The sequence below is a fragment of the Ictidomys tridecemlineatus genome, chromosome 3, assembly GCF_052094955.1.
Source record: "Ictidomys tridecemlineatus isolate mIctTri1 chromosome 3, mIctTri1.hap1, whole genome shotgun sequence".
Lineage (NCBI taxonomy): Eukaryota > Metazoa > Chordata > Mammalia > Rodentia > Sciuridae > Ictidomys > Ictidomys tridecemlineatus.
In genome coordinates, this window is record NC_135479.1 from 101,808,326 (window position 1) to 101,866,850 (window position 58,525).

Sequence of the window (58,525 nt, forward strand, 5' to 3'; positions counted from 1 at the left end):
TGATATAAATATGTGTTTGCTGATCTTGATCCACACCCTAGGGACAGTTGGTTGCCCTAATCAAGAATTCACAGTTAACATTTAATCAAAATGCCACCCACCAGAGAGGACTATCACCAGGCTCAGCTCCCGTCAATCAACACCAGAAGCTTTGCTGATTACAATAAATGTTATTAATAGGCCTACACTGGTAAAACTGATGACTGTGAGTTAGCCCAAGGGATAGTACAAATGGTTGGCCGTGCAAGGCTAGCGGTGCTCCGGTGTGTGGGGCTCAGGAGAGGCCCCTTCACCGTCTGTGAGCCCTCCATCTTTGCCCATCAGGATGGCACCAGGGCCAGAATCAGCAGCGATCCTACGTCCAGCCCTGATTTCAGAAGATTCCCCCTGGCGGATCCCTGCACAGGTTAAACTGGACCCTGCAGGGAGCTGGGTGTGGGACCGAGATTACCCCCTACTCAGGTGGCTCAGGGCCCTACAGGGAGGGAGGGGCCTGGGCAGCTCTGAGGACTCTTCTTGGACCCATTTACTAAAGCTCATTTAATAAGTGGCCGTCTGGTGTAGCCCCTGGTGGGAGCCTCTGTGCACGTGACCTAGCTGTAGTGAGACCATCAGGAGGTACCAGGGTCACTCACCTGTAAGGCTGGTGGCTGGGACACCCACAGATCCTGATAGCTGTGGACTCTTGTGGGTTGAACGGTGCCTGCCCCCCGATTCATGTGCTGACCTTATTTGGAAACAGGATCTTCCCAGAAGTGATCAGATTAAAATGAGGTGACTAGAGTGTGATCCAACTCAGTAACGGGTGTCCCTTCAAAAAGGACATTGGAGACAGACACAGGAGGACATCAAGGGAACACGAGACCGAGATCAGGGTGAAGCAGCTCAAACCAAGGAGCACGAGGATTGCCAGCAAAATCACCAGAAGCTAGGGAAGGAACCAGCCCTCGCCCCCACCTTGGTCTGGGTGTCCAGCACCCAGAGCTGGGGGACAGCGGCGAAGGGCCCCTTTAAGGCAGCAGTTGGAGGCACCTTTTAATGGCATCCCTAGCAAACTGCTCTACTGACCAAGCGAGCCTGGGCCTGTTTGTAGAAGGGCTTCAGGAGATGTTTGGATTAGTAAGTCCAGTTCCACAGGGTCGTAAATAACCACTAACTAATTCCCCGAATGGTGGACTTCCTGTGCTCAGTAACACACACATTATGTTTATTAGTTGTGGTGGACTTTCGCTGTATACATAAGGACAGCAGACTCCTCAGATGGTACGTTTTCAATGTCAGTCAAACCTCAATAGAGCTGTTTAACAAAACAACAAGGCCGCACACGTGTGGGAACCTGTACAGATAAGAGGACTTCACAGATGTTATCTCAGTGGCTGAAACTTGTTAGAACTTACCTGTCGTAAGCAAAAGAACCTCAAGTCCTTCTGGTCTAAGAAACAAAAATGGGGAAAGACCATGGCATTCAATTTTACCTTACCTATAAGCCAGCCCTGTTCCACGGAGGCTGGCTTAAGACAGATATCCTGGACCAGAGATCAAGGACTTAACACTCATGGCCCAACAGGCAGCTTGAGCTCTGCACACCTCCGTTGGCTCTCCTGATCCCAAGTCCTATGGGGTGACACAATATCACTCAGGTGGGTCTGAGGTTTGCACACAGTGGGTCTGCACTGTAGCTGAGTAACACTGAGCATCGTGAAATGCACGTGTCGTGTTTCTAGCAAGCAATAGGGAGAAGGCATCATGTCATCTCAGAAATGATGTCCTGGAGGGAGACATTGCCTCATTCCTCACAGCTGCAAACATATTGGAAACGGAAATGGCCCAATAAAGAGTGGTCAGGACCTTTTGTTCTTGTCATACTCAGCAACATGAACAGAAATGAGAGGCAGACACAGGGACTATCTCTAAACAATTATTAGTAACAGAGTTGATAAATTCCAAAGCTACCTGCAGCTTCAGGCATGGCTGGATCAAGGACCTCCCATGGTGCATTTATGTCATTCTCCTGTCCTGTTTTCTCTGTCTTAACATTACTCTCAGCAGACCCTTTTGTGGGGTTATATTACCTCCTATTGACCTTAGTAGGGGTCACCCCCCTTCCCTGACTGTTCTCATTGGCCAGGGTCAGGGCAGCTTTGTTTAATTGGGCAGCTTGTGTAGTACACAAAGCATGTGGATATGGAGAGGTCCCATCCACACCCTATACATCATGTGCTGTGTATGTCCTACCACCATCCCAGCAGATGGAAGTGATGAGTCCTGAGGGCAATGACGACAGATGTCCCTGGCCAGGGTCACGCATCCCATCTTAAGCCAGGAGGTGAAGTCAGTCTTGCCCAACCACAGTGGTTCCCAGAGCCAGCCTGCCCGCAGGAGCACCCCTGGACATGGCGTGCAGACAGCGTCCACCGCGGCCCCCACTGCCGTTCCATCATCGCTGTTTTCTACACAAGGGCGTGAGATTCTGAAGCCATGAACTTGCCCACTGGTGACGAACAGGAGAGGACAGACTCAGACCCACATCCACACAACTCGCACACACCCAGTTTCCTCTGACCACCTGTCCCCTGTGTTGATCAGGTCCGTCTGAGCCTATTGGTTCAACATTCAATGCCGCCCAAGGAAGGGTCACACCTGGCCAGCTAGTCCAACTCCACTCGCACAGCAGACATGACATGCACCCTGAGGACAGTGTCATTGCCTTTCTCGCTCCTGTTGGGCACCTGTGACCCTCCATGCACTGGCTCCTTTAGGAACCCACCACCCTCCATCCTCATTTGAAGTAACCCTTCCCTCCAGCCCTCAAAGCCATCTGCTTCTGCAAAGTCCATGTCTTCCATGATGAACTCCAAATCCTTTCCACAAAAATCAAGCATCTCGGGACTGGGATTGTGGCTCAGCGGTAGAGCACTCGCCTAGCAGGGGCGGGACCCGGGTTTGATCCCCAGTACCACATTAAAATAAAGGCATTGTGTTGTGTCCATCTACAACTAAAAAATAAATATTTTTAAAAAATCAAGCATCTCCTACTGTGTGCAGTAACCCCAACTCACCACCCAATGTCCCTAATGGGGCACAGGGGGGTCATGTCTCTCCCCAAACACACCACAGACAACTACTGGAGCATCTGGTCAACCCTAAATCTCCCCCCTCCCCCAAGAACTTTCTTCACCCCCGACAGGGTAGGCACTGGTAGCTCCGTCTGCAGGGACAGCCTGCCTGCCGGGCCTCAGCTACTGGGCCTCGAGCAGCCACCTGACTGAGGCTGGCCTGGTTCTCTCCTGAGCCAGGGGCTTGAGTCTGAGATCTAGGAGTGCCTCATCCCTCAGGAGAAGGGGCTGGAAGAGGGGTGAGGATTCCAAAGCTGCAGGCTGCCTGCTTCACAACCCTGTGCTTGGAGGGTGGCCAGGGCCAGTCTGCGGAGGAGGAGGACCCGGGTTGACTTCAGGAGAAAGAGGCACAAATCACCTGCTCACTGGCGTTCTCCACTCCTGATGGTTTCCAGGTTCCTGTTCCTGCTGGCCCTTCCTTTCCTTGGGTCCACCCGGGCCCTCCCAAATTAGTCTGAAGCGAGTTCCACCTTCCTCAGTCAAAGGACATGGAGCAGACCCAGCCTAGGCCCTGGCCCAGAGGAAACACTCACGCTGGCAGACCCACCAGCAGGCCAGCGGTACCACCTCGGTACTCAGCTGTGGCACCCCTCGCCCAGTTGCTATGACAACACAGTGGGCCCTCCCTGGCTCCAGGTTTTGCATCTATGGGCCCAAGCACTCACAGATGCGGGTATTTGGAAAACAAGCTGCTTTTGTGTTGAAGATGTACTAACAATTTTTTTCTTGTCAACAGTCCCCAACCAATAGAGCAGAAGAACCGTTTAGAGACCATTTGCCATGTCTTAGGTATGGCAGGCCACCTAGGGATGGCTCAAAGCACGCGGAGGTTGGGCATAGGTGTGCAGTGTGCCACTGTTTATAAAGCGCTTCAGCATCATGGCACAGACAGGAAGGGAGGTGAGTTTCAGATGGGACAAACCACACTGGAGCCATAGTACATGGTATCCAGCTATTCATTCGCCAGAATTATTTTTCTGCACTCCTGATAAAAGGCGGGCTGTGGGAGTGGCGGGCAACAGAGCCCAGGAGAGCTGCAGGGCCCTGGCAGGAGCAGCAGGGATCGTGTGGAGAGCCAAGTGTGCAGGAAGCTGGGGAGGCAACACCATGCTGGACAGGTATGTCTGGGGAAAGGCACCTGCACGGCTTTCCTACCTTTCCTGAATCTCTGGAGCACAGAGAGCGGCAGAAACCAATTTTTAAATCACCGCCTCCCCACTATGGAGTTCGATCCTCCCTTTCATTACCACTTAATGACAGCCTGCCACTGGATTTTTAATCTGATGAAACTGGTGTGGAAGGAGAGGAATATGTTAGTTGAGGCTTCAAGGTCACGTCATTTTGCCCCTGCCCTGCAATCCACATTCTGTGTGGGGCTGGGCCTCCTAGAAGCAGCCATCTGGGGAAACCCCAGCCAGGGACCAGGGCCCTGAGGCTGGAGAAGAGGGAGCTCTCTCTCAGCCCCTCTCCATCTCTCTGGGAAGACACAGGCAGAGGGCAGAGTTCTGAGAACAAGCAGTCCTGCAGAGACACCTGCCTGCAACCCACCTCCCGGCGGGTTCAGAGAGGGGAGGACAGCCAGGCAGGATCAAGCTGGCACAGAAGAGAGAGGAGAGGACTCCTGCCGAGGTCAGGCGAAGTCCAGGGCTCCCGCTCTTGGCGCACAGCCCCCTGGCTCTGGGCAGGGGTCCTCACTCCAGGTCCTGCTTCAAGGCCTTGTGGGACTCCTCACTCACACTGTCCAGGAAGTGCTGACTCTCACCCTCTTCTCACCAATTCTCTCCTGGTCCTTAGTCACCTCGTTAGGGGACAGGAGGATGCTGGGAACACAAGGGAAGGGAGTAGTTCTAGAAAGTAGACCTACTGGGCTGACCCCCGACATGCTTTCTTTTCCAAGAAGCAATTGACCTGTAGCCCCACCTGGCCTCAGTGGACAGGACATGTCACATTCCTCAGCAAACTACCTGTTCACTGCAGGAGAAATGCAGGCCCCAAATTATGTTGATAAGAGGAACGAAGTTACCCTGAAAGAGGAGACTTTGGGGACCAGATCTTGAAATTCTCAGAGATAAGGATGGTTCCTCTTCACCATAAAATCTCTAAGAATGTGTGTTAGGAATCCAATTAGAACAGTCAACATGGGCCTCAGTGACCTAGAGGGGCCATGGCACTGGGGACTTGAAAGCCTGATATCACCCTGCTGACCTGCTGTCCATCAAAAGTCAAGTGGTGGATCTGGGCACAGCTCTCTGGAAACTTCTCTGGGATCCCCAATAAAGCTGGACTGCAGGAGAGGACTCACTCTCTCCCTTGAGTGTCCCCTTTCCTATTCCTTCAATAAACTCATTCCTGTTACTCTGAGTGACATATCTGAAATCTGACTTGATCACAAGAATCAGGGTTTGAAGAGGGGTCTCTGCGTTGCCTCAGTTTCTCGGAAGGCCCCGGCTCCGTAACAACGTTGCATTCGATTTTCAAAAGGGATTTGGCAGAACAGCCAAGTGGTTAGGGCCCAGCCTGCTTCCAGACTGGGTCAGCCCCTGACCCACTGTGAGGCGGCCTCAAGGAGCTAACCCTCCAGGGGCCTGTCTTCTCTGATCTATAAAGTGGGGTGATGGCGCATGCCCAATGGGCTCTCACTGGGACCAACCATCACAGGGTAGAAGGGCACCAGAGGTACAGGCCTTGGGAGAGTTGGCCATCACACCATGACTGCCCTCGGGCAGCCCCTGGCCTGAGAGGCCACACCTACATTGGGGTTTATGTGGCCTTGAAATGTGACACTTGGCTGAACAGTTCTTTATACTTGGCTCCGCTGACCAGCAGCCACAACAGGGCTCACAGCTCCACCCTGCCCCCTGCACCTGTGGGACCCAGCCCTCCAGCCCTCTAGCACCCCAGCCCTCCAGCTCCCTAGCCCCCCAGCCCTCTAGCCCCCCAGCCCTCCTGACCCCCATCCCAGCAGTCAACTTCTTTCTCTGCAGGGTCTCCAGATTCTACTAGCAAACTGCCTCTGAATTACTCTTATTAAAATACCAATTCAGCAAGTCCCCTCCCAGACCCCGAGACCTGGCTGAAACCCTCGTCCAGTCCATGGCAAAACTGACATCAATCCAAGATACAAATAGATTCTGCACCCAAATTGGCAAGGACAACACTTTTCCTTTTTTTTTTTTTAACATTAAAAAAAAAAAACACATGAATAAATTCTCATTGTATAAAAAGGAAAAAGAAGAATAAAGGGAAACTCCAAAAGTACAGAAAACAGAAAAACTCCTCCACATCTCTACATCCTCCTCCCTCCCTCCCTCCCTCTCTCTCACCCCCCCCACCCCCCACACATGCATGCCAATCACTGTCATCAGTTACTGTCTCCCGGGCCCCTCTCTGCCCTGTTAAACAACAGATAAAGAGGCCGCCGTTCTGTTAGCACAGTTCTTTTTGCATCGTGGGGATCATTCTGGGTTTTCTGGCTGCAGTTTGGACCTTCCATGCAACAACTGTCTTAGACCTTTTCCACACTGTAGAGGGTTCTGTGCAATGGCTTTGCCTAGTGTATTTTTCTATGGATGGACACTGAGGTTGTTTCCAAACTACATGATTTCATTTGATCACATTAAATTTCATCTTTCATCACATTAAATTACCATTTTGAAGGTATGAATTTAAATCAAAATAAGAACATGAACTCTGGTGTTGTTGGCATTCTGGTTTTTTATAGCTACAATGTCCACAAAGATTGGATTCCTAGATTTATTCTGTCTATTTAAGCAGCATTATGATAAAAATCACTTCAGGGAGCAAAAGCAGAGGATCTACTCTTTGCAGTTCTTTTCACATACAAGCTCTGTGACCTTGGGCAGGTGTGTTCGTTTCCTATTGCTGCGTAACAAATTACCCCAGAAGTTGGTGGTTTCACACGACAGTCCTTACCTCACAGTGTCTGTGTTGGCTCAGCTGAGTCACTGGTTAAGGGTGCAACCAACTGTCCCCCAGCTCTGCAATCATCACGAGGCTCAGCTGTGATGGTATCCACTTGCAAAGTCACCCCGGGGCAGGCCTGGAGACTTCAGTTCCCTGCCAGATTGGCATTTTCTAGAGCTATTCCCAACTCAGAAGCTGGCTTCACCCACAGAGAAGACCCAAGAGTACTGGAGGATACAGGAAAATAGGTCCCAGGACATTTCCCCTATGTGCAGCTGTTCCCCAACCCCCTTGTCTGGGGTCAAATGGAAGCTTTTGTCATTAAAAGCCCAGGTCTCAGCCAGAGGGAGGGCAGGAAGAGCGAATGGGGAGAATACAAATGGAACTCCCCAGACTGGCACCTGACCCTTACCCTAATGGGTCAGCTGACCCCAATACAATAAGCCCCAGGAAATTCCCTGTCCACACTCCTGCCTCACCCTAATGGGACTACCCTCCTGCCCCACCCTAAACAAAGCCTGTAAATCTCAGACCCTTGCTTTTAGCCCATCACCATTTTCTGCCCCAAAATGAGCCACATCAGGTATGTGACAATAGATTCCGCCTTCTACTTCCCACCCTTTCCTCCAGACTCTGCCATTTGTGCTTACGGGTACCCTGGGCTAAATGTCCACACTCTGCCCCTACTGTGATGGCCACTGGGAGCCAGGCTCTAGGGATTAGATGAGGTCATGAGGATGGAGCCCTCACCAATGGATTAGGTCCTCACAAGAAGCCCAGAGCGTGTGCCTCCCACCTTGCCACCTCAGAACACCCTGAAGGACTGAACCAGGCCCTTAGTAGACAGTGAATCCCGCGCGACCTTGATCTTGGACTTCTAAATGTTTGCTGTGCATACCACTCAGTCTGTGGTGTTTTGTTTCAGCAGCTCAAGCTGAGACAAAGGACGGAGAGCAAGACAAAAATCCTAGTCTTTTTGTAAACTAATCTCAGAAGTGACGGGCTATCATGCAGGCCCCATCCTACTGGCCCCATCCTACGTTGAAAGCAAGAACAGCCCTCACTAAAGGGAGGGGCAGCACTGGAGCCCCCTTAGTGGCTACTTATCACAAGTGCACTTCAATTTTGTCACCTGCAACACTGACCTCATAAAAGACATCATGAGGATTTAAAAAACTGAAATATGTAAAGTGCTTTTAGTAGCACCTGGCACAAGGTGGGCCTCAGGAAGCTTAGCCTAGTGTGGAGGGAAAGTGATTCAAATCCATGGGCTGGCTCCAGGCAGCCAGGCTCCATGCCCAGGGGATTGTCCAACAAGGGCTTGAATTGATGACCCACAATTATTCAAAAGAACTTTGAGCATGTGAAGTTACCCCAGAAACAGCAGTACTCTACGAAGCTAATAACACCTTGTACAGCTATCATAATTACCAGGGGATGGGGCTGGGATTGTGGTTCAGTGGTAGAGCGCTCAAGTAGCACGGGTGGGATCCACGTTCGATCCTCAGCACCACATTAAAAAAAAAAAAATTGGGGGCTGGGGATGTGGCTCAAGCGGTAGCGCACTCGCCTGGCATGCGTGTGGCCCGGGTTCGATCCTCAGCACCATATACCAACAAAGATGTTGTGTCCGCCGAGAACTAAAAAATAATAAATATTTAAAAAAAAAAATTGGGGACTGGGGTTGTGGCTCAGAGGTAGAGCGCTTGCCTAGCATGCATGAGGCACTGGTTCAATCCTCAGCACCACATAAAAATAAAATAAAGATATTGTGTACACTTATAACTAAAAAATAAATTATTAAAAAAATAATAATAATAATTACCAGGGGACCCCAGAGTCACCTCCAAATTTCCCATAACTTTCCCCTTACCAGAAATGCCCAAGCTCTGATTCGCATGTGAGTCATCTCTAAGCCTAAACAGAAAAAGTCGAGCACATTTTGCTCCTCAAGTACGAACCATTTGCCTAACTGCAGTTGCCCAATTTGCAAAACCACACAATTTGCAAGTAACAGAAAGAAGGGCAAGCGCAGGCCTGCCCAGCCAGAGCCTTTCCCCCTGGGCTCAGCAACTGAGGGGCAATGAGGCACCTGCCTGTGAGTTCTTCAACACGACTCACCCTGGATTTTAAGGAAAGAAAGGATTACTCAGTACGCCCCCAGTTTTAAAGTTGAGCACAGAGCAGTCAGGTTAAGATGTCCTGCCTGACATAGTGCAATCCATGGCTCAGTGGGAGGAAAAAGGAGGTCAACCTCTCCTCAGCAAGTGTGAGAAGTGAATCATGAATCAGGAGGTTACAAAGAGTGAACTCCCCTCCCCCAGGCCACAAAGTCATCCATTAAACAGAGGCCCAGAAACAGCAACACTATCAGGAGCAAATAAACCTCCAAACAACTCAATTCCACACACATGAATGCCCACTGAGTTGGAGCTCTGTGGTGCTCTAGTTGACTACCCTCCTGATAGAGGAGCTCTAGCTCACAATGCTCAAGGTGCAAAGGTCACCTTTCTCTGATTCACACACCCCAGGGAAGGAAGACAAAAAGGGGGGGGGGGAAGGACTGGAAAGGCCAGCTTCACCCAATAGGCCTGTCCATTCTTCTCTTGCCCACTGCCTACAATTGCCCAGGGTTTTTGTTTTCTAATCACCCTAGTCAACTTAATCAGCATTGCAAGGATCTGAAAGAGGAAGCAAAAAGAGCAGTCTCTGAACCACAGGAGGCATCTGCCAGGGTTAAGAGTGGATGGGTCAGCTGTATTTTTAGAAAAATAAACCAAACTCTCTCTGCACAGAATTGCTTTTCCTGTTCTTTGTTTCAACACTCCCCCTGCAGAACCAAACTGCTGTGTGAGTGCCCAGGGCCTGTCCGGCTGGACACTGAATGCTCATGTCAACATACAAGAGGACCCCACTTCTCCAATGAGAGTCAGTACACCCTGAGCATGGGGGTGCCTGCACAGGGGGGCCAGAGAAGGGAAAGAACACACTCCAGTAAAAGCTCCCAACTGCTCGGGTTTTGAATTGAGTGGAAAATGTTACTTTTTCTCCAATAAAAGTGAAACTATATGTGACACTTTTTCTGTCATTGCTATTATGTTCTTACAAAAAAGGTGAAAATGGAATAAACAGAAAGTGATTTACTTTTTCTCAAGTAAAGGAAAGAATTTACATGAAATTTGCCCACAAAAATGCAGGGCTTCGTTGAGCCTGTGTGACGGTCCTGTGTGCAGTATTACCTGAAGGCCTTGGGGAACTGAGAGCAGGGGTGGGCCTAGGGGAGGGCCAGCAGTGTGCCCCTCTTCTCAGCTGTGTGACCCTGAGCAAACTAGCCGCTCTTCCTCTCCCTCTCCTCAGCACACAGGGACCCAACAACAGGACCTGCAGTGCAGGGTGGCTGCAAAACCCTAGAACCACCTGCACACTCAATAAATGTCAGCCATTGCACACTCAATAAATGTCAGCCATTGCTACTTCACCCTTCCCTCCGCACCCATCCAAAAGTTCAAGTTCAACCATGTAACAGAGCTTTTAAAAGTTCACGGCACTTGCCTGTAGCATTGAAGTAAACGTCATGTGCAGCCAATTGAAGCTGCCCACGCGCTGGCGGAACACCCCTGCACTCCCAGCACCTCCGCCAGGGCCAGGACACCTGCCCAGCACCTTCAGGATGCTTCAGCGCCACACTTCCCCCGCAGGTCCCACCCCCATTTCCCCCACACATCGGAAATTCTCCCCATGACGTTAGTGGCCTGCTTCCTAAGCAGGTAAACTGAATGAGAACTATCCTCAAGCTTGAACAGTAGCTGGCACATAATAAACGCTCAGGAAACTTACTGGATGACTAAGTGACATCTATACTATTTTTTTCAAGTTTCAGCTCAAATTCCACCAATTCCATGCATGAAGTCTTTGTAGATCCTTTATAAAACTAAACTTTATTTCTTCTGGGCTCTAATTGCTGTTTCTTGGTCAGATTCTATGCTGATGTTAATTAACATTAATATTAAATGTTTACTACTATTTTCTTAACAGTTAACATTTAAACAACCAGAAGACGGGTGAGTTCTAAGAGCTTGAAAATATAAAAGCGCATTTAATTCTCACTACCCCATCTATAAGACAGGTGTTTTAATTCACTTTTGCAGATGAGAAAACGAGACCCGGAGAAGTTATAGAACTTGCTCAAAGTCACACAGATGGCATGTAAAGGGCACACTTTCAACCCAGTCATGCTGACGGGGTAGCTCCTCGCCTTCGTTTTTCCCATAAAGAAATGAATCCCCATAGGAAGCCCTTCCCGGCTTCAGTGCCCAGGCTCGCGCAGACTTTCTGACAGGCAGCTGAGTGGGAGTCGTACTCTCCAGAGCACGTGCGCCCCTGGCTCTCGCGCCCTCTCCAGCGCCTCCGCGTGGCGCGCAGGGCGAACGCCACGCCTCCCTCAAAGCCTGCACTTGGGCGAGATCCACCAGGAGGACACAGCGAGTTCCGCTGGAGGCTTGGGCCTCAACTCAACCCCGCTCCCGCATCCAAGGGATCGCGACCTCTCCTAGACAAGGCAGTTCGTGACTCCCTCCCCGGCCGGGTAGGCAGGCCGGGCGCGCGAATCCAGGAAGCCTCGGCCAGGCTCGCGGTGGTAGGAGCGGCCTCTACCTCCACCAACCCCGCGGGGAGGACCGAGGCGTGGCCCGGCGTCATTCCACCAGCTCAGAACTAGGTCCCGAGTCCCTCGCTCAGCTCGCGTCCAGTCCTATGGCGCGTCCAGACCAAACCAAGGGCCCGGCTGCCGCGTCGCACGCGTCCCCCGAGCCCCCCGTGACTCAGAAGGGAGAAAAGCCGCCCCTAGGGGTGGCGACCAGTCCGGGGACGCCCGCGCCGGCGCCCGCTCGCGTCCCGGCCCGCCCACCGCCACGCCCCCGCTCGGCCTCAAGTTGCCCTTCTGGTTTGAGCTGCGGCTACGCGTCGCCAAGGCTCCCCGGGGTGTGGCCAGAGGACTTGGGCGACGCCTTCCCCGAGGGCGGCCCCCTGCCCAGCCCGGAAAGGCGGCTCGGGTTCTGGGGCGGGCCGGGCGGCCGCGCGAGCAGGAAGCGCCGGCGCTAGGCGGCCCCTGCGCTGCCAGCTGGAGCCGGGCGGAGCCCGCGCCCAGGCGCAGGGTGGCTCTGCCAGTCCCCGCGCGCCTGGGCGGTCGCACACGTGTCCAGGCGTCACGTCCGCGCGCGCCCCCGGGGCTTGCGTCAGCTGCCGCTCCAGAAGCTGGTGGGCCGGGGCTCTCCGCACCGCTCGGGTTCGGGGCCGAAGGCCACCGAGAGCAAGGCACCGCGAGGGGTCGGAGGCGGAGGGGCGTTAGTAGCGCCGGGGCCGCAGAGAGCGTCAGCGCAGTCCAGACTCCGCCTTCCTGGGTCGATCGTCCCGGCACCCGGTCCCCTGCTGGGCGCCGTGGCGTTGCCCCGGAGCCCGCCGCCCGCGGGGCGCGCACCGCCTTGACCCGGGCGGCCCCGCGGCAGGCAGGCGCCCGCAGTTCCATGGTTGGTTCGGAGCGCAATGAGCCGCCCGTCCTCCACCGGCCCCAGCGCTAACAAACCCTGCAGCAAGCAGCCGCCGCCGCCGCAGACCCAGCACGCTCAGTCCCCGGCTGCGCCCCCAGCCGCCGCCACCATCTCGGCTGCGGGCCCCGGCTCGTCCGCGGTGCCCGCCGCGGCAGCGGTGATCTCAGGCCCTGGCGGCGGCGGCGGGGCCGGCCCGGTGTCCCCGCAGCACCACGAGCTGACCTCGCTCTTCGAGTGTCCGGTCTGCTTTGACTATGTCCTGCCCCCCATCCTGCAGTGCCAGGCCGGGCACCTGGTGTGTAACCAATGCCGCCAGAAGTTGAGCTGCTGCCCGACGTGCAGGGGCGCGCTGACGCCCAGCATCAGGAATCTGGCTATGGAGAAAGTGGCCTCGGCAGTCCTGTTTCCCTGCAAGGTAAGCCCAGGGACAGCCCGAGCACTTCTGCCCGGCAATCTTCCGAAACTCCGTCCTCCAGCCCTCTCCTAGGCCCTAAGAGGTGGATGGTATCTCTCGTTTAAAAACAAGACCAAAACTGTTTACACTTTGTCCACTCTCCCTGTGACCACCTGTCCACTTGGGGAGTTGCTCTGGGTTGACATTTGTCTGAGCACTGACCCCAGATTAATTGGCTCTAGCTGGTTGTTGGAACACAGCGCAGCTCTCCCAGCCCAGAGCCTGCGACCTCCGCAGACCTGTGCCCGGGTGTGCTCCACGGGGCTGGCTCTTCGCTGGGAAGGTGGTTGAGAAGGGAGATGGGCCGGCTCAGTTCACCCTTCACCGGCGCTCAGCTGGTAGTGGGTTCCTCCTGGATTCTGCTTCCACTGTCTGCGCACCCGGACACGTGGGAGCTCTAGGGAGTATAGCTTTAAAAAATGTGGTGGTGGTGGTGGGGGGGGGGTGCCTGGAGCCTGTTTTCCTCCAGCAAAGAGAGAACCCTGCCAGCCACGCCTTTCCCTGTCCCTGGCCTTCCAAGGCCTAGTGTTTGTCCCCAGGGGGTCAGCACAGAGGGTCAGCACAGGCATTTAACAGGGACACACAGGAGCCACCCTTAGCATTCTGTAAAGCCAGTCACTTTATTCTTTAGTTTAAATTGTCACCTATTACCGTGCCCTTGTGAGAAATGAAGACCCCAAAGACAAGAAAAGTACAGCGAGAAGACTAAAAATCTCCTGCTCCTCCCTATCACTGTTAAGTGTGTCTCCACAGACTCTTAGAGCCCTGTGTACATTGCACCCTTGAGGCTAAATATAGATGGTGGATGTCAGTGTGTCTGAAGGTTTTTTATACCCATACATAGACATAAGTTTTCCTCCAAAAATACCTTGTGCAACTTGCTTTTTAAATTGATATATTTTCTTTTATATCAAACCTAGTGGAACCTCGTCATATTTTAAAAGGTGGCCTAATATTACATTATGTGATTACATTATGTGATTATATTGTAACATCTGTTTACCTCCATCCGCAACTTAGAATTCTTCAGGAGCAGTGGCACAGACTGACCTGTCTCTTGCCTCCTTAGAACACAGCTGCACTGCAGAGGTCACTTCCTGAACCTGGAGGTGGAAAGACTGTCATGGAGACACATGAGTTTCTCTTGTACAAGTGACTTCTGCCTTTGGAGCTATTTAGCCTCTTGTGTTTCTCCTCAGTGCTGCCTTTTTTTTTTTTTTTTTAAATAGGGCGAGAGCCTGTTTTTTAAATTAAAAATAATTCACCAGAGAATTCAGGCCTGAGACTTAAGTTAGTACAATGAGTGAATTAATTTGGTCTTCTGCCCTGCCACCAACCAGGTTTAAAATAGAATATTCAAATAAGGGTTTGAATCCATGTTTGGACTGCGGGGTTTCAGATACCCTTAGTGAATTCCTCTGTTTTCAAGCCCTCCTCCTATACTGCTTACCTGGAAGAAATGGCCTTCTACCATTCCCAGGTGAGCACTTGGCACCCGCCAGCATTCCATGACTTATTTCTGAAACACAATCTCATAAGAGCAAGGGAGGGGAACAGTGGAGCCCTGTGGAGTGTGGAGCTACACTGGAGTACCTAGGGCTCTGGTTCCTGGGAAGCACGTGTTCTGTCCTAAAAAACGTTCTTGAAAAGTGTTCTCTTTGGAATCAGGGAGAGTCCCGTGTACGCGGCAGTGATCTTGCAAGTCTTTGTAAGAATGCAGCTGGGCACAGCTTCAACTTTGCCAGCTGAAACTTTAAAGGGTCATCTTGTCATCTACAGACCAGGAGCCATGCTTAGAATGGACCTTGGGGTCGATCTCGTGTGTAGAGATGTGTGAGATTTGTGAAGGTGAAGTATGCATGCCTCACTTCTGGTTAGCAGGGCAGCTCTCAGATAGTATGGAGAAGCCAAATTTGAGTGTATAATAGGCCTGGAAACGAGCCAAGAGATGTGCTTTGGCAAGGGTGGGCCAGGAAAGGACGAAGGTCTGTGTCAAACTGAAAACCCTTCAGCCTGCAGTGCCAAGCTCCTGGAAATCCTAGGGACTGCCTTGTCATTGTCCCCACCTGCACTTGAAATTTCCCTTAGGAGCCAGCTTATTCCATTTACCCACCTTTACCAGTGTTGGGTAAAGTAGCAGAGCCCAGGTCTCCAAAACTGCATGGTTTTTGCCCCAGTTTGCCTGAAAGACCCCCTTTGGGGTCCTTGCTTTCCTCACTATTAAAGGAGATACCTGACTGCTGGACTTCTAAGTGCAGCCAGCAATCCATGGAGAGAGGGGAGCTACGGGCAGCCTCTAGGCACCTTCCATGGGCCAGCTACTTTGCATGTGGCAGCTTTCATGAGTTTGCTATTTTTTTCCCCCACGTGAGGAGACTCATGCCTGCAGAGTGCTTAGGTGGACTGACTTGTCATGTCACACATGAGCCACTGGCCCTAAGGTGAACCCTGCTGGTCTCCCCATACAGGAATGCACTTTACTCCTTACTGAATAGAAATTTTGAATCAAACATAGAAATTTTGAATCTGAATTTACACCCCAAGTGTCCAAATCACAACTCCAGGTTGATAGTAGTAACAAAACTATCTGGTGGATGAGATCCCCAGAGAGGCCTCTGACGGCCTGGTCCAACACAGTTCCCTGCTGGTTGTGCTTCCGCTGGCCAAAAAATGGACGTGTTGCCAAATACCTAGGTGTAGGTCCATTTAATTAAAGGCTCAAGTGTGGCCACACCTTTGAGACAGGGTGCCACCTGCCTTGTTAGCTGGTCTCTGCTTTTCAAAAAGGGTGTCTGTCAGCCAGCTTCCCCCTGGGTGGCCACAGTGCACACTGTGACTAAGAGTGTTGACAACCCATTCCATAGGCAGCTCCCCCTCTGTGGGTGTGGGTGTGGGTGTAGGAAAGTGAAGGGCGACGTGTCTGCCGACAGCTCAGCATGCTCCACCGTCCGCAGTGCCTCCCGCCATGGGCCTGGGCTTCTCTGCACACCCCAGCCCACGTGCCTCCCCACGCATCTTTCCACTGTTTCTCTGTCCTCTTTAAAGGTTTCTGGTAGCATGTCTTAAAAGTATTGAATATGGATGCCTCAGCCAGACAACTCTGCCCCGTAGTTAGATTGTAGTGGTGTTGTTAAAAAAAGCCACACAGGGTCACTCAACCTGGCTGAATGCTTCCAGGCCCTCAGTGAGGACCAACACTGGTCCAGTAGAGAGCAACTGAGAGTGCCGGAAGGGAAAGGGTATGCCCGGGAGAGGTGTGTGACACATGGCCTCAGGGCAGGGGACCTCAAGGAGCAGTGCAGGTGGTGGGGAGCCAGAGAACTTGTGCCCTCCAAGGAGGATAACCCTAGGTTGAGGCGAGATCACTGGAGATCAGTCAAGCCCACAAGTTCCAAACCGTCTGGTCAACACAGTAAGACCCCCGCCGTCACAGAAACTCCCACCGAGAAGGCAGCCCTCTCTCACCTGGGGATGCGAATGGAACCATGCCAGACCTTTATAATTTTTAATAATTTTTCACCAAAAGCCCAGAAATCTGAACTCTTATGTTAAATATTTTTAAATTTTTTTACCAGCATGGGCCATATCCACAGGTAGAGCCAGCCTGCCTGCCATTGCTGCCCAAACTAACCATGTCTGCAGGCCAAATTCCAGCTGCTGAGGACAAGCTCCCATTGGTCTTCTAGAAAGCATTCACTGAGCCTACCGCTTCTCCTCCAATTCTTATCATACGTGAACTTTGGAACTGAAAATTGGGGTTTTATTTCTTGTTTTCTTTTTTCCTTCCTTGCCAAGAGAATGTTCGTTCTGGCCATCCAGAGACTTCAGCTGTTGTCCTGGTGACTGGGTGTTTGACTTTAGACAGCCAGTTTATTTTTTGCACCAAGGGTCCTTAGGAGAAGAGCTTAAGTTAAATGATGATATCGAGGTTCTTTCTAACTCTGAAGTTCTGGAATCTAGTAAGGGTCCCAGTCAGCAGACAGGAGCTGGCTTCTCGAGGTCCTGGCTTTGTCTGATTTTGTCTAGTCACGTGCTGCCTGAGCCTGAACCTGAACCTGAGCCTCTTCCTTCATTGAGGTAAAGAAGGGTGATCTCACCTGGCGCTGGGTGCTCTGAGGCCAGATCAGAAGTGCTGTCCAGGGCCTCGGCCTCCCTGATCACAGGAGGGAGGGTGGAGTTAGGGTGCTGGTGAGGTGATGGTGATCACCTCAAAGTCTGAGGAGATAGCGGTGAGTCAAAACAGTCTCCAAGATCTTAACCTCAGAAGACCCCCCAAAGGCACGGCCACTTAGGAGACTGGCCCTGCGGCCCTCACTGCTGCTTGAAATTGACAGGTTGCCCGTAAGAGCATAGAATGTGCTGTCAGGGACGAGGAGCCACATTAACATCAAGGCTCAAGGCTTTAAAGAGCAAAACTGGCAATGGGACATTCAAAATTGAGAACAGAAGCACAAGAATATTATGTATCAGACTAAAATGTAACTCGACACATCGACACATCAAGGGCCAGAGACTTCACAGGTCTCCAAGACCTGGAGCTGGAGTGAATTTGCATTACAGTTGATCCTTCCTACAAGCAGGATGGAGAGGAACCAAAATGTCTGACTAGCTAGTCTGGCCTGGAAAGTGCCAGCCTGAGTGTGTGTTAGGTGCTCCCTGCTTCTGCACCAGAGCCCTTTTTAAAAGCCCTAGAAAGCACTGCGTGACTGTAGAAAACCTCAGGGCCAGCGGCTTAAGGGACACATTTGTGCCTCTGACAAAATTTACAGTAAATTGCATTTTTTATTAAGACCCTCAAGGTCCTCACTCCTTGAAAGGAGCACACAGTAGGTGCACACTGGCTACACTGAAAGCCAGTCTTCAGAGCCACGTGTATTGCTGACGGCTTGTGCAGGGCCTGTCACACACACACACACACTGTGTGACCAGACTGTGGTTCCAGAAAAGGGAAAATAAGGACGTTTTCCTGATCAAAGACGGCTTTATGTTCAGTGTGTACTTTCCAAGGCTCAGGAGAGACACTGCAAACTCCAGCAGGATTTCGTCACCGTCACCCCAGAGGCCCGGGTCTGTCTCTATTTCTTGAAAACCACGAAACTGCCATCCCCTCATTCCCAGTTTGGTGAACATTTTACTCATGATTCCTTAGACTGTAGCATCTGTGGGGCCCAAGTTTCTCTGCTGGTAGAGACGCACTCTTTCAAACCTTCACTCAACAGAGGTGGTGTCTTGGTCACTGGTCCCCTGGTTACAGGTCCTGCTCCTGCCTTCTGGTCCAGCCCCTCAAGCTATCTCGTGGCCTCTCAGCCTTGGTGCCTCACTGGAAAATGGGGTTGCGATAGGATTGTTGTGAGGACCATTGTGGTAGAAGCCTTGCAGAGGGCCCGGCACAGCCCTGGCATTCAGTGCATGTGTGGAGCTCGTAAGGGGAGAGTGGCCAATGCCTGAGGTCAGGCCCAGGCTCATTTCTTATTTCTGCCCCCGGACTTCCTGTCCCTCCTCCTCATCCTCAAGGGCTTTCACAGAGCTAGGTAGGTTGGCCCCTGGCGTTGGATGGTTGCCGTCAAGACTGTACCTCATTTCTCTAATACTCCTAAAAGGGGAAGCCTGGTTTGATTAACCAGGTATTAAAAATGCATGTATTACACTCTGTATATTTTATTTCACATATTATAGCATATGCTTTTTAAAGTCATGACATTATTTTTAAATGTAGGATATATAGAAAGTAATGTAAACTTAAAATTCCTTATAACTGCCCTCCCCTGTCAAGAAAAAAAACCACTATAGCACTTCACATATGTCCTGCAAACTTGTGTGTCAGTGAGGTTTTCCCAACAAACAATAACAAAAAGCAGTAAAATGAAGACCCCTAACATAGTGTTGTTTCATAGCCTGTTTTTTTCATCTTATACATTGTGACTGCTGTTGTACAGTGATAGAAAATCTGTAAGGCCGTGTCTAATGGTTATGTGATGCTGTAATTCCAGAATTCCATAACGCCACCAGAATTATTTAATCAAGGTATATTTGAGGTGACATAAGTCATTCTATTTTTTTTTTTTTTACTGTGATTGAGAAAAAAAGTTCCACAATAACAGAATCATTGTGCACAAGAAAATAAACATTTCCTAAGGACAAATTCCGGGAATTAGGGTGGACCTGCAGGGCACATGCAGAACCTGCGCTCTGGGGAGTGAAGCGGGTTTCTTTATGGTTCTGTCGAGTGCAGGTGGCTTCCCAACCCCCCACCACTGGCATTGTCCTCAGGCCAGAATCAGGGGCTGCTGGTTACCCATATATCTTTCCCTGGAGCTGGATATGGAACCCAGGGTCTCGTGCATACTGAGCAAGTGCCGTGCCCTGAGTTACACCCAGCCCCACCACCTTTTAACCAAACCCACCCCTGCCTGGGAAGCCCGGCATCCCATGTGCCTCGCCAGCCAGTGCTTCTGCTCAGCTGCCTTGTCCTCCCAAAACTTTGTGCCTAAGGTGGCAGCAGATGGGACAGCAGAACTTTTCCAGAGGGAAGGAGCAGAGGTGCCTGGAGGTCTCTCTGCAGTGGTGGTGCCAGCCCCATCTGAAGGTTGAGCAGGAGTTTGCCATGAAGAAAGGGTGGAGGGTCCTGGTGGGTGACGTGGAGGGGCTGGCGGGTTGCTGTGGGATGTTGTGTGCCTTGCTCTCAGGAGGCCTGGATAGGCGCACTGTTTCCTGCTGTCCCCCGGGCACAGTGTAAAGGATGTAGGAGGCCTTTAGTGTGCCCCTTAGAGATCTGCCCAAACCCACACAGTTTCTAAATTTTGGGACCAGAAACACCAATCTGGATCTTGCAACTATATATCAACATCTTATTTTTTTTTTTTGTATTGGGGATTGAACCCCAGGACTTAACCACTGAGCTGCATTCCGAGCCCTATTTTATATTTTATTTAAAGACAGGGTCTCATTGAGCTGCTCAGGGCCTCACTAAGTTGCTACGGCTGGCTTTGACCTTGAGATCCTCCTGCCTCAGCCTCTGGAGTGGCTGCGATTATAAGTGTGGCCACCACACCTGGCTTACAATGTCTTTTCTGCTTCAAGCCTTTCCTGCTGCCCACTCACCTGCTGCTCACTCACCTTTCCATTTCAGACTCAGGTGGTGGCTTCGCAGGGACAGCTGGCTATGGTATCAGAAGGGCCCTCTTATTATAAGTGTTGCCAGGTAAAACACAGAGTGCTGGTTAAATTTGAGTTCCAAATAAGCAACACATAAACGGGGAGGAACAAGCATATCCCAGACATTGCCTGGCAGATGCTGGACATCTTGTCATTTTATTTGCAAATGTGACAACCCTACCATTGAAGTCTTCTGGGGAATTCACTGCTCAGTCATGAAGGAAGGACTGCGGAGGAAGGGCGCTGTTGGAAGACGTGTCAGGGCAGTTAAGTGACCGTGAGGGTGGAAGCCTGGCATGTGGGGTGGGCAGGGTTTTCGCAGCTCAGCTGAAAGCCCTTGACCCCAGCCATTCCTGTCCTTTGCTGGAGCGTGTTCTCAGAAAGGACCTCACAAAACTGGTTTCCCAAGACAATGTGTGGGTGTTGCTGACTCTGGCTGTGGTCAAATGAGAAGCATGCATCGTGGAAAGTCAACTTTTGTTTACAGTTGCAAAGATTAAGAATAAACCCCTGCCATCTTGAGAGTCTCTGTGAGGCCACAGGCACCCTGCCCCCGTGACAAGGTGTTCTCCAGTGACTGTGATAGTAGTCAGTCCCAGGCCTTCCACCAACACCCCCTTCAGTAAGAAGGTTGTCTGCTGCTCCTGGGACGTCAATGTTCTTGGGTAAATTTTTGAGCCCAATGTTTTAATTTGATTACTTTCCCAAGAAGAAAATTCTGAGTTATCAGTACGTGACTCTCTTGAGTTATCAGTACGTGACTCTCACTACTGCGGGGTGATGCTTTTTGCAGTCCTGGTGCTGAGTAATATCGTCCTCTCCTATTATTATCTGTAAAACCGTTGCTGTGCGGTGGGTAGATAGGCATCTCCCCACGTGGCCTTGGAGTGGAGGTGAGGACTCACAGTGAGTGAGATGAAGATGTGCTGGGGTCCTAGGTGAGAGGCTATAGAGAGCAGCAGGCCCAGTATCACAATCAAGTCACTTGAGAGGTTTGACTTTCTCCTGTTGCCCAGGTCAGACTGGCTGACCTGAGGCCACGGGTCTTCCACTGTTCATAGGAGTCAAGGGTGAGCTACAGAAGGGGGCTCAAGGTCACAGAGGATACTGAGTTCTGATCATGGCTTTTCCTGGGTTCTTGTGGCTCTGCAGAAAGCTGAGGAGCACAGAGCCATCAAGAGAAGAGCAGTGCTGGTGTCCCTGGTCCTTGTAAGTTTTCAGAAGAGCTGTAAACACCAAGAGGCCATGTCAATAAAACGTGAAGCCCCTTTATCGAGGGGGGACAGACAAACCCGTTGTGTCTGAAATCTAAATAAAAAGTAAGCAGTCTTCTCCTCACACTTTATTAAGTGAGAGTTAATAAAGGAGAATTAACATGGTGAACACTTTGTCATCATCAGATAAACATAGAGTTCATCTATCAACAAATATTGGGTAGGCGAGAAGCAATCCATCTGTAAGTCACACTGAATCTAAGCAAACTTAATAGATCCATAAACAATGGGGGGGAAACCCACGATAGCAAGAGGCAGGTGGACATTCTCAGCCACAGAAGCGCTTGCTTGGCTTTCAGAAGCAGCAAGCTGTAAATTTAACATGATAACGTGAGTCCCAACAGGTTAGCAGCCACCCAGCTGCATGCGTCTGCAGGAAGTGGAGAAGATGGAGGCCCCACCTCCCCTGCTCCCTGCTGGTCGCACATGATAAGTGAACTGTGAGGAGCCCAGCCTCCCTTCTACCCTCAGTTCACACCCCCACTTTCATTTCTGGGTTCACCTCCCTAATGCTCCATTTGACCCCCAGAGCTCACCGATCAGATGAGGACAGAATGGAGCCAGAATTTGCCTTGGGATATGAGGGGTGGCAGGAAGTGAAACTGCTACCAGAGGACCTGCCCCGGCCACAGACCGGCCAGTTGTCTACAGCCCCTTGGCAGGATCCCAGGACAGTGGCGATGCCTGTGCTCTGCGAGGACCAAAGAAGGGTTGCTTATTGTAACAATGTGTGTCTTCGCTGCAAAGCTGTTTCTGTTTCTAAAATGAACCCCAGAGAACCTCTAGCAAAAGAAAATCTGTTAACTCTGATTGCATTTACACATGGACATGTAGTTAAGAGTATATTTTCTCTTTAAAAACTAAAAAAGATGGGAAAGCTGAATTCATTGAACCAACAGACCTCTATCCCATGAAGTACAAATTGCTGACTTAGTCCCTGAATTCTCTGATACATTTTTACTTTGATATGATTGCAGACTTACAGGAAAGTGGCAATAATAGTACCAAAAATTCCCAAATAGCCTTTATCCAGATTCACCAGTTATTTCCTTTTTTGCTGCCTTAGCTTTATGGTCTGTGGGCTTTCTGCTCATATACATATTTTTAAACCATTTGGGTGTAAATTACAAGCATCCTGCCATTTTTGCCCCTAAATCCTTCCCTGTTTTTCTCTTAAAAACAAGGACATTTTCTTATGTAATTATAGCAGTTATCAAAAATTGGGAAATTGACACAGAGTACACACTTGATTGTCTGATACACAGTCATGTCCCATTTCAGCCCAGTTAAGTCCTTTAGTGCATCCTTTAGTGCCGTTGGCTTCCTAGGCCAGGGTCATGCATTGCATTCAGACACTGATGTGCCTTTTTGTGGTCATTACTGCTTATTTGGATCAGAGGGAAGCTCTGTTTGCTTTTGCCTCGTCCAAGGTCATTTCTTAGATTAAATTCAAAAGTTTATGGGCATCAGAAACAAAATATCAATTGTGCTTTGGTTTTTTTGGTTTTATTTTCTCCTTGGAGAAAAACACATTCCCTTTTGAGGCCCTGGCAGGTTCGATGATCCTTCAGCTGTTTCCTAGGAGGTGAGCAGGTGGTTACCTCACAGTCCCCAGAGACGCTCCGGAGCTGGCACCTCGTGGTGGAGTGTTGGCTGTTGGAGTTCAGCCAGTTGTTCCTGAACTGCATGGAATCTGAGTCACTGAATGACTTGTCCTGCGCCCTCAGCACCATGACCTTTACTCCACCTAAGAAGGGCTACGTTGCTTTGTGCTCATTTCATAAACAAATGTGCTGTGACTGTTTATTAGATAAATAACAGGTGCCCATGCCGACTGTTCCAAAGGACCTCGTTATGTGTATTTGTGTGTGAAGAGACAAGCCCTCCCCACACTCCAGGTTGAACAGGACCTGCAGGCCCCATACCCAGGAAGAGCATGGAACTACTGCCCCCTGAAGAGACTTAAATGAGGCCCCAGGTCATGCAGTGCCATTCCCTGGCAGGATGCTGCCCAGGGCCTCGGAGTCTCTGCAGCCTGGATGTCTCTGGAGACAGTGTGTGTTCAGTGGCGTTGCTGATTCTTTGAGCCTCTCCTTCTTGCTCTCTCGCCCTTCCTGACCCATCCATTTTCCTTTTCTTCCTTTTCTTTTTTCTCTTTTGGGAGCTTTACTTAAAACCAGCCCCTTCCCCAGGGGAACAAGTGCCGGTTCCCTAGGGAGAGAGCTCATTCTAGCTGCGATTGTCCCAGGACACACAGCCCTCTGCAACCCAGTTACTTTCTCTTAGTAACAAGAGGCCCAGCGAGGAACGGGCTCCCAGAGGAAGCCCTCCTGAGCCCAAGTGCAGGAGGCCTCTGGCCCCTCATGAGGTGGGGCAAGCCCTAGCCGGCATGGGGGAGGGAAGAGGGACTTTCTTGCCAGATGCAGGAGAAGGCTGGCGTGCCTGGGGCTCCCACCCTGCAGCTCCCAGGGCTCTTGTCTTGCAGTCCCAGGAGCAGCACATCTGTGGGCCCCAGGTTGGGTGTGTGCTGGTCCGGGCAGAAGGTGAAGGCAGATGCAAATCAGTTCTGTTCCTTTTTCCCAAAATGTTGCTTCTTTGACTCCCAAGCTGGTGTGTGCGGAGGAGGTACACTGGACGAACGTGGGCATGCTGGACTATGCTCCCTGTATGACCACAAGTGACCACATTCTTGAGCCTCCTGTGTCTAGTCTGAAAAACAGGCAGAACCTGCTCCCTGGCCACCCCCTTGCTTGGAAAGCAATCCTGCTCTGCAGCCAGGGCTGGCATTCCCCAGAGGCCCTGGGGTGCCTGTTGGTCAGTGGTGACCAGCCCAACCTGGTTTCTGGCATAGGCCCCTCCTAAAGCGGTGAAGTGGGCTTCTCGGAAGCCAGGTGTTATTGTTCATCAGAAGAGATCAGTGTTCTCAATGAAATCGGTGATTCTCAGCTGGGGCAGGCCTGCCCACTAGGGACATAGAGCCACTCCTGGGGACACTCCTGGTTGCCACAGCTGAGGGGCAGAGGGAAGTTGCTACTGGCATCTAATGGATAGAGACCAGGGATGCTGCAAACCATCCCATCCCATAGTGCACCCATGGTGCTATCAGAGAAAACCTAAATGAACCAGCTATGTGTCCAGCCTGACCTGCCTCAATCTTTTCCCCCTGCTCCCACTCCCCCTGCCCAGAAATAGGTAGAACCGCTCCATGCTCTTTGTCCACAGCTACGTGTTCCTTACTGCCCTCCTCACCCCATCCCACTTGAGACAGCCCACAGCCTGTGCTGCTCAGTCTTCCTGTGTTGGATAGTATTTGTGATGTACTATCTTGCCCTGCTTATCCTCTAGGAACACGTCCCACACCCCTAGGGGAGGCCAGGGAGGCAGTATCATGAGGGTTCTGCACTTCTGTCTTATCCTATATATACATACCCATAATAAAATTCAATTATCAATTAGGTATAGTGGAAGATTGATAACTAAATATCAAATAGAACAGTTACAGCAATATATTGTCAAAAAATATGTGAATGTAGCCTACTATGCTGTTCTCACCCTTCTTGTAGTGATATCAGATGATACAGTACTTTAGATAAAGTGAGGTGAATGGTAGAGAGGTTGTGACTTTACATTAGGCTTTTTTTTTTAATATTTATTTTTTTAGTTGTAGTTGGACACAATGCATTTATTTTATTTATTTTTATGTGGTGCTGAGGATCAAACCCAGGTCCTCACATGTGCTAGATGGGCGCTCTACCACTGAGCCACAAACCCAACCCCATTAGGCTACTTTTGATCTTCTGAAAATACATCAGGAGGAAGATTATCTGCTTCAAGTGATCCTGGATCACTAAGCCTGACAGTGTTGGGCGGATAGTATATACAGCATGGATACCCTGAATGATGGCATGATCATGCTATATTTCATTATGCTGCTCAGAAATGTGCACAATTTAAACTTATGAGTTGTATATTTCTGGAACTTTTCCATTTAATAATTTTGGACAACTGACTGCAAGTAACAAAACCACAGAAAGCAAAACTACAGATAAAGGGGGACAACTGTACTTGAATTCTTTATTCTTGCAGCATATGGTCCTTTCCTACTGGAAATACACTATTGGAGGATCCACAGCTTATTCCCACTGCATGCCATAGAGGTTCAGAGCCCTGGCAACCCTCAGAAATCTTTGAAGCTTTTCAAGAAAACACAAACCCCAGGCCAGGGCCCCAGGAGATTTGGGCTGACTGCTCAGAGGCACCTAGGCAGTTTTACATGCAGTCTCGGAGAATCCACAGGCCCCTCAACTCCTTTATGATCCCTGGGTGGGCGCCCCGTGGAGGGGATCCAGCATGCTCTAGACTGGTTTCCAGCATGGCTCCAAGTGTGAGTGTGCAGGTTAGGGCTTCCCTTTGAGACAACAGCTCTAATCCACTTGTCATTAAAGTGGCCCCAGGGGTCCTGAGACACGCCTCCCCCCTCCCCATGGAGAGGAGAAATGGATTAAAGGTCTGCTTGTTTAGAAAAAGCAGAGTAAGCACAGGCCTTTAGAAGTATGTTTGTCTAAGAGAAGAGCGTGCTGTAGCAAGGTCTTTTTTCATAGGGTCATTGTCCTCACAAATGCAAGGTAATGCTTTCTCTATTTGTGTCATTAGGGGAGGTCCCCTGCTCTCTATATTTGGGTTCAAAGAATTGTTGAATGTGCAACTTTTAAGGCAAAACCATAATTCAGAATGTAAATACTCCTGCTTGGGTGGGGAAACCATCACCAGGGGTCAATATCTGTGGCGAATGGTGAGACCCTAACGTGGAGTGGGAGAGGCCTGGGGGAATTTCTGGGTGCCCCCGGCAGAGTTCCTCTCACTCCTGGGTTATTCCTGGGCATCTGTGATCAACAGCCCATGCTGACACGTCTTTGCATCCAAATACCGAGGGCCTTTTTCAACCCCAGCCATGCCAGGCTCTGGACAGAAGGGCCTTGCCCGCCACTCACACTGGGACATCCGAGAACCCTGGACTCCCAGCCGCGCCCCAGGTTTAAAAACACAGTTAACAGGGACTTTGTTTTTTTTTTGAGCTTTACAAAGTTAGTAACACAGTGTGTAAATATACATGGGTAAATTTGTTTCTCCTTCTGGTTTTTTTTTTTTTTTAATTTATATCCAGGCTTTTAAAATTAGTTCATGGTTCCAAAACATGAACAAGCAGACCCTATCTGCAAAGCGGGTAACAGCGGGTTCTTTCTGCCGGTCCCTGTTGAAGGCTATAATCTGTGTGAGGTAATGGGGAGGTAGTGGTGGGCGGAAGGAGCCGGCTGTCTTCTGGAATTCTCTTTGCAGGTTGAGGAGACTGGACACCCAGCAGTGGGACTGTGGGCTTCGTGCCTGCCCTCTGGGGGGGGGGGGGGTTGTAGCTTGGCCTCCTGCACAGAGATAGGGCTCAGAACCTCCTTGTTTTCTGGTGACAGCGTTCAAACCGCAAAGCTTTGAATTTGACTTACTCCCAGTTTGTAAGGGGCCACTTCGTAACGCAGGGTAGGGAGAGGCTGACACAGGAGGGTGCTGTTCTGTGAGCAATCAGACACGGCGTCTTAGAAGATGGCCTGGCTCTGCCCCTGCTTGGTGCTGGCCGTCTTGTCCCCATGAGTGTGTCCCTGGGCAGCACCCAGGCTCCTCACCTTCACCTGCGCTCTACCCCGAGGTCTGAGGCCAGGCCCTGGGCTCACCTGCAGGGTGTCTCTGGCTTCTTCTTTCTTGTGTGACAACAGGACAGTCCTCTGCAGTGTCTCTTACAGACTGACTCTCCTCTGGCGTCTAGGAGTTGCTTTGTCGTTCCTGGGAAGGTTAGGAGCAGAAGTATAATTCCCTTCAGGGAGGTCTTCCTAGGATGGAGTGACTTATCTCCTGGAATTGTCACCTGAGTATGAGGGAAGAGTCGCTCTCGTTCCACCCTGTGAGGTCCCAGGACAGCAGTGACAGTCAGCTCCTCGATCCCCGCTCCCAGGGCCTGTTGCGGGTGCTGCCCTGCTCCTCGTAGAGATGAGGGCCCTTGGCCCTGGGCAGGCAGGCTGGGCAGTGGGCGGCCCCTGGCTGGGACCCTGCAATGAGCTGTCTTCTGCGATATCCAAGGAGCGCTCAGCTGGGCTTTCTTTCCACCCAAAGAGAAGGGACAGAGTGCCCTGGGGAAGGGTGCAGATAGGAAGGCGAGGTGTGGAGGGTCTCCGCCTTCCTCTGCCCTAGCCTGGTCAGGCCTGCAGTGCCCAGAGGGCAGCCTTCTGCACCGCCCGCCTGCCAGTCACCAGTTCAAGCCAGGAAGGGATAGAGGGAGTCACAGAAATAATGTGTCATTATGTGAAAACTAGTCTAATGCCAATGCTCCCCGGGGCCAAAGCAATCCCGGTGGGGTGGGGGTGGAGGGAAGCCTGGCGCAGTGGTGCCCTGTGATCCCAGCAGAGCAGGAGGCTGAGGCAGGACGATCACAAGTTCAATTCCAGCCTCAGCACCTTAGTGGGGTCCTACACAACGTCACGAAACCCTGTCTCTCAGGAAATAATAAAAGGGCTGGGGCTGGGGCTCAGTGGTTAAGCACCCCCAGGCTCAATCCTTAATATAAAAACAAACAACAGATTCATAAACAATAAAGGGAAAGCCAGGTTGGCTTCTCAATGTGTTCACTGTAGTAAAAGAACATTCATTCTCATCTTTTAGTAGCATTGGAATGAGGGTGGGCCTGGGGAGCAGGACATTCCTGGCTCAGGAAAGGTCCCCATGCTTGACACTGTTGGTGACATGTGGGAACCGAATCTGTGGCCTCCTGTATGCACTCGTACCAACCCCGCAGTCGAGACAGGAGCGCAGGCAAGGCAGGAAGCCCGAGTGGGGCAAGGGCTCAGGGGGTTGTGCCAGCAGATGCTGAAGAAGGTGTGGTGACCTGTGCGCTTCTCTCCATCTCTGCAGTATGCCACCACGGGCTGCTCCCTGACCCTGCACCACACGGAGAAACCAGAACACGAGGACATCTGTGAATACCGACCCTACTCCTGCCCGTGTCCCGGAGCTTCCTGCAAGTGGCAGGGGTCGCTGGAAGCCGTGATGTCCCACCTCATGCACGCCCACAAGAGCATCACCACCCTGCAGGGGGAGGACATCGTCTTCCTGGCCACGGACATCAACCTGCCGGGTGCCGTGGACTGGGTGATGATGCAGTCCTGCTTCGGCCACCACTTCATGCTGGTGCTGGAGAAGCAGGAGAAGTACGAGGGCCATCAGCAGTTCTTCGCCATCGTGCTGCTCATTGGCACCCGCAAGCAGGCCGAGAACTTCGCCTACCGGCTGGAGCTAAACAGCAACCGACGCAGACTGACCTGGGAGGCCATGCCCCGGTCCATCCACGACGGTGTGGCCGCGGCCATCGTGAACAGCGACTGCCTGGTCTTCGACACGGCCATCGCACATCTCTTTGCGGATAATGGGAACCTGGGAATCAATGTGACTATCTCGATGTGCTGTCCGTGAAGCGCCGTGAGCCCCACAGCCGCCGAGGCCGCTGGCAGCGTGCGCTATGTTTAATAAAATTTTTATAGATGTTTTATTCGCTGTGTCTTCACAGGTCAGGACCCACAATCACCCCGCTTCTCTTGGAGCTGCGCCTTCCCACTGGGCCCGGCCAGCTCATCCCACTGGGTGAACGGGCTGCCTGGTGGCCACCGGAGGCTGTCCTGCCCCCTAAAACCAACTCTCTTGTTAAATTGTACTTACTTCCTGAACACTTGACAGGTTGCTCAGGGCCCTGGAGGCTGGGTTAGGATGGGCAGCTCCCTCCCGCCTGCCTCCCTGCATTGGTCCCCCATGCTGGGGGATGGTCAGCAGACCCCTTGTGCTTTTAGGGGACAGGAAATGTCTTAATGCATTTTCACATTTTCAACAGCATCTCTCAACCCGGAGGACTGACCAATCTAGGTGGAATCCCAGGATCCCTGGGAGGACTGACCAGTCTAGGTGGAATCCCGGGATCCCTGGGAGGACTGTCCTAGAAATGCAGGTTTGGAGGTCCCTGAGCTCTCAGTCTCCCCGGGTGGTTCTTTTCAACAATTAAGTTTGAGAATTACTGGCTCGAATCACAGAAGGGTCCATATTTTAAAGGTGCTTTAAGATTGCCCTCTCCTGATGCTGCCTGTCTTTTTACTGTTTCAGCCCCCACCGCCAATTAAAGCCAGGACAGGCCACAGGAGTCCCCTCCTGACCCCAGGTTGGGCATCCTGGAGGAAAGCAGGTCATTGCCGTTGGTAGTTCTCACTTTCTGCTCACCACTAGTGCAAATGACCCTCCCTCCCCCTCCCCTTCTCTCTCTCTCTCTCTCTCTCTCTCTCTCTCTCTCTCTCACACACACACACACACACATACGCACACAGCTTCTCTCTGCCTCCTTCCTAGACTAGCTGGTTGAAAGACTAGGTCTGCGGTTGGAAAGTGCTACCACCGGGTCTTATGCTTGCTATTTATAGGTATGTGTTGGTTGTATGGTTGTTTTGTTTTGGGGTTTTTTTTTTTTGCCACATTCATTTTAGTTTTTTAATAAATATTTTTCAAAAATGAATGTTGTGCTTCATTTTCCTGGTTGAGCAATAGGTGTTTATTGAGCTCCTACTGTGTGCAGGTGCCAGAAGCTTCACTACCACCTCTAGGATTGGAGTGTCCCTGTTTCCATGGGAGGAAGCAGCCATGTCTCAAGGTCATGGTGCAGGTCCAACCTACATCTCTGTGTGCTATGGGCCAACATGGTGCTGCGGGTCTCCTCAGGACTTCATTTTCTGACTGCCGGCTCTCATGCAAGAAGAGTAGGGCTCTCGGTGTCCAGAGTCAGAGGAAGAGGCTGGGCTGATGCCCAGGGCCAGGCTGATGCCAACAGTGACGGTCACACTCCCTCAGTCCAGCCCTGAACTCTCTAAAGAATTCAAAAGAGTCCCGAATGCTACACAGGGACTTCCAACTACCTACCTCAGTGGCCTGGGGTCATCGGGACGGCACCAGGCAGGAACGTGGCTTGGAGCTGTTTTCCAACTGTACTGCGGCATTGAGTCTCAGGCAGCCTAGGGATCTGGCGGGAGGGGAGCGCTGTGGTGACTGCAGGCTGCTAGTTGCGGTTATGGGCCACAGGTCCAGGTCCGTAGGATACAGCCACAGCCGTGACTACCAGGAGAGGCACATCTCAATCTCAGAGGACCCTGGAGCAGTGGACGCTGACCCCCGCAGGGTTGCTCCCAGATGGCGTCCAGCACCCACCTGGGCCCCGGCAGCAGGGCGAGTGAAAGCCAGCAGGCCACAGCATCCGTGTGTCCACGGCTCCCCTCCTGGTCACATGGAATGGTGGAAATTGGGACTGAGGGTCAGCAGTGCCCCAACGGGTACAGCTCTGAACAGAGACCCTGAGGAGGGAGAGAGCACCGAAGGAGAGATCCTTCAGCCCCCAGAGGAACCATAAGGGTGCCACAGGGCACAGGTGGCAGAAGGACCTGTGTCCAGCCTCTCGATGCCCATTCACACCCGTTCAGCGTCTCCAGAGCTTCCCACACGGGAGAAGCCCAGCTCGATGTAGCTCCCTTTAACCTGTCCCCAGAAGTCATCAATCTTGACCTTCACTCTCTGACCTCCTTGAAAAACCTGAAGTTTCTGCCAGAAAACACAAAAAAAAATCCCCAGGTTATTCCCTGTTTTAAAAGGAAGTGAAAAAAAAAAGTATGTGAATTTATGTGCTATTTTTATATAGTTTTAATTGCAAATGCACTTTTAAACCTAAAGAGGCTTTTGTCAAAACTGGTCACGTGATTCACGTAAGTATCATGTTTCTAAAAATAAAACAATGAAAATCTCTTCCCCCTTCCTGTCCTCGTTCAATATTCTAATTTGATAAAAGTCTGGCTGCTCAAACAAGATGGTAGATTCAACCTGTCTTGTGATGCTGGAGTCATTTTAAAGGAAAAAAGTAGCTCAGAGGACCCCAGGAGAAAATGTGGACAGTCATCAATTCTTTAAAAACCAACCGACCTTGAGAACAGGTTCCTAGTTCCTGAAGGGGAAGAATCAGTCTTCTCCCTGAGTCCCAAAGACTTGAGGACTGAGAGGGAACACTCCTCAGGGTGAACTGCCCCGTGGAAATGCTAGGAGACTTCAGAGAAGAGCCACTGAGGCCCCTGTCCCCGGGGGCCCCTTCAGGAAGCACCTGCGGTCATCCAGGGCACCCCAGCTCCTGGCCACGAGTCTGCTTAACAGCATCAGCAACTGCCTTGTGCCACCACTCCAGGGACCCTCCTGAGGAAACTGTCCCTGCACAGACCCCTTCAGGCTTTGGGACTTCCAGGTAGCCAGCCACGGGACTCCAAGCCCGCCAGCTGGCCTCTGGTCCTGTTTCCTGACTTGCAAATCCAGGAGGTTTGCTTTCTAGATACTCATACTTCAGTGCTAATTTCTGGAGACATCAAGCCATTGAAAGTTGAGTTGTGTGTCCAGTCAGTGTCCCCGGAACCGGACACTTGACCTATCGTGTGTCCGCAGCGCCAGCAGGTGAGCCACCTCTCTGCTTCCCTGGCTGGGCCTGTCCCAGAGACCAAGTCTGCTTTGTGGCTGTGTCCTAAGGGGTTCCTGATCCATATGGCCTCTGCCACTATAACAGGGTGATTGTGACTCCACTACCCTATGAAAGGGGCACAGATGCTTCAAGGATGGGAGATTCTTCCCTATCATTGACCCTTCTGCTTCTGCTGCTTACTCGAAGCTTAAAATCTCCTTCTGCTAATACTGTGGTCGGGAGTCCCCAGATGGCGAGGCAGGAACAGCTAGGGATCCCACTGACCCCAATGCACACTCCCACTGCCATTTGAGGAATCAGAAGCTCTATAAAAGGGGAAGTCGCTGCCTCAAAACCCTGCAGCTGGCTGGAATAGTCTAGGCTGACGCATGGTGACGCATGGTGACGCATGGTGTCTTCTGTACTGAAAAAAAGGCGGGGATTATGACGCGCCAGGCACCAATTCATAATCCGGGAAATAGAGGGACCCCGCTCCCCTCCAGGACCCGCCAACTTCACCCCCCCTCACTGCCCCCGCCTGGGTCCAGACCACATCAGAGCCCCTAGCACTTGCCCTCCTGCTCCAGTGCATGGGATGCAGGCCATCACAAAGCCCTTGAGTGGAGTCCCAGGCATCTCAGCTCCTCACACCCGGGTCAGACAGCCTGTTCTCCAACGGCGCTCAGCCCGACGGCCACCACATCCATCTGCTCAACACCTGATAGTAGACAGTGAGGTCTCCGTGCAACCCTGGACCTCTGGCACCAAGCACTGAACTAAGATCTGACTGAACAAACTACTACTAATGACCTTGTCTCAAAGCAGCACTTAAACCAATATTCTAAGACTTAACATTCTCTGTTTTGGTGCCAAAAGTCACTGGGGAAATTGCCACAGGTAGGTAGGGAAAAGAGATCATCTAGTGGAGCAGAGAGGGAGGGCACAGCCGGCTCCTCTGCCCCTCACCCTGTCAGCAAGGACAGAATCTCTGGTGAGGGCTCTGGGCCTTGACTTCTCGTCTGTGGTCAGGCACCTGGTGTCAGACTCCAGCAGACCCTGCCTAGCACATGGCCCTCCAGCCTGCAAGGAGCTGGGGCATGAGATGAGCTTCAAAGTCCGCTGAGGTCAGGGCCAACAACACGCGCTGAGAGCCTGGGTGCACCTGGGCTTTGTCTGGGTGAACCTGTTCAGTCCTCCCAGTGAGGTACGCGGGGTTCACGTTCCCCATTATGGAGTGGAGAAAGCCAAGGCCTCAGTGGAAGGAGCCTGTCCACTGTGGCAGAGCTGGACAGGAACTCCTCACGGAGTCCACAGCCCTGCACCAGATCTCACGGCCCAAGGTCGTCAGGTCGGGCTTTCACACATTCTCACCACCAATAGAAATGCTGCTGTACATCACAGATGCGGGTGGGCAGGGTCTCAGGTGCAGGGAACACCTGTGCCTTAGACCTGCTTCCTGCACCGCCACAGCATCCACAGGAGCCGCTCACCTAGGGCTCGTTCAGATCCTCTCTGCACAAGGTGTCGTCCCCCGGGCACCTCAGCATCACCCAGGAGCCGCTTAGGAGCGCAGCGTCCACCCGCGCCAGACCTACTGAGGGGGATCTACACTCGGACCCAAGGTGCAGGTGATGTGGACACGTGTTCAAGTCTGCAGAGCCTGGTCTAGACAAGGGGCTCAGCCCCGTGTACACAGGAGCTAGACGTGGCTGGCAGTAAGGCGGAGCTCCCTGTGCCTCACAGAGCTTCCCAGGAGACGTCAACAGACCCCAACACCTTCCTCTTGGTTTCCCCCGGTTTTATCCTACAACAAAAGAAAAAGGAGAGGCCTACCCAGGACCACGGGGAGGGTGGACTTCAGAGATCCACAGGTCAAATCTGGATCCCAGCTCAGCCTCTGGCTGTACCTGGGTAGGCAGCCTGCAAGCCACTGGCCTCCGGGGCCACTTGTCAAATGGACATAACACCACCCACGTGGAGGCCCACTGTTAGGAACATTTACGCAAAGCATGGAGAGAGAGCGTCCGCTCACGGGAGGACCCTGATCAGTGGCAGGGTCAGAACACCAAGGCAGGAGCAGAGGCTGCAGGAGGAGTCAGGGGCTGCGTGCCACGTCCCTCCCTCTCCCACAACTGCAGAGAACCTGCTCAGGCAACATGGCTGAGGAAGAGAGGCCAGAGGAAGTGGCCGGGGACAGGCCCCAAGGCCCTCAGGAAGTTGGAAGGGCTCCCCTTGCATGACCCCATCCCCAGCTTTCCCCAGCTCGCTGCCCTGCCAGGGACCAGCTGTGCCCCTGGCAGAGGACGCATAACCATGGTGGCACCTTTTAAAACAGCCCAAGTGGTTCCTGCACCACGTGGTAGAAGGCCAAGGCCCGGAGCCTGCGGCAAGGAGAGATGCTCCCCTCCTCCCTGAGACGCGTTCCTTGAAGTTGTTTTGGTTTTCTCGTGGTTTGTTTTTTTGTCTGTTTGGTTTTTTTGGTGATGAGGTGTGCATATAAAACGTGCCATTGGGCCACCAAGAAGGCACATTCAGGGCAGGACATTCGGTCAGCTAGCCAGGCGTCTGCTGGAGTTTCCTCTCCCTTCCCTGTCTTCTTGCACACACAAGCACATACACTAGCCTCCCTTCTCTCTTCTCCTTGCACACACGTACACACACACTAGCCTCCCTTCCCTTGTCTCCTTGCACACACGTGCATGCACACTAGCCTCCCTTCCCTCGTCTCCTTGCACACACGTGCATATACACTAGCTTCACATCTGCAGTGCTGGGAGTTCCTCGTATAAACAGGAACAGGCTGGAGAGGAGCCCGGGCCCTTGTGCGTCTCTCCTTCCCAGAAGCAGGGCATTTGGTGGCCGTCCTGTGTCAGGACTCCTGTGCTCTCAGCAGCCCTGTGAAGGAGGAGGTGTCACCTCTGTGCTTCACAGAGGGGGCAGCTGAGGTCAGGGCCCAGAGCCCTAAGTCACAGTCACAGAGAAGCCACATCTAGTCTGCAGGATTCCAAAGGCCACGCTCATTTCTCTAAGAAAAAAAGTTACTATAGAATTAACGGTGAGCTATTATCAAAAGGTCTAATACAGAAAACGCAGACCTCTCCCAGACATAACCGTGGATACACTTCAACCTTCTTGCCCAATTCTGCCCACACACCCACGCGCTTACTGTCACGGTGTCCCCAGGACGGGGGGGTGTGGTGCTGGGAGGGAAAACAGAGGAGAAGGGGGTTACCCGGGCGTCTGGAAGCTGGAGGATATGTCCCTGGAATTAGTGGGAGCGGGAGACCACTAATCACCTTGCCCTTCTGGATTTGCAGGTGGCTCTCCAGCTGGGTCTGGGAACCAAATCAACACAAGGCAGATTCGCAGAACAAGAGCGTGCAGGCTTAACCGGCTTCCCTGGGCCTGGGGGTGGCCTGGGTGTGGATTGTGGGTGCCCCCCGAGGCTCACAGGCTGAAGGCTGCAGAGGTGGCAGAGCCTGTAAGAGGTGGGTATGTCCTGGAGCACACATCTCAGGGACCTGTCGTTCCCCAGAGCCAGGATGTCATAAGAACAAGCCTTGAATCCCTCTTGCTTCCTGTCTGTCAGGGGTCTCTACTCTCACCCAAACTCTTACCATGATACCATCCTCCATGTTATGGCTCAGCCAAGGGGTCCTCACCAAAGCTGAGCAGACACTGCATTTTGAACTTCCAAAACTATAAGACAAATAAACCTCTTTTTCTTCCTTTTTTTTTTTCTCCCTCAGTAGTAAGGATTGGATCTGGAGGTGTTCTGTTGCTGAGCTACATCCCCAGTCCTTTGTATTTCTTAGGACAGAGTCTCACTAAGTTGCTGAGACTGGCCTTGAATCTGCAATCCTCCTGCCTGAGCCTCCCGAATTGATGGGATTATAGGTGTGTGCCACTGCACCTGGATAAACCTCTTTTCTTCATATATTTTCCAGCATCCGGTATTTTCTTACAGCCACAGAAAATGAACTAAAACAAATGGGTCCCCTCACAAGGAAGTCGAGAACTGAAGAAATAGCCAAAGCAGGAGCATTTCTACTTTCTAGACAAAGAATGATAAATTCGTGAAGAATCGCAGGACAAAGGTATCTAGGCTAGGGATAGTGATTCTAGGGGAGTCACGGTGTGTGAGCTAATGGAAGAGAAGTCAGTTCAGATGCACTGAGGTGCCAACTTCCAGTCCCAGTGCTGCAGACTCCTTGTCCCAGTGTGGGACAGCCTCCTTCTGAAGGAGCCTCTGTGGCCTGCTGTGTGTAAGAATTGCAGGGTCAGGAAGCCTTTATGCAGCTACAGTCTCCCCATTGTTCTCAGCTTGAAATAATCGATAAACCAACCCAGCACAATTGGGGTGCATGAGCTCCATGCTTCCAGCTTGTATAGTAAGAAGAACAGAATAGTCTTAGGAGTAAAACTCAGGAAACTATGGGTTGCTCAGAAAGGGGATGTCCACCCAGAAACACTGGGAAAGGAGAGGCAGGAGGCAGAGGTGGGCTCTTCACAGCCAGGAAGGCCCAGGGCGAGGCTCAGGCTGCCAGGTGGGTTCCAAGTGGGACAGAGGCCTCCCGGTGCCAAGAGCAGTGCCAGGTCAGCCCCAAAGCCACACAGCACGTAAGGGAGAGAATGGGATTTAAAGCCAGGACTGTGGCCCTTCCTACTGTCGTGCCTGCAAATGTGATGAGGACAAGGACTTTAGAGTCCAGCAGAAATCTAAAAGCAGAGGCAGAGAGGTAATGTGCAGTAACAGAAAATAAGGAAATAATCAAGTCTGCTTTCTCAGGGCAGCTGAGGTAAGAGGAGAACGTGCTCAGCTGTGGAGGCCAGAGGAGGACAGGAAGGGAAGGCGTGGGGGAAGGGGCGGCGCGTGTCCCGGGCCTTGACGGCGGGCAGGACCTGCTGGGCAAGTGTCACAGCAGGTGCCAGGAAGGAGCTGCCTCTTCTGGAGAAGTTCTCTGGGCTCCGTGCCCAGCCCTGTCACCCTGTCACCCGGCCTCTGCAGCTCCCACCCCCGTGCGTCCTGTGCTCCTGCACGAGGTCAGAACCCCAGTCCACAGCGCAGCCTGGGCTCCGGCCTCTCCTGCCGCCATCACCCCCATGCCAGCTGGATCCCACCACCACCCTGCCCGCGACTCATGGCTCCTTCTAGAGGCAAGGACTTCGCAGTCGCAGAAACCCAGTCCTCAGCCTCCGAGCATCAGTCTCTTCATGTGTTGGGAATGGAAATCCACCGCCCAATCCAGCACACCTCTCTAATCCAAGTCACCAAGGGTCCACGACTGACTGAGCCAACCTGGGCCGGCAGATCCCTCCCTCTTAGAGAGTCCAAGACAGTCGATGGCAGGTCCCTAACTCCCGGGGCCTGGAAGGTCATGGGGTGCCAAGGAGGGAGGGAGAAGGAGGGAGGGTGGTGGCAGCCCCCACCCCTCAGCTGCCAGTCCCCTCCAAGGGCTCCTGTCTTGGGGGGACTTGGAGGGGCCTGGTGGCCCTTCCCAGTTCCTTCCCCTGTGTTTATGACCCCTCCCCAGAAGGCTCCCCCAGCCCCTGTGGTTTGAGTCTATTTTATTATGGCCAGAGCACAGCGTTTCTTAATCTCTTCTATTATCTAAGTTTTCAAAAGAAGGAAGGGATCGGCCAAGCTATGTCACATTGTGTGCAGGAATACGAAGTAGCAAACCCCATCCTAGATGTGATCTTAATGCCTCCAAAATATGGGGATAAAAGGAGGAAGGGAGATAATATGAAGAACCTGCAGGTGGCCACTCTTGGGCACCCTCGATGTCAACCTTCACCAACACCCACAGGTGGCTCTCTTGAAGTGCCGGGACCATGTCACCTCACCTGCACACATGTTAGTGCAGAATGTTTAGAGCACACACACAACCGCACTCTAACACCCGCTCCATCCATCAGTCCTGATGCCTCAGTGCGAGCAAACCCCGACAGCACTCACAGCCCTGCAAATGGCACAGTCGGTTTGAACTGGGATCCCCTGAAGGTCCTTCGGGACCACTGGTGACAGGCAGGTCACTCTGAATCCACACACTCGCCCTCCATCTCCTTCCTTTTTGGAAACTGATGTGGAGGAACCCAGGTCTGCGATGGCTAGAGATCGCACGGCCCCGCTGCACACCAGTATCACCTGGGATCCGGCTGCTTCTGTGGGTCACAGAGGACAGGAGTCGTCACAGAGGATGGGAGTCTTCCATCTCACTGGAGTGAGTGGCCATGCGTGCTCCCAACAAGGGACACGTGCCTCTCCGTCTCCCAGCTTCCCTCTCTCGGGGTATCATCAGCCACTGACATCATCTACCAGGGCTGCAGAGAGATGTCTGCTCGCTCTATTATCCGGAAACTTCCACAGTGAGAAACTTCCCCTTTCAGTTACTGAGTCACCCCAAGGGACGTCTCACGGGGGAAAGGTGCGATAGACACTTCCTTATTTCCCTTTTTGGTTTTCAAAGTAATGAGGTAGTCCCCTAGCACCCTGCAAAGTAACCAGTAAGGTAGCATTTGTTAAAATATCAGTATGAGTCGGGTGCAGGAGCACATGCCTGTAATCCCAGTGGCGCAGGAGGATTCTGAGTTCAAGGCCAGCCTCAGCAATTTAGCAAGAGCCTAAGCAACCTGGCAAGACCTTGACTCAAAATAAAAAATCAAAAGGGCTGGGGACGTGGCTCAGTGGTAAAGTGCCCCTGGGTTCAGTCCCTGGTACAAAAAAAAAAACAACCACAGTGTAGGTTTTGGGGTTCCCCTTATGCCCACCTGATCCAGTTGATTGGACTTTCCACCATGTAGGTGATAGACTTTGACTAGAATTTTTGATGATTCTACCAAAATATATCAACAAGGAAGAAAATCTAACCACACAAATCTGATTTAAAATCCCTTCCCCCCCAAAAAAATCCACCCCCTTTTTTAGACAAAGGTTTCAACCAAGACAATTCAATAAGGAAAAAAAAAAAAGTTTTTAAACAAATAGTGCTGGGGGAAAAATGGATACTTATATGCAAAAGAGTGAAGGTTGATCCCAACCTCACACTATGCGTGAAGTTTTAAAAAAGGTCAAAGACAAATGTAAGAGGTAAAACTTAAACTCTTAAAAAGAAAACGTAGGCATAAATCTTTGTGACCTTAGGTTAGGTAATTATTTCTGAGATATAACAACAAAAGCACAAACAGCAAAGAAAAAAAATGAGGTAAATGTGGCCACATTGAAATCAAAAGCTCATGTGCTTCAAAGGACACCGTTAAGAAAGAAAGGGAAAACATGCTCAAAACGTTTTTGCAGGGGCTGAGGCTGGGGCTCAGGGGTAGAGCGCTCGCCTAGCATGCACGGGGCACTGGGTTTGATCCTCAGCACCACATAAAAATGAAATAAAGATACTGTGTCCACCTACAACTAAAAAATAAATATTAAAAAAAACTAGTACAATCATCCTTTGAATGCCTAGAATAAACTTTGCAAAAAAAAAAAAAAAACCACAGTTTTACAAACAAAATATAAGGGTCTAGTTTCAGAATATATACAGAACTCTTCAGTGCAACAGACTCACAACCCAAACTTAAAAATTGGCAAAAGGTCTAAGAGATATTACTCCAAAGAAGAAATGCATGTGCCAATAAGCACTCGGAAGACGTCCATCATGAGTTCTCAGAGAAATACAAACCAATTCACAAGGAGAGAAGGCTCGATGCATGCCCACCGGTGCTGCACCAGAGGGCAGATACCAACAGAACTGGCTAGAGGTGGGGAGGCCTGGCCTCAGGCTTGTGGTGGGATAGGAACTGGCACAGCTGCTTCTGAGAACAGTCTGGCAGTTCCCCAAAAGAGAAGCAGAGTGGTCATATTACCCAGCCATTGTACACCAAGGGAGAGACTGGGGCACACAAAACCCGTATGGCATGTTCTTATGGGCATTATTCACAATGGTCAAAAGTAGCAATGGCCCAGATTTTCACCACTTGAGGAACCAATAAGATGTGCTGTGTCCTTATAATGGAATCTCATTATCATTAAAGGGAAATGAAGCACTGGTACAGGCTGCCACAGAGACGAACCTTGACACCGTTATGTTAGTTGAAGGAAGCCATGTGGGGACTGCTGGCTCTTCTATGGCTCCATTCCCATGAGATTCAGAGAATAAGCGAGTCTCCGGGGCAGAAAGGGAGTTAAGGAGCCCCTAGGGCAGCCAGACTGCAGGGCTGGAGTAACGCTGTGGGCACAGGGTTCTTTTGAGTGGTACAAATGATTTTAGTGATGACGGCACAATTCTAAATATTCCAGAAACCACCGAGACATACACTTCAAAGTGGTGAGTTCCATGTATATGAATTATATCTTATGTATAAGTCAAAGGAAATCTCACTAAAGTAACCCGGTGCCTCCAGGACTTGAGGCAACATTTCACTCATCCGCTGGTTCATTCAGCACACACGCATTAGGCTTCTGCTATTGAATCTTTCAGTTTATTCAACACTGTGTCCTGACTACCTGTGGTGTGCCAGGCACTTTCTATACCTCGAAGGTCCAGCAAAACAGATCCCAAAATGTAAGCTTTGTGTTGCATACAGTCTCAGAAGGGAGACAGGTAATAAAAAAATAATAATCAAAAGTATTCTACACAGTGTAGTTTATACACTGAGGATAATCAACACTATGGAGAAAAATAAAACAGGGAAGAGGGATGGTCAGTGGGGGAATAGAGAAGAGGGTAGCAGCTATGAGTAGGGTGGTTGGGAAGGCCTCACAAGAAGGTGCCATTGGAGCAAAGACCTAAAGAAGGTGAGGCATCAGCCATGTAGGGAAATCGCATGTTCAAAGAAGAGGTGACATGTGTGGTGTGTTCAAGGAGTATGTAGGGAGCAGAGTTAGCAGGAAGGAAAGGAGAGGAGGAGGAGAAGAGGGCACAGCCTAAGAGAGATAAGCAATCTCTGTTTTAGTGAAGCACAGGAGAGTGGAGCACGCACATCTTGGGGTAGCAGACATGATTCTGCATATGGCACATGCAGCTTGCCTGGTCTCAGATAAGGGTTGTAATCAGTGGTGTCCCAACCTGCAAGAGCCACATTCACAGGAACCTGATAGCCGGCTGTAAACACAGCTGGTATTGGCTAGTATTGAAAAAGGAATTATATAGATTTATAATTTAATGGCCGTGGCAGCTGGCACCAGCCAGGGACATGGCAACTGAGGCTTGGTTTCTGTTTCATTTTTGTTTTGTTGGTGGTGTCTAGACTTCACAAAGACCAGGAGAAAATGTTAATAGTAGAGCTTTAACTTAAAAGTGTGTCAGACTTGGAATCAATCATTGCGAATAGAGGGGGAAAAAACTGAGGAAATATTTTTCCAGTGGTCAAAAGTATCACCCAATTCAGAAGAAAAAAAAAAGCCACTCACATCATTGATGGCATCAATGACGTAGTGAAATTCTTTTTTTAAAAAATGTTTCTTAGTTCTACATGGACACAATTTCTTTATTTCGTTTATTTATTTTATGTGGTGCTGAGGATGGAACCCAGTGCCTCACGCGTGCCAGGCAAGCGCTCTGCCACTGAGCCCCAGCCCAGCCCCAGGTAGTGAGCTTCTGACAAACTCCTCCAAGTTGAAGTTGCCTCACTTTAATCTTCCTGGAGAAGTCGACATTCAGGACCTGGAGACTCCCGCTTGTCACTTCAGCCTCAGGCTGGCTGGCAACACCAGGTTCAGCAAAAAGCCCCTGAAAACATTCTGCAAGAACCAAGCAGATACATAGACCTTAGAACAAATAATAGCATTTATCTTACTATTACTTGTAATCATGTGCTACTGTTCCTTTACAGCCATATATTTTTTCTAGAAATTCTGTGTGTGTGTGCATGCATGTGCATGTGTGTGTGTGCACGTGTGTGTGTGTGTGTGTACATGTGTGTGTAGAGGAAGAAAATATACCTATTCGTGTTTGGTAGAGCTGGTAGCTAAGTGGTCACCAGTACCCCTCTAACTGTGATCCATTTCAAATCCAACTCTCCAGATCCGAGGCCCAGACGGCAGAAGGCAAGCAGTTCAGGGCTGGAGTTATTCAGTACCATCCTGCTCTAGGGTCTGAAGCCAGCTGCAACCAGGGACTTCCTTTTATTTGTATCGATGGCACTTCTATCTGCAGTAGGTGAGTCTAGGTATCATGTGTGGTGGAAACAGCTTCCTTTTCAAGTAGAATTGTGTAAAATACAAAAGGGCAATTTCAAGAAAAATATCAGGTAAATAATAAGTCAGGAAGTAACAGAAGGGACACAAATTCTAATGGTGGCCGGGAAGACGAAAATGCCAACTAAGGTAAGAACTCAGGCTCTGGAACCTGCACCTGGGCTCAAACCCAGATCCTGCCAGTGACTTGTGCAGCCCTAGTGGCCTGCTCCGGGGGTGACCACAAGAGCCAAGGAGATTCAGGGAAACCCAAAGCTTGGCTTAAATGGGGACTAAGGAATGAGAGGCTCTGGGCCAGGCATCTCCTGACCCAAACCACCATGCCCTCTGCTCCCGGCAGCCAACAAGTGTTTACCGTACCCAGTAACTCGCAGTCTGCTCCGTGACCACTCAGAGCCCAGCTCCTCTCAAGGCAGCAGCTCTCCAAGGTCCCAGTATAGCTCTGCTCCTGTATGCTGCAGGAGCTGGCTCTCCCAGGCGCTGGCACCCCTCAGGGGTTCCTCTTGCTACATCCCCAAGGAGCCCTAGGTGGCAAGGCCCTGGTCCTGCTGGGCACTCAGCATGCACAGAAGCCTCTGTCGTGGTCTGTAAGGAGCCTTCACAGCCACAGGGACAGCTGCAAGCAGTCCAGTTATAGTATATGCCCTGCCCAGGTCTGCACGGGGCGGGGAGGGGATGCCCTGCCAAGGTCCCCGCAGCGAGAGCCTGGCCATCGAGCCGCCCTTGACCTCACCCTGGGGCAGGTGTGTGGAAGGGCCTGGAATGTAGTCAGAAATGAAGGGCCCTCTAGCCTGGCCGAGTGGAGCCCACCGTCCAGTGCTGCGCCCTTGCCTGTGACCCAGCCACAATCCCTGCTTCCCCAGCCGCCACCGCACCGGCTTCTCTCACCTCTCCTCTTATCCCGGCCACTGTGGCCTGGTCCTCCAAGGGACCTTTAATTTTAAACCTTCACCAATGGCTGGGTCTGTAAGTCCCCCAGGAAGAGCCGCATAGTCCTCCAACACGGGGGTCAGCAGAAAGACAGACCCACTACAGGGTGCTTCCCTCAAAGAGCCAGGTGAGCACCAGCAGGAGAGGCACCTGCTCGCAGGCCTGGAGGGCACCCTCCTGTGGGTGACATGCCCACCTGCTCGCAGGCCTGGAGGGCACCCTCCTGTGGGTGACATGCCCCCCAGGCCGCCGGACTAATCTGTTTTTTTTTTTTTTAAAGAAGAAAAAAGAAAGAAATAGGAGCTTGGAAAGCTTTAAGACAACTGTGGAGAGGGCCCTCCTGTCATAACCCCCAACAGGTCTTCAGAGATGGGGACGTTCAACTCTAATTTCCAAAAAGGCTTAGAAAAATAGGCAGGAGGAAAAGAGAAGGCCCTTCAAATCGTAAAAGAATCAAGAGCAGAACCCTGAGAGTCCAGGGGGCTGGGGTGTCACATTTTACACATTCTATCAGGACACAAGCAACTGGAGCTGACCCTCAGGTCACCTGCTGCTTCTCTGCTGTGTCCCTACCTCAACAGAACAGTGCTTCTCTCCTACTTCCAGAGGAGCGGCATCTTTATATGAATAGTCTCCATGTTGCTTTCTTCACCCTTTCATGGTAAATGAAATTTCTCTGAGCAAAGATCAAAGGCACGATGTGAGATTAAGGTTTATTTTCTTGGTGAGTCATAGCCTGGATCACCAAACACAGAGTTCACCAAATGTTTTGAGCTGGGATGACAGTACAGAGACAAAATTATAGAGCTCTGGTGTGATGTTTAATTAAAACTTATCATCTGATCAAGGGCACTGTCACTGTTAGTGACAAAGTAAATTACCCATCACCCAGAAGTTCTGCAATTTATCCTAAGGCACTCTTACTGAGTGTGGGCTAAGACCTAGCTACAAGGGTTTTCACCAGACTGTTTTTTAAAAGAGAAAAAAAAAATAGAAATAGGGCTGGGGTTGTGGCTCAGTGGTAAAGAGCTTGCCTACCATGTGTGAAGCACTGGATTCTATCCTCAGCACCACAGAAAAAACTAATTAATTAATTAAAGATACTGTGTCCATCTACAACTAAAAATATTTTTTAAAAAAATTTAGAAATAGGGTCTGGGACTGTGGCTCAGTGGTAGCACACTTGCCTGGCATGTGTGAGGTACTGGGTTCCATTCTCAGCACCGCGTATAAATAAATAAAATAAAATAAATCTATCAACAACTAAAAAATTTAAAAAAAAATCCAGACTTTAACCATTTTTCTTTTTTTAAAATATTTATTTATTTTTCAGTTTTCAGCGCACACAACATCTTTGTTTGTATGTGGTGCTGAGGATCGAACCCGGGCCGTGGCACACTCATGCCAGGCGAGCACACTACCACTTGAGCCACATCCCCAGCCCCTAAAAAAAATTATTAAAAATTTAGAAATAGGGGGCTGGGTTGTGGCTCAAGTGGTAGAGCGCTCACCTAGCACACATGAGACATCTATTTCGATCCTCAGCACCACATAAAAATATTGTGTCCACCTAAAACTAAAAAAAAAATTTTTTAAAAAAAGCACTTAGAAATAGCCTAAATTCACAAAAGAGGGAGATTAGCTACATAAAGATAATATCATCGTATACTGGAATACTGTGTCCCATGTTGCCATAAAGGTAAACACAAAATGACATATTTGGTATTCCCCTAGTTAATATTGGATAGGTGGGATTATAAGTATTTTAAATATTCTGGACTTTTATATATTTCTACTTTTATAGTGTAGAAAAATAATAAGGACAACCCACTAGGAGGTCCTGATTGTGAAGCCCCGTCCCGGTTCTCCGGCTTCAGCTTAGCCCAGCAGAGGCCAGTCCACTTCACCAGGGCGCGCCCAGGGACTGCAGGGGCGCAGGGGATGTGGGGTGGTCTCTGCCCTTGCGCTCCGCCCGCGGACACTAGAGCTCCTCGGGCCACTCTAGGCTCCCAGGGCCGCTACCTGTGAAAACGCAGGTGCAGAGGAAGGCTTGCAAACACCTCTCATCAGGGCTGTCGCCGCAGAAACTCACGCAGCAGCTACGTGTCCCCCAGGGAACCGGCGTGCAGCGTGAGCAGCGCAGAGACGGCCGTGAGCGCTCCTTTCTGCGGCGCGTGCGGGGAAAAGCCCAGGACGCTGCAGCCGTGCTTGCAGAAGCAACGCCCTCGCAGGTCGCTTCCTAGCAGCTCGCTTCCTACGGGAGAGTGCCCGAGACCCCGCGCTAAGGGAAGGCGACCCACGGTCTCACGCTCACGCCTTCTGGCCTGGTTTTCCAATGTGCTGGGTTTTCTCTCTTGCAATTCCGTGCTGCCCCCTAGTGTTGACCTATATTGTCACACTCTGTTGTGCAGGGTGGAGTGGAGGGAGGTCCCAGTCCACAAAGGAAAAGGAAAGGGATTGGACATGTGGTGGAACTGTCAAAAGTAGTAGAGACTTTCATTACAAAATAGTCCATAGCTCTTATTGTTTTCCTGAAACAAACAAATAAAAAAAGATAGTTGATTTTTGGTCAGGACAGTTGCTAACACTTCCTTACCATGTGCCAGGCAGGATGCTAAGTGCATTACATGGGCTAAATCCCTTAATCCTCCCAGCCGTCCTAAGCAGGGAACTGTCAGTTGACCTAAGCACCTGCAGTGCCTGACCATTCAAGGAGGGGCAGAAGTTAAAAAAAAAAAGGTCACATCAGAACAAAGTAAATTCAAGGGGCACCATGCTCTACAGAGAAGATCACTGAAAGCAAGAACACCTGCTGAGGTCGTTCCGAGAGGCCTGTTAGTTGTCAGGATTGCCTGGTGGTCTGTCTTTGGTGTGCCCTCACAAGTAAACCACTGCCTGTTTTAAAACAGCTTTATTGATGCATAATTCATACCATGGAGTCCTCTGGGGCTGGCTGCCTCCGTATGGCTCGATGCTCTCAAGTTTCCACATGATGCAGCATGTGTGAGAGCTTACTTTTTATTGCCAAATGACATCCCACTGAATGACATGCCCCATTCCGGGTAGCCGTCAGTCGGTGGAGGACAGCTGAGTCGTGGTACATTCTCACCATCATGATGGACGCTGGTGGACGCTCACGCACAGGTTTTGTGTGGACCTGCATCTTCATTTTTCTCCAGTGGGACTGCAGTGGTATTGCTGGGTCCCCTGGTGACTTGGTCTTTAATTCAGAGGGACTGCCGCTGTGATCCAAAGCCACCGCAGTGCTCTTTCCTGGCTCCTCGCCTGTCTTTTTTCCTGCAGCCATCTTAACATGAAGGAGCCTTTCCCAGTGTTTCTGTTCAGTGCCTCCTTGGCAGTTACTGACGCTGAGAACCTCATGGTGTAAGATCACTTCTTTCTGATGCTGGTGACACAGAGCCATGCAGGCCACATTAGCATCAACTACTCTAAACTACTCTTCTTTTATTAGCATTCTGAATGCCTCAGATGAAATCAGAGGGAGGCAAATCAGAAGAGATGGCATTGGAGGTTTTGAGGGACAGCAGGACATTAGTTCTTTCACTCAAGCGTCTGTTAGAGCCAAAAGACTGCTGGTGCTGGGACAGGCAGAGCCACACAGGGGCAGTCTCCATCCTCAGGAGGCTAAGCTTCTGTCCATAGAATGACTTTAAGCAACTGTTGACATAGTTGAATAGTAGAATCATGTGAAGGAACAGCATCCCAGGCTCTGAGACAAACAGTCCTGGCTTTGCCAGGGGCTCAGGAAGTCTTCTCAGGAGAAGGGAAGTCCAAGGGGAGAGGGACAGGCTGTGTCCGTGGTCAGGGGTGGGGTGCCATAGGCGCTGGTGTGTGTGGATCAGGTGACATAGGAAGCTGGGCAGGTGCGAGGGAAAGTCAGCTGGCCAGTGTGGCTGCAGCATGTAGGCCAGAGAAGGGAGGCTGGAGGAGCAGGAGCAGGCCAGAGGGTGCAGGGACCACAACCTGGACCACCCAGGGCAGGACAACGGCACTGTTCGGGTCTTGGGTCAGGAGGTGAAATGGCAGGGTCAGATTGGCGCTGTCTTCTTTTGCTTATTTTGCAATGCTCGCAGAAACCTGGTCCAGGGAGGTGGTGCCCCTGAGTTCCAGCACCTCAGCCTCTCCCCCACTGAATGGCCATAGACCGAAGGTGTGGCCTCAAGAGAAGACTGGCAAGCATCTTGCTGCCACAGTCAGCCAGGCCACTCCAGTCGTTCTGTCGAAGGTATAGATGGTAAATGGGTGGCAGTGAGCTTACTTAGGGAAAAGGTATGAAATCAGGAGAGAAGGGGTCTGGAGAGAGGAGGATCAGCCAGCAGACAGTGGAGAGGCAGGAGGAGAGAGGGAGCAGCCTCCAAGCCAGAGGGAGGAATTCCCAGCAGGTGTGAGCCTCACTACTGGAAGTGCCAAGAGGTCATCTGTGACATGATGGCTAAGAAATGTCCATGCGGTTAAGCAACAGAGAGTCATGGGGACCTTAGTCGGAGAGGACGTGCTGAGTGGGCTGCAGTCAGACTGCAGTGAGAGTGCGCGTGCGCGCGGGGGGGGGGGGAACAGTGGAGCGATCATCCCTGCAACAGCGACAGGGGGCGTGGCTGGGGGCGCAATGTGAGGCCTTCCACGTGGGCATGGGCAGGAAGGGGCCACTCTCAGGCAGGACCTTCGAGAGAAGGAGTTCGGCTTCCGGGTGGGAACACTTGGATTCAATCGGGCTCCTCCTCCTGCTGGTGAGCGGTTTCGAGGCATTGGCCCCCCTAGGCCTCCGTTTCTTGGTCTGAAAAATGGAGAAAAATGGAACTCCTGCCAGAGGGTGAAGTGAAAGGGTGCAGGAGGGGCGGAGGCTGAGGCCAATCAGCTGGCAGCATTCCAGAGCCTCATGGGCGGTGGCTGCTGCCAACCTGAGCTTGCCCTTGACACACAGCTTTTTATTTACTATTCAATTCCTTACAGCAGCAAACAGTTCCTAACTCAAAGGGGACTGCTATGGGCTGGATGTGTGTGTCCCCTCCCCAAATGCGTGTGTTAAAACTCTGACCCTCCAGGTGATACTAGGAGGCCAGGCTTTGGGAGACAGGTCACAGGGTCAAGTCCCGGTGAATGGAATTAGTGCCCTTATAAAAGGGAGCCCAGAGAGCTCTCTTGGCCTCTTCCCTGCATGTGAGATACAAAAAGACTATGGTCTGCAACCGGAGGAGGGTCCTTGCCAGAACCGGACCATGCTGGCACCTAATCTCAGACTTGAGCCTCCAGAACAGTGAGAAATTAAATTCCCGTGGTTTGTAAGCTGCCCTGCCTGTGGCACTTTGCTATAGCAGCCCAAATGGACTGAGGTGGGACATTCAATTATTTCTATAACTAAAAATAAAATACAACAGAGTGCATGATGTGGTCACCAAAGGTCATGCCCTGGGAGGCTCCACAAGGGCATGACTCAGAAAAGCCCCAAATTGAAAGCCACCCTAAAGCCCATGAGAGAAGAAGGGGTCCCTTGGGGGCAGAGCCAGGATGAGTGCCTCAGCATCAAGAGAGCCCAATCCACGGCCAACACAGCAGTCAGGAAGTGCCTGTTTTCTGACTCAGTTCCTATGAAAGATAAAGCCAGATGAACTGATGAACTCAGTCTAAGTCCATCTTAAGATTGGGAGCCAAAGTCATGAAGTCATGAAAAGTGAATTTCTGTTTTGCTATAAATTACTGCGATTTCTAAACTTGTTTGGAATTCCTGCCCGAGCCTTGAACTCACCCATGCCTGGCTCCCCCTAACCAGATAACAACCCTCTCTGAAACCTCCGCAGTGCCTCATAAATTCTGATGTTGGGATCTGAATTTACTTCCTACTTTGAAATGTTAAGCCATGTAGGTCACTAACCTACTACCTGCTTTTGTATTGTGCTTGTCAAAATCTGTTGGCTGTAAGTTCTCAAGATACCCGCCCCCCCCCACTTTGCAACTTTTGTGCTATGAAACCTTGTTCCTGAGGAGGGGTGGTGGTGGTCTCTAGCCCATATTGGGAGAGACAGCCACTGATCAGCTCTCTTTGTGTACACAAATACAAGTTTGCTTTAATTTGATTTCAAATTGAAGTTAGTGGTCTTTTCTTGGGGACACCTGGGTGTCCCCAAGACTTAACCCCCAGGGACAGTCACTCTGCTGGCCCATACAGGGCTCCCACTTGCTTGAAACAGCATCTTCCTGCTGGGAAGCCGCCCTCAGCCTGTCTAAACATGTCCACCCAGAAAAGGTTAGGACCCTGGATGGCAGTGACTTCTCTTCTGAGAGCTAATTCCCTGTAGGTTTCAAGGACAATGCTAGTGCTGGCCACTGTCCTACCTGACCTCCTGCCTGGGTACCGTGAATTCTTTTTTCATCTGGTTTCTTTGCCTGAACCTTCAACAGAATGACCAGAGTGGCCTGGCTCTGATTGTGGCAGCAAGATGCTTGCCAGTCTTCTCTTGAAGCCACACCTCCGGGTTGTGACCACTCAGTGGCATTCCCTGTGATGGGGGAGAGGCTGAGACACGCTGGACTCAGGGGCACCACCTCCCTGGACCGGCTTCTGCTCTGGTGCCCACATGTCCTGCCCTAGGTCGGCTTGGGCTCCTTCCTGTTTTCCAGTTATTCCCCAGTCACTCTGCTGGGGCCCAAACTCCACATTAGGGTTAAGGTCTTCCCTGCGGCTGCTATGCCACTTGGTATTGGAAATAAAAGAGGGGACCGCTGTTAAATTGCAGATGCTGATAATTTAAAATGTGGCCTGTAAATAGACTCCACCCAGCAATTTCCTCAGGAAACGTGATTATTCCCAAATTGATCTGCCTTGTTTTCCATTCCATTCTATAACTAATATACAAGAATTCAGTTACCTTACTTAGTACATTCAATATCTTTCCTAAAATTAGAAAAAAGGAAGAAACTAAATAAACCCTCCTGCATCTTATTCTAAAGAACCAAGACTTGCATTCATAAAATTCTCATTAAATTTGTATGACTAAAAACCTATGAAGATAATATGACACTGGGGCTAGGGCTGGGGCTGGGGCTCAGAGGCAGAGTGCTTGCCTAGTGTGTGTGAGGCACTGGGTTCGATTCTCAGCCCCACATGTAAATTAATAAAGTAAAGGCCTACTGACAACTAAATAATATTTTTTTTAAAGTGATGCTCCACACATCTTGGTGAAGCAAACACAGTGAGGTCTGCTCATGAGAAATGTAGTAAGTGAAGATTATTTACAGTAGGCCCTGAATGGCTCCCCACCCCAGCGCTCATGTAGACCCCAACCCTAGTCTCTCCAGAATTGGCGAAGGAGAGAGAAACTGAGCGCGAGAACCCAGCAGCAAGTGGTGTTGTTCATCTATGGAGGACACTGGCCTGCCCGGATGGTGAGAGCCCCTGCTCATCAGCCTGCAGGGCTGGCCATCTGTGGCTGCAAATGGGACGATGACCTCCCCGTATCCCACACACCCCTTACCATCAGCTCTTAGAAGCAAAACCAACACAGGCTGATACTCCTTTGGCCAAAGAAAATCCCTGACTAGACCCGATTCAGGGAGTGAAGAGTGGATCTCCTGATGGATCAGGTGGCAAAGCTCCATTACAGAAAAGAAGTCTATGGCCACGTATCCAACCCACTAGACTCCTGAGAGCACGTGCCAGGCACCTGGGCATCCCCAGGGGTGTCTCTGAGAAGCCCTATCACCTAGTCAGGGGACCACGCAGCTCTGACATCTAGGAGAAAAGCATACCCCTCCTTCAGGCCCTTTGTGCCCTGAGTGTCTAGGGGAACACCTACCTGCCTCAACTGCCAGCCCCCAAGGGCAGGGGACAGTGTTCTGGGGCTGTGAGGTGGTGGGTGCCTCCAGGACTGATCCAGCCAGCTGAGCAGCTTGCGATGGAAACAGAAGAGGCCAGTGGCTGCAATGAGGGCCACCTGCAAGCCCTCGGCAGGCTCAGCCTCTGACAGTCTCAGAGTAGCAGCCTGTGTGGGTGAGTCTGCACCAACCAGAGGCTGAGGGCGGTGGTGACTGGGGAAAAGACAGCGATGGTGACTGTGTCGTCAGTCACACAAGCTCAGGGAAGTCTATGTGAACTACACGTATTTTAGCAAGAAGATGGCAAGGGGGAGGCCAGCCTGGGCAACTTAGTGAGACTCTGTATCAAAATTAAAAATCAAAAGGGCTGGGGAAGTAGCTCAGCGGTGGGCTGTTCACCTAGCATGTGTGGGCTCTAGGTTCAACCCCCAGCACTGAAGAAAAATTATCCTAATGTGTTTATTTTATGAAATTTGTCAAGCTGCCCACTCATTATCGGTATGCTTCTCCGCAGTACAGTTTACTAAACAGCTTTCATCAACAAACAAACAAACAAACAAACAAAAAACTGTTCCAGCTCATCACGGAAGGGCCTGGCTCACCGAGCCCTTGCAGTGTGGTGACGACCTCAGGAACCAGGTACTTGAGTCCTGTCTTTCTGCCGCCACTAACTAATTTCTCAGACTGAGACAGGCTGTCAAGCCCCTGGGCCATGTCACCTGTGGCACACAGGGTTATATTAAGTCATGCCTAAAGCCATTTGCTTTTGATGTGATCCATCTCATCCTGTGAAGTACCAACTGGGCCCTGGAGACATGAGGGGGACAAGACTCACATTTCCTGTCTTTGCAGGACTTACAACATAATCAGTATCCAGAGACAACAGAACTGTGATCTGTGCTCGCAGGAGTGGCAGGGGGACAATGGCAGTGTCCTGACAGATGGAGGGAGGATCTGCAGGTGCCCCCCACGGGCTGGAGTTCCGAGGAATGACAGAGCTGAGTCACAGCCGCTGTCTGGCTGGCCCATTCCCAGATGCGAACCAGGGAGGAATGGAGGTGTCACACTCCTGAAACCCTCGGCTCGCTACACCTGTGCCAGGATGGGCACAGCGTGGCAGGCTACTCCAGGGTGTCCCGAGCATTAGCAGCATTCAGATCAAAGGATGAAAATCAAGACGACTAGAGTAATTATACTCCAGAAAACAAGGTCAAAAGAACACCTGTGCCCTTAGCACTACTCACAAGTATGGCTAAATTTTTCCTAAATTTCCCCTAAATTTTTCCTGCCCATAGCATTCATAAAGGGCCGGTTGCCATTTATGACTTTGCTCAGTGGCTAAAGACTGCAGGGATGGTAACGCACTAATAGGAGGTGGAGAAGGAGCTTCCTTCTCAGCTGCGAGCACACTTGAGATCCGTGCCCTATAGCTCTTCCATTTTTTCTTGGCCCTCTTACTTATTTTTCTTACCAATGACAAGTGTCTAATGAGGCACCTCTATGGGTGGTCTGCAAGCAGTGTGCTGCAATCTACCGGCAAGACAATTAACTACACATCAAAAGTGCAATATTTAGTAGGTACCAGGTGCTGTTAAGTGGTCACACACACTAACTCATTAAACCCTCATAACCAGCCCAGAAAACCGGTGCTAAGACTAGTAGTGCTCATTTCATGGAAGGTTAAACATGTCTCCCAGGGTACAGACAGGGGAGCCTGGGGATTGTAGCAGCCATGCCTTAGGACAGTCCACGCTGAAGCCAGGCCCTAAGCCCAGGTGGTCTTCCCCTCCATCAGCGCCTCTCAGTAGCACTGGCTGCAGAGTGTTCCAACAGAGTGACAGAGTGTCTGTGAAGGCCGAGAAGACAATGCCCTTATCCTGGGCTGAATCCTGTCATGGTCACCATGAGGCCATGCTTCCCACAGGCAGCTCCAGCCAAGGACAGGCACAGCAGGGACATCAGGTGTTATGGTTTGGATGTGAGGTGTCCCCAGAAGCTCATGTATGAGACAGTGCAAGGAGGCTCGGAGGAGAGAGGAGCGGGTCCAGTGTCCTGACGATCAGAGCATCCACGGTCAGGGTGAGCTGGGTGGTAACTGAAGGCAGGCAGGTGTGGCTGGAGGAGGGGGTCCCAAGGGCGTGCTTCAGGGGTTATATTTAGAGCGCTTTCCGCCTCTTGGCTTGCTGAGGGCCATTGCCAAGTAGGAATGATGCATCGAAATTTCCTTGCCAGCGTACCCCATGTTAAATGGACTTGCCTTGGACATTGCATGTGTCTTTGAGAAAGGTGACCCTACTCAAGGACCAGGGTGGATCCAGGATTAGGATGTATCCTGCAGGTTTTAGGAAGTATCCGGGTTTAAGACAATTTGGGTTTAGGGCGTTCCCGGTTTTAGACAAGTTTAGGGCTTTCCCGGTTTAAGATAATCCGGGTTTAGGGAAGTTGCAGGTTGAAGGTTATTCCTGCTGGGAGTAGGGCGTGCCTGCTGCCTGAGTTCCCCCTGAGTTCTCTTGGAGAAAAAGTTTGGGGACGTGAATCGTGCGGGAGATTTTGGATTTCACCAGAACGTGTTTGGAGAGGCCGGTGTGAGTTCGGGAATAAAGAATTGCTGTTTGAATCTACAAAGCTGTGAGTGGCTCGTGATTCAGTGCCAAGCCGAGACATTGGCATTGGCTGCTGTGTCCTGAGCAGCTTTCCTCCTCCACATCCTCTGCCTCACCTCTCAGGTCCAGCACAGTGGAGTTGGCCATCTGTGGACTGAGACCTCTGGAACCGTGAGCCCCCACATAAACTTTTCCTCCTGTATAATTGATCTTTCAGGTCTTCTGGTCACAGTGATTAAACCGAAGGCTGGTACCCACAGAGCAGGACTCCTCCAAAAGAGATTTGACTGGAAGCTTCCAGGGCTATTCAGCCAACCTCGGGCACCTGCCATGGTGGGGAGAGCAGCCTCCCACCTGTCTCCCTTGCTTCTGTCTCTCCCACAGGGCTCAGCCTGTGCTGCATCAGTGCTTCTCTCTACATCCCCACCCCCCATCCTCACAGGTGTGGTTTCTTGAAGGACCCAAAACAACACAAACATCCCAAAGTCAGCTTCCACTGTGTCACTGAAACTGCTCCTGCATCTACAGCCCAGTCACCAAGACCCAGCAGCCCTCCCTCAGGCCTCAGCTGTCCCCATTTAGCACAGGGTGCACTTGAAACCCTGACTCCTGTGTCTTGGGCTGAATGCTTTTTAGCCCCTCCAAAACTTTCATATTAAAGCTCCAGCTCCTGGTGTGGCTGTATTATTTCTAAGGAAGTAATTGAGATTCAATGGGATCCTTAGGGCCTTGATCTAAATCCAAATTTGCTGGCTCCTTGATTATGAATTTGTAGCCTCCAGAACTGAGGAAATCAATGTTCTTTAAGCCATACAGTCTGTGGCATTTTGTTATAGCAGCCTGAGGTGACTAATACACTCCTTCGACAGTTCCCCTTTCTAGGGTCAGAAATCTGAGTCTTCTGCGGCTAAGGTCAGCTTGTCAGCAACACTGATTCCTCTTGGAGCTCTGAAGGAGCATTGGAGAAAAACTGAAAAACTGCGGGTGATGTGGTGGAGAGCTGAAGGCAGCTTCCTATGAAGAGGTGACGTTTGTATTGAGCTCCGCCTGAGAAGGAACCCTCCCAGCGGAATCTGCACAGCTCTGAGGTATTGCCAGAGCCCCAGACCTGAGGTGGGGACAAGCTGGGCTCCTGCTACTGCTTTAACACACTGCTACAGTAAAACATGAGGCCAAACTCGGGGGCTCCAACAGCACCTCCATCGTCGTGAAGACTAACCCCTTCCTTGAGCTCCTTCCAAAATAGAGAAGATAAGCCTTGTTGGTCTCATTCCTGGAATCTCCCCAAGTCTAACACATGGAAGCAATCATTTGTTGAAGAACTTTTTAACCAAATGAAAAATTAACATAACTTAAGTGAGTCTGTGTTACTGCTTAATGACAGGAACTCTGGGCTGGAAGTGATCTCACCGGGTAATACTGGTAGCAGCTAAATCCTTCCTGGTGTCCTCTGACTCTCCTTTTCTCATTCCCCACCGGCTGTCACATCACCAAGCTCTAGGACATCTCCTGGTGGTTACTGGTCCTCTCTCCCTTCCTCTCTGCTCCCCAGGGTAGGGGGCTACGTTCTCAGTCTCTGTACTCCCAAGAGCCCTGGGGGCTGCACTTCGGACCTGTGTGCCCAGAACCTTCTACCAGGCCCCTCACTGTGAAGCCTTTGCTTCCACCCTCTCCTGGGGGGCTTGCTGCAGGCAGGAGTCTCACAGACCAGCTGAAGCTGGCAGAGGCCAGCTGAGGGTCACACCAGCCTTTCCCAGGGCTGTCTCGGGAGGAGTCTCAGCCCACTGCACTCAGCACTGCCCCTGGGTCAGTGCAGGCTCCTCTGTCCAAGGACACTCTGCCAGCACTTCGAAGCCAGCTCCCCCTTCCTTCAGGGCTGGCTCTCACTTTAGCCTCCTAGGGAGGTCTGCAGCAGCCCTCTACAGAACCCCTCTGCCCAGGGCTCTGCACCTTCTCTCACACTCACCTTTTTCCTCCTTAGTTCTTAGGACCTTCTGACCCCACAAGGCAGGGACCTGGTTTTCTGCTGTCTCCCCTGAGCCAGGAACAGTGCCTGCTGGACAGCACTCGCTCAGGGGTCATCTTTCAGGTGAACAAACTCCATGTGCTGAATCCAACGAATGCAAAGTCCTGGGGGGAGGGGGAGAGTCCTGCAGTGTGGATCTCCTCCAGAATAAAGGACATCACCTGTGTGACTGCAGAACCATCCAGAGGTGACACACAGGGCTGGGCTTAGAGATGGAAAGGGGTCGGCCAAAGGGGCAAGGGAGAGGCTGTGAAGTCAGGGAGAGGGAGCAGGAAGACCAGGGCCTTGGCCTTGAGGAAGGAGACTGTGCCCCACCACCTTTCCCCACCAACCCTCTGACAGTCTCACAAAAAGTTTTGAGGACGAAGATAAAGTGGATGTCACTGCTAACTAAGAGGCATAAATGGGTTTTGGAAAGCAACCTCTGCAAGGAGCTATGAGGAGGGGGGGCCTGCTTTAGGAAGATGCCCCCCACAGCTGGCCCAGCCAGGCACAGCCTTAATTAGCGATCATCGAGGCCACGGAGCTCCACCGATGGTCTTCCACGGTGCATCAGAGCAAGGCTTAACAAAAGTACTCAGAGGACAGACTGTGCTTCCTGCAGGGACATGCCTCAGGCAACTGCCAGAAAGCTTCCAGAACATTCTGCAAATGTAAGACATTTGCACTGAATAAAAATTCACCCTCTTACTTTGCCAAAGCAGTGGGATTGTGGGAACCTTAAGGGAGCATGGTAAACAGCACATGATGCAGTAGAGACCATTACATAATGCTTTATGCTTACGGTAGGAAAACTGTCTTTAAAAAAAAAAATCCAGCTCCCTCCTTTCCTTCAGGAAATGTCTGAAGCACCCAAGACATTATTTTATAGATTATATAAGCTGTGTAATGCCAGATTCGTGGGACCCCAGTAGACCTCCAGGAGCCGAATCCTATGCAATCACACAAGAGTCTTTATTGCAAGCTCGAGCCTGGACTCACAACCATTTCCGACGCAGCGGTCCCAGGGAGTGAGTCCCAGTCCTTTGTCCAGTGAGATTTTATAGGTTTTGGGGGGATACTCTATACGTCACAACATCACACAGCAAATCATTCCATACCCTGAGAAAGTCAAACAAAACTCTTAACATTGATTAGCACATTCACTGGTGGGAACAAGTTGGGTAGGGGTGATTGGCTAATACAAGAGGGGGATTCCTTTGAACTGATTGGTTTAGGCCACGAGGGGTGTACGTGCTAAACTACATGGTTTTCCAACATGTTATCAACCACCATAAACTACTAGGGGGTCATTTGGCATCCCAGGTATTTTCCCTGTCTCATGCTGATTGGTGGTTGCTAGGGGGTTGCTATGGGTCTTCACCTAGCCTGAGTCAGGGACACTTGGCGCCACAGACCTCTCTTGTTATTTGCAGACAAACAACTCAGCAGGGTGGTTATCTGCCTAGAAAGGCTCAATGGGGTTTTCCAAGGACAAGGGTCACGCCTCCTTCCTTGGACAGGCTTTGCTCTGAGGTAGAGGCTGGTTTCTCAGATGATGGTATTTTCTAAACAGAATTAAGTGTTACTAAAAAAAATTCATGATCAGTTCTCAAAAAGAAACTTAAAATAATAATTAAATTTTATCTCAAAATATCCCTGTGGAGTAAATGGAAAGGTGATGACTGATACTTCATTTTACATATCAAGGAGCTGAGATTTAATAATCTCAGTGATATTGGGAGTCAAGGGTGGGTCTGGCTTTCAAATCCACTGAGGAATACAAAGTGGCCCTGCTTCGCAGAGCACTGTCTCAGAATGGCCAAAACAGGAGAGCACCGCCTCCTATGGGGAAATAAGACAGTTCTTTGTGGATTACGTGGGCCCAAGGGGAAAAGATCCCCTAAGACTTTAAAGATCTGAACAACAGCTCTAAACAAGGAGTACTTGAAAAATTCAATGCACCATGCAATCAAGAAAATGCTGTGGCAGTTACAGGGCCCAGCCAGGGAGGGCAGCTGACACTACCCTCGATCTCTCCAGCCCCCTCCCATGCCTGACCTCCAGCCTGCTCTCAGGGCACCCAGGGAACAGAAATACGTGCCTTCTCCTGAGCAAGTCACTTGCTCTGTGTGGAAGGGGTGGCTGCATTCCTGCCAGCACCAGGTGCTGTGGGGGGAGGCGGGGGTGGGGATGGGGCTGGCGAGGCAGGCTCCACCCCAGCACTCCCAATGCTGGTATAGAACAGAACAGGCCGGCCTTGCCTTTCTGTTTCTCAACTCCCACCTGTCCCCCTGAAACCTGGGCACCCTGCTCCCTGGGCGTCCCACTCTGCAGTCACCCAGGTCCCCCTCCTTCCCAAACGTCCCAACTGCCCCACTAGATGAAAGGCCTGGTCTTTCACAAATATTATGTGTTTTCCCTCTGCCCTTGGAGCGCAGGGCAGCTGGTGCCCCTCACCTGCCTGGTCCTGCCTTGCAGCTGATGGCTTTCTGGGCTCCTACCAGATGCTCAGGTGCCCGCCCTTAGTGGGGACAGGGGTGGCTCTCCAGGCCATGCATTCCAAGGACCTGGAGGCCTGGACCAGGGCAGGGCCTGGTAAGGCTTGACATTGCTCAGAGCACCAGACACCTGACATCCCTATCCCTCAATAGCTTTCTTAGCGCCCCATCCCCTGGGTGGGAAGGCCCTGGCTGGAAGCCCCACGTGTTGTCACAGCTGGGGCTCAGCATCGTGGCATCATAGCAGACTGCTGGCATCCCGCAAGCAGCCCATTTGTTCTGTAACAGGAGCCTGCTTAAGGAGTCACAGTGCAGACAAGGCTACTGTTACCGCTGTTGACCGGTAATGAGTTCTTGCTCCCCGATGTTGAAGAATAACACCAAAGAAGCACGCCGAGGCAAGGTCAGAGTAGAGATTAGAAATTTATTAAAGG

General features: G+C 51.1%; 1 protein-coding gene and 2 long non-coding RNA genes across 4 annotated transcripts; 1 reads left to right on the forward strand and 2 right to left on the reverse strand.

Annotated features, from left to right (window-relative positions):
* The first annotated feature begins 12,123 nt into the window (after nucleotides 1–12,123).
* Siah2 (siah E3 ubiquitin protein ligase 2) lies at nucleotides 12,124–29,057 on the forward strand. The gene is made up of 2 exons (XM_013365016.4): nucleotides 12,124–13,001; nucleotides 28,424–29,057. Exons 1-2 carry the CDS (start codon nucleotides 12,582–12,584, stop codon nucleotides 28,979–28,981), a joined length of 978 nt encoding a protein of 325 aa, XP_013220470.3. The 5' UTR covers nucleotides 12,124–12,581; the 3' UTR covers nucleotides 28,982–29,057.
* Nucleotides 29,058–41,503: 12,446 nt separating this feature from the next.
* Nucleotides 41,504–45,780, reverse strand: LOC110596943 (uncharacterized). Of its 2 annotated transcripts, XR_013436610.1 has the most exons (3): nucleotides 45,175–45,534; nucleotides 43,726–43,805; nucleotides 41,504–41,766 (listed from the first exon to the last, which is right to left on the reverse strand). It is a non-coding gene; the product is annotated as an uncharacterized LOC110596943 (long non-coding RNA). The 2 variants fall into 2 exon arrangements; XR_005726757.2 differs by lacking the exon at nucleotides 43,726–43,805 and having other exon boundaries at nucleotides 45,175–45,780.
* Nucleotides 45,781–46,050: 270 nt separating this feature from the next.
* Nucleotides 46,051–51,114, reverse strand: LOC144375859 (uncharacterized). The gene is made up of 2 exons (XR_013435710.1): nucleotides 50,964–51,114; nucleotides 46,051–47,947 (listed from the first exon to the last, which is right to left on the reverse strand). It is a non-coding gene; the product is annotated as an uncharacterized LOC144375859 (long non-coding RNA).
* Nucleotides 51,115–58,525: the final 7,411 nt, after the last annotated feature.

What these genes read in the sequence shown, in the direction of transcription:
- Siah2 (XM_013365016.4), top strand. Translation starts at nt 12,582, where the DNA reads ATGAGCCGCCCGTCCTCCACCGGCCCCAGCGCTAACAAACCCTGCAGC. An exon ending in CAGTCCTGTTTCCCTGCAAG is followed by an intron (nt 13,002 to 28,423) that starts GTAAGCCCAGGG and finishes CCATCTCTGCAG; the next exon opens with TATGCCACCACGGGCTGCTC.